Raw genomic sequence first — 72,089 nt, forward strand, 5'->3', positions numbered from 1 at the left:
CCCTGATCTGTCCCTGTGCCTTAATGAGGGAAACCAACACATGTGAAGTGTCTGTATTTAATTTATTTTATCACTGATTAAACATTGTATCATATTCCTTGTATAATAAGGTTTTCTTTAACAATTTACATTCATGTTTTAAAATATGTCAGTTTCTTTAATTATTCTTGTAGTAATAGACTTAAGAACAGAGACAGTCTCTAATGTATTCACAGGAAAATTACCACAATCATTAATTTAACCTGGTTGTACTAAAAATATCTCATCTAGGGTCCTTGACCCCACCTCAGCAATTACCCAATCATGTCCTATCAACCAAGCAAAATGTTAATAGTAATAATGATAGAAATGTAGAATGGCACAAAACAAAAATAGTGTCAAGTCTCCTATCAAACATGGCATTTGTTTTTCAGGTATATTTATTCTCTTTCATCTGAACATATCTGAATGACTTCCTTCATCTGGACATATTAGAAAGCTGCTGAACCATTCTTTTAAAGAATATTCCTCAAATTGTGTTTTTTTTTCAGAGCTACTTCCTGATGAAATTGAGTTTATGATTTTTACACTTCATTGGCAGAAAGTTATTCTGCCCTCAAGGTGATTTTTTCTGACTCTAAAAATTACCTCTAGCAATAGAGCCAAATAAATCCCTGCTCAATTCCTCAGTTTTAAACAAAAGTCATGTTTATAATATTCAATTTTAGAGGTTAAAATATTTATTTAAAGTTCTTTTTAAAATTTGCCTAAGTTGAAAATATGAAGTTAATACATCTTCCTGAGGAAAGTAAAGAATAAATCTATAAATTATTTCAAGAGAGCAAGTTAATTTAGGAAATTGACTAATTTTATTTCATTTGTGGCAATAATTAGAGTGGATTTGAAGCACATGATTTTCTTTCAAATTCTTTTCTCAGCATATATTGAGAATTCTATGTTTTAAAACAAGGGTAGGCATTTATAATCCCTTAATTACAACATGTAAACATGAAGCCTACCTGGTTTCAAAAGGAACTTTACTCTTTACTCTTGTGTTTCCTGATGTGTTTATATTTGTTCCAGGTCCTTTGGAGAATGGAATCCCCAATGATTTTGTGAACACTGGGGTTGCTCCATCATTTTAGATCATTAAAATAACTAATGATGAGCCTGGGGGAAGTAAGGCCCCAACACTATCCAAATTGTGGCAATTCTCATAATTGCCTTTTCTCAATTTTGAAGAAAAATTGTAAAAGTTGTTCTTGTCTCATCTACATGAGGCTCCATAAGGAACACCTGATGTATTAAAAAGTATAATAGTTCATAATAATATATTTTAATTTAAACCATCCTATGTTCCATTTGTTTGTGATCATATGCTTCTATAAATGTATTATTATTGGTAATAATACTTGGGAAACATATATATGTTTCAATGTTAGAAATCCCCAAAGTAAAGGCAATAACTAAATAGAAATCACATGCATGCATGTGTTTTCATATATTAGAGTCTGTTTTAGTATGAGGGGTAATTTTGTCAATTAAGGCATTAAGATAAATATCAGGATCAACATTTATTCATTGCATTAACTGAACACAGAAAGCAATATTTATAAATGTTTAGAAGGCAGATAGTTGGAGGATGGAATGAAAATATAAAAAAGAGACAAAAATGGGTGAAATGTGGGTTAATGTTTTAAATTAACTAAATAATAAGTAAAATAGCACATTAATAAATAACAAATATAAGGCTCAAGAAAGTCGAATACAGCCAAACCAGCAAACACAACTACACAGGAACTAAATGAAAATTTGCAGTGATTTTAAATTAGGCAATAGTGAGAATGGACTAATTGCAGGGAATATTGTACATTGTTTAATAAACATAAGTATTTCTTTCTGGAAAATGAGAGTAACAATTTCTATTTATTAAATTCCTACTTCCTTACAGAGTTTTTAAAACTGTTATTTCTAATCCATATATAACTTTATTTAGTTAAATATTCTGATCCACACTATATATATATATATAATAGATGGCCCTGAATAAAGAAATTACCCAAGTTCTCACTACAGGAAGTGATAGAACAAGAATTTCAAAACATTTTCTGATGTAAAAATCTGTGCCCTTAGTAAAAATAAATTTATTCCATAGGACTTCTCAGAATTTACAAACTATGTAGTGAACATAATGATGATGGAATGCAGCCATATGCAAGAAATATAATTGAAAAGACTGGAAATATTCAGTCGGAAAAAAATTGGACTTAGTATGTTATTATAGGAAAAACTGAACATTTAAGTATTGTAAGAATGCACAGTGAGAAGATATGAATTGTAAGACTTCATAAAACATATGTAAGACAAATCTATAAAATCTATAAGGAGACTAGCATTTATTGCTTAAATTGAGAAAAATGTGATTAATTGATAAAAATCAGACAATACCAATTTTGGAGGGGAGGGTACACAATTATTATTAGGGCATTTTTAGAGTTCATTATTCTATATCAGGCTAGAATTTAGATGGATGTTTATATAATCCTTAGATGCCCATGAAACTGGGAGTCAGAATTTGTCCACATGCTACATTTGAACAAGAACAACTGAAAATTGCTCTCAAGACTGGGATCAATGCAGTCACTATGCAGTCATGCAGAGAACCAAACCTGAGTTCTTAGAATATAAATTTATTTTATTGGCCTCTGGGTCTCTTTAAGTGACAAATGGTCTGCCCAGAAAGTACCAGAAATTTATTTTCCTGGCCATTGGACCAATTTCCAAATCATAAACTCCAAGGTTACACAAGTGAAATTTTAAAATATGTGCAAGGTAAGCAAGATAAATATCTGCTATGTCCTGATTTCTCCAAGTGTTGATGTTGAAAACTAACAGATTTTATGTATGGAGTTAGGGGGCTGGAACTGCAATTGTCTGTTCTAAGATTATTTTTCCTGATATTTTACATGGTAATCAATAGAGTAGCATCAGATATTTCATTGACAAAATCCTCATTTATTTCCTACTGACTAAGGATATCCATCATCTAAGAGCACTTAGAATCTGTTTAACTCAAATTTCATTTATTTCACAGTAAAATCTCTAAGGTATTTCTATCAATCTATATTTTATCTATCTATAACAAATGGAATATATAATTAATTTTCCAATATTTCATCCTACAAATGTGCCTTCCCATTTGCCTCAGGATTATAGGAGAAAAATCATTTTTCCCCATTGAAACACCAAGTTTTTTTAATAGTATAATACTGTAACTATCTGTTAAGGTAAATTGAAGGTAGGTACAAGAGAAAAAAACACATTTCTTTCATAAATTATCACCCTCTAGACACACACACACACTCACACACACACAGTGAAATGTGCCATTTTATCTCCTTTCTGGAAGCATATAGTCCCTTTTTTATAAGGTGTATATTGTAACGGAATTTCTAAACAGTTCAATTTATATTTCTGAGCCTCAGCTATCTTCCCATATAATATTACTTGTCTTTCATATTCTGGAATATAAGATATTGAATGTGCTTGAAAAACTGTGAAGGATTATATAAAATTAATTTTGTGTATTATCATTGTTATACTATTTAATTCTGAATTAAAATGGTCACACAAATTTACTTATGAATTAAAATGTCCACCCAAATGCATTTACATGAATTTCTCATATGGAACCAAGTTTCAAATAATATATTGTATGTTTTATAAAATTTGTGAAGTGTTGTATAAATGTTTTGTGTTATTGTTATTATTATGTCATTCTGAAAATTAAAATTTCATAGAAATTTCTTTGAATTAATGAGTAAAATAAATCAAATTTCAGTTTGCTACCTTCACTTTCATTTATAAGACATTGGCACCATTCAGTTATATAAATTTGAAATGAAAAAATAAAAATTCAATCTACATTAATGTTATGTAAATATAGCAATTAGTATTTGTGCCACTTTGAATGTATAGTGTCCACCAAAATGCCATTATCTTTGATACAGTCTTGGGTGGGCAGATGTATTAGTGTTGATTAGATTGTAATTCTGTGAGTGTTTCCATGGAGATGCAACCCACCCAACTGTAGGTTTAACTCTTATTAGATAATTTCCATGGAGGAGTGGCCTTGACCATTCATCATGGGCCTTGATTAGTTTCCTAGAGCACTGTATAAACTCAGACAGAAAGAGTGAGCTTGCTACAGCCAAGAGGGACACTGAAGAATGCACAGGAGCTGAGAGAGCAGCTGCAGCTAAGAGGACAAAATACCCAAGAACAACACTTTGGAGCACACCATTTTGAAATACAACCTGGGAGTAAGCATATGCCAGCCACATGCCTTCCCAGCTAACAGAGGTTTTCCAGATGCCAATGACCTTTATCCAGTAAAGGTACCCTTTTTTTGATGCCTTACCTTGGACTCTTATGGCCTTAAGACTGTAACTTTGTAACCAGATAAACTCCCTTTATAAAAGCCAATCTATTTCTGGTGTTTTGCATAAGTGCAGCATTAGCAAACAAGAACAGTATTCATAGGGTATTCAGCTGTTTTAAACTTGTGCTACATAGATCAGTGGCCAATTTTTATATAATTTTGTTTGTGGATAAAGATACTCTCTGCAATACTTCTTTTTCAGATAGGGCAAATTTTAGCAATTTAAAAAGAAGAGATGTCTTTGGAACAATTAGGATTTCTGAACCTGATTTTATTATTTTGTGTATGTGTTTGTATAAATATATATATTATATATATATATATATATATATAAAATTTGAATTAAAGGGTACTTATTGGTTTTCTTAACTGGAATACCTCTTTGGGGAAGTTTTTGTTTAATATGTAACTAGTATACTGGAAGATCCATAAATGAAAAGAATAATCTAGTCTGGTTATTAAGGCCTTCTTAATTAGTTTTGAGTCATTCTGGATAAGTATCAAAGGTTTCTAAATATGAAGTAAAATTCTTCAGAATAATTTACTTTGAGTGTTAGTGACACTTTTATATGAAGTGAAAATTAAAGTGTTGAATTCTGCCCTGTGCAATTTCAGTTATACTAGTGGAAACTGAGGCCAGGAATGGAGGAATGGGTTTAGATGTACCACAGTGAATGGAAGGGAAATGTAGAACCAATGTTTGTTTCTGAGTTATTTTAAATGTTTACATTTATTTTGATGACTCTCAAACTTAAATTTAATATAATCTCAGAGCCATGTATCTGTCAATTTTCTGGATAACTCATTTTTTGCCTTGGAAGTGTTTTATTTATCTTCATGTTTAATGGGAAGAGAGTTAAGATATACTTTTAAATTTCTAAATTATATCTTTACCTATTTGTGTATTTTTCTGTATGTATGCATGTATATTTATTTCTCACCATAAAGAAAAATTAAAACATTTTGGATTGTCCAAAGATAGCTAACCTCTGTCTTAGGTCTGGTTTCAGTTTAGTTTCTACAATAACCAGGTATAAGTCCTATTTCTAGGCTTCTTTCTTCCTATGTAAATCAGAAGGATACAATTCAATAAAATTTAAGTTTCCAAAAGGTTCAAAGATTACTAAATCCATGTAGCTATCATTAGGCAGGCACTGACTTGTATACTCTTTGGAAAATGTATGATATGAATATCAATGAGAAAATGTTTCATACCTGTGACCTTTTTCACAGCATCTTTTATTTCTTTGTTCCTTAGGCTGGAAGTCAATGCAGTTAACATGGGAATTGCCAATGTTTAAAATACAGATTCTACCTTTTCTTTTTGCAAGGAATATTAGGAGCTTGCCTGAATGTAGCTGAAGTTTATAGAGACATAGAATCAAGTCACCACTGCCAGATGTGAGGCACAGGTGGAGAAAGTTTTGCATCTACCTGTTGCTGAGCAGATTCTCAGGATACAGGCAATAATAGAAATGTAGGAGATGATCACAGTCAAGAAAGTGACTTTGGCATTTGACCAGAGAAGGTTAAAAGCAACAATTCATAGATGTGTCAGAAAATGACAGCTTCAGCAGGGGTGGGAAAGGTCACAGAATAAGTGAATGATGGCATCTGCCTCACAGAATTTCAATAAACCAACTATATGTGTCAATGAGTTGAATAAATTTCCAATGCATGATACAATGACCTGCACAACACGCACTATTTTAGTCATGACTCTTGTATGGAGAGTTTACAATGTCACCATAGTGGTCATAAGCCATTCCTCCAGCAAGAAGTCCTCTGTAGTAAGGAGTAACACACACACACACACAATATTGCACAATGCATGCAAAGAATGGGATTGTCTCCTTTCAACAAAGAAGTGCAGCAGCATTTTCTGTGCAAAGACTGATGAGTAGCAGGCATCTACAAATGGTAAAGAAAATGGAACATAGGTTTGTGGAGTTTGGGAGTTGTATGGATTAGAAAGAGCATTTCCATATTCACCACAAATGAAATGGCATAGATCATCAGGAACAAGACAAAGAGGACCAACTTTAGCTCAGCATGATCAGTCACAACAGGATAAACTCAGTGACCCAGTGAAATTTCTATCTGCCATTCATTTGTTTGTTATCCTTCATATCTGATAAGGAAAGGAAAATTTAATTAAGAGGGAAAGCAGTGTTGCAATATAAAGACTATTTGGAATCTCTAACTAGCTTTGTGACTTGAGTTAGTAATTTCCCCTTTCTGGTTTTCTTATCTATAAAATTTAAAATATTTATCATGTAAGTTCATTTGCATACCTCATAGGCAATAAAACTATACATTAGAAAAATCATTATAGTCTTAATAAATTCAGGATGCATTTAATGCTTGTCTTAATGTGAACAAAAAGTTAAAGTGAATTCCATTCTAAAGAAATGTAAAGAAAATAAAAAGTCAAGTTCAAAAATGCATAAAAGCTGAAAGAAGAAATTTTATCTGTGGACCCCATCAAAGCTCCCTTTTAGTCACTCATTTTAGATTTAATAAAGCTAATATCAATATATAAGGCATAAGAATAAATGGGGTGATGCAATAACCATGTCAATATAAACAGTGACTGCAAACTTCTCTTCAGAGATTCAATGAAAAAAAGAACAATTCTGAATTGTTTCAAACTCTGGAGGAGGATAGAGACAGGAGAAGGAAATTGCAAATGCTGAATTGAAGAAAGAGAAGAAATTTCAGGTAGGAATCTTCCATTCCAGACCAACTGGTCCTTTCCCTTCCCCCTCAGTCTGTCTCAGTGTAGGAAAGGTGAAAAATCAGCAGACAGGACCCCTTCCACCATGGGCACAGAATAGAAAATATCTCACAGCAGTGAGACATATCCTCACATTTGATGGTGGGCAGGGAAGGGCATTTCAAGGCCCAGGTGAGTGAAGGACAAAGAGATTGAGAAAACATGGTCAGAGACTGTGTTTTGAACCCTGGGTCTGAAATCCCTTCCCGCACCCTTAAGGGAAGCATCAGCTAGCAGCTATTTCCTTGCCTGTAGGACAGCTGGAGTACTGGGTCAGCTGAGAGAGTATATTTAGTCAGATTTTGGCCAGTAAAATGAGGGCATAAGAATCTTGCAGTTTCAGCTCACTTGTGTAGGTGCAGCCTGTGCTCAAAGGCAAAGCAGCTTCTGAGGACGATTAAGTTACCAAAGAGTGCCATCTGCTGGACAGTCTGGAAGGTGCAAGGGAATTGAAAAACTTTAAAAAGATGTTCCAGACCCTTTGTTAGGACCACAGGAGCTGGTCTACATACCCTTTGTAGAAAACTGGCCCTGATTTGGCTGAGAAATATGGAAGACCCAACTGTTAAAGCAGAGCTCCAAAACAAACCAAGTTATTGCTAGTCAGTGGAAAATGGAGCACCACTGGAAACCAGCAGGTGTGTACTACCAAACACAGTGAACATCCTGGGGTGCCAAGTGCCTACCTCTCATACCTGTGGCAGACTATCATGGGCACATGATTTTGGGGGGCAAACGGAGAAAGAGCCAATCTGACAACTGGCCAATGATACAAAGAAAAGATAGAGATAGAAGACAGGCAACAAGAAAATCCTCAGCAAAAGAGAGAAAACCACCTCCAAAATAAACTAATCAAGAAAATCAGATGCCTAGACAGCAAAAAATCATGAGCTCTACCAGAAAACACATAGATATGGCCCAGCCAAAGGACAAAACTAATACCTCAACTGAGATTCAGCAATTACAAAAACTAATTAAACATGTTTAAACAAATCTAAATCAAATCAAGTTGAAAAAAAAATGTGACAAAAGAGATGAAGGATATAAAGAAGATACTGGGTGACCATAAAGAAGAATTTATAAACTTGAAAAAACACATGGCAGAACTTATGGAAATGAGTAACATAATGGAGAGATGAAAAACATAATGGAGACAAACAACAGAAGACTTGGATAAATGGAAGAAAGGATCAGTGAACTAAAGGAAAGGACTTCTTCCAAATAAAGATATCCCCTTATGTTTCCTTCTAAGAATTTTATAGTTTTCATTCTTATATTTAGGTCTTTGATCCATTTTGAGTAAATTTGTGTATATGGTGTTAGAAAAAGATCCACACTCTTTCATTTGCATATGGATATCCAGTTTTTGCACTATTGATTTTTTGAAGATACTACTCTGTCCCCATTGAGTGGACTTAGCACCCTTGTCAGGAATCAGTTGGTCATAAATATTTTTCAGAACTCTCAATTAAATTTCATTGGTCTATGTATATCTTCTTATGCCAGTATGATATAGTTTGGATTACTGTAGCTTTATAATAAACTTTAAAATTGGGAAATGTGAGTACTCCAACTTTGTTCCTTTTGTACAAGAAGGTTTTGGCTTAGTCAGGGACCCTGACTTTTCCATATAAATTTGATGATTCATTTTTCCATTTCTTCAGAGAAGGCAGTTGGAATTTTGTTTGGTGTTGCATTGAATCTGCAATCACCCTGGGTAGAATTAACTCCTTAAATATATTTAGTCTTTCAATCTATGGACATGGATGGTCCTTCCATTTACTGAGTCTTCTATAATTCCTTAAAACAATATATTATAGTTTTATGTGTACATATCCTTTACATCCTTGGATAAATTTATCCATAGAAAGTTCTTTTTGTTACTACTATAAATGGAATTTTCCTTTATTTCTGATTGTTTGTTACTAGTATATTCAAAACACCACTGATTTTTTGCATATTGATCCTGTACCCTGACTCTGTCAAATTAATTTATTAGCATTTATAACTTTCTTGTGGACTTTGCAGGATTTTCTACATATAGGCTTATGTGACCTGCAAATAGAGAAAGTTTTACATCTTCCCTTCCAATTTGGATGTCTTTTACTTCTCTCTCTTGAATAATTGGAGTAGCTAGAACTTCCACTCCAATGTTGGATAACTTGGTGACAGTGGACATCTTTGTCTTGTTCCAGATCTAGAGGGAAGATTGTCCGTCTTTCACTATTGAGCATGATGTGAAATGTGGGTTTTTCATAGATTTCATTATCATGGTGAGAAAGTTTCCTTCAAGCCCCCATTTTCTAAGTGTTTTTATCAAGAAGTGATGCTGGATTTTGTCAAATCTTTGGTGTCAATTGTCATGATCATGCATGTATGCTTTTTTTAATTTGTTCTATTAATATGGTATGTTTTATTAATTGATTTCCTTATATTGAGCCATCCTTGTATTCCTGGAATAAATCCCACATGGTAATGGTGTATAATTCTTTTAATGTGCTTTTGGATCTAGTTTGCCATTATTTTGGTGAGGATATTTCCATCTATACGCATACAGGATACTGATCTGTAATATTGTTTTCTCATGATATCTTCATCTGACTTTTATTTTAGAATGATGTTAGCCTCATAGAATAAGTTGAGACATGTTTCCTCTTATATTATGGAAGATTTTGAGCAGGATTTGTGTTAATTCTTCTTAGAATGCTTGGTAAAATTCACCAGTGAAGCTATCTACTCCTGATGTATCTTTTTTGGCAGGTTTTTGAATACTGATTCAATCAATTGACTTGATCTTAGTCTGTTGAGATATTTATTTCATCTTGAGTCAGTTTAGGTAGTTTGTGTGTTACTAGAACTTTGTCCATATTATTGAGGTTATCTGATTTGTTAATACAGTGTCCTCATATGCCTTTCTATCTCTGTGGAATCAGTGGTAAGGTCTACCATTTCATTTCTGATTTTAGTTATATTCAATTTTTTTCTGTCAGTCTACCCAAATATTTGTCAATTTTATCAATCTTTTCAATAAAAAACAGTTAACTTTTTATTTTTCTTTATTGATTTTTTTAATTCTCTGTCTCCACTCTAATCTGTTATTTCCTTCCTTTTGCTCATTTTGGATTTAGTTTGCTCTTCAATTACTTCAGGTCTAAGATTAAGTGTCTGATTTGAGATCTTTCCTCTTTTTTAATGTAAGCATTTAGAGCTCTAAGTTTCTCTCTCAATACTTCCTTCACTACATTCATCTCATAACATTTGATATGTTGTGTTTTCATTTTCATTTTCCCAAAGATATTTCATAATTTCTCTTGGAATTTCTGCTTTGACCAACTGTGGTTTTTTTTTTTGTTTGTTTTTTAATGTGTTGTTTAATTTCCACATATTTGTGAGTTTCCAGTTCTCCCTCTGTTACTGATTCTCAGCTTCATTCTACTTTGATCAGAAAAGATATAATGTGATATTTATATATTTTCACATTTTTTTGAGTAATTTTGTGACCAAATATATGGTTTCCCTTGAAAATGAACAATGTGCATTAGAGGAGAATGTGTATTCTGCTCTTGATTGATTGTGTTTTACACTTTTTCTGTGTCTGTAAGCTGCTTCTGGCTTAAGGACAATTTCTGGAATGCTGAGACAGAGACAAGGGTCATAGTTCAGTATTTCAAGTTGCCACCTGTATTAGTTAGGGTTCTCTAGGGAAACAGAATCAGTGAGAGGTGTCTATGACTATAAAATTTATAAAAGTGACTCATGCAACTGTGGGTATGAATGAGCCCAAATTCTGTAGAGCAGTCAGCAAACTTTCAACTCTAAGGAAGATGTCTGATGAACTCCTCAGGAAATGAACTGGCAACTTCAATGAACTCCTCAGGGAATGAACTGGGATCTTCAATGAATATGTTCAATGAACTTCTCAGGAAACAAACTGGCAACTTCAACAAACTCCTCAGGAAATGCTTTGCTGGGCAGCCAAAGAAGTGAAGGTCCTCTTTCTGTCTCACTTATAAGTCTTCAACTGATTAATTGGATTAAATCCAGCCAATTGCATTCTCTCATTGTGGAAGACACTCTCTTTGATAAGTCATCAGTTGCAGCTGCAGTCAATTGACTGATGATTTAATAAACCAGCCTGTTGGTTTATTAACCAGCCACAAGCATCCTCACAGTAATTGTTAGGCCAGTGTTTGCTTGACCAGAGAGCTGGGTACTATCACCTGGCCAAGTTGACACATGAACATAACCATCACACCACCTGATGGACTGTTTTCATGAAAAGAAGTTATAGCTGGGGGAAATAGGGATAAAATGCTCTATACATTTCCTGTAAGTATTAATGACTAATATGTATTGAATGTTATCAGTTGTACTTATTAATAACCCATGATACTAAATATAATTTTATCAGTATTAGACTTAAGGAAATCAAGGCAGTAATTGCACAAGTCTTTTACTAGATTCCCTTAGTTTCTTGCTGTGTCTTTCTCTAGTAGTCCTTAACAGAATGCCAGGCATATTGAGCTATATAATAACTATTTATTGAAAAAGTGAATATATTTTTTATGTCATTCTGCTCAATACTTGCACAGTTATAGGTAGAAATAAGTAATGGTTGTAAACAATTACAAAATATAAAGGTAAAGATTATGCTATTTGTGCATGTGTGAATAATTAATGCTTATTAATATATGAAAATAGTTGATTTGAATTACAGAAAAAAATCAAGGAAAAATCTGCAGCTCAAGCATAATAGTCAATGTATACTGTACATGGATGTCATTTCTCCACACCAAATGGTCAAAGGATGCCAGTTCCCCATACCAGATGGCTAAAGTATGCCAAATGATCCACATAATTTCTGTGAATATATATTCACTAATGATATATGAAGTAATATTTGTTAATAGGGAAAGCCAAGAGAGATAGGCTTTTCCTGAGAAATGATGGAGAACTAAGGATTAAGTTATCAAAGATTGATTCCTTATAGTCTGCCTTCTTGCAAAAATGTATGTAAACCAGCTGCAGCTCAATGCGAAAACAATAGGCCCTGGTTAAAGGTTGAAGTGATGAGTCAGATCACATGTTCTGATATCATAAAATTCCAACCTTATCAATGAGATTCCTGAACAAGCCCCTGCCCAAAGTCATATATTTGCAACTCTAAGGCTTAGACCAGAGGTTCTTCCTCTTGATCAGGATGAGTCTGGTATTTTCCAACTGATAAATGCTAAGGTGAAAAAATAACTCAAAATAATTGATTCTGTCCCTATTGTATCTAATCCCTTTGTGCACCAGGTAGGGACTTATGCTTCTCAACTCACACAAAATAAAAGCCTCATAGTACTTGAACTAAGGTCATTATCCCAAATAATGATTCCTAGCTATGCCAATTTGCTATGTAATGGTCAAAGTGGGAAATGTGTTCTTCATACTGCTTCTACCTCTGTGAAATTCCCCTACAGACTAACAAAAAAAAACTAGTTTTAATTTGATTAAAGCATCTATCACTGTTGATAATGTCATTTCATAAGCAGGTTGTATGACTGGACATCTACAAATCTCTTCTAGAGGCAAATAAGTAACTAGAGACACCCTAGGTCATGGAAAAGGCAGTTAAGCCACATTTTCAAAACTGAAATGGTGGATTATCAAATGATCATGGGGTCTATCCATAAAAAGTCTGATGATCTTGAGTGCTAGATTCCCAGTGGAAATTATACCTGGGAGGTATGACCACCTGAGATTGTATCATGGCTCTTAATAATGACTTTCGGTGAGTTGCCAAATAGAAGAACCTTGAAGGTAAGACCAAACTAGCACCTGATAAAATTATGACTGGTGATCAGCTGCTATGTGATCCAAATCCTTTTCAGAAACAGTCAGGTCCAAGTTGAGTGGCAATAATACCCTTAAATTATATCACATCCTTTCTACAGTTAGTGTACAAAATATATCACATGAAATGTACCAAGTGGATTTTAATTGGAAACATATCAATTAACACACTGGTTCAAAATACTGTTTACTTTAATAAATGAAAATTTTATGGAATACTAAATCCTGTTAATGGACTAAGTCATATGGAAATCAGGTGGCTTTCAGAAGAACATATGCAGTAAGTGTCCTTACATGCAGTAACACTGAAATAGTGGAGGTTTTGCAGAATTTAGCCAACTCTCTGCAGAAGGGAAAAAATGTGAGCCCTGATGCATGCCCCTATGAAGAATTCACTCTATCATTTTATCTGAGTAGCACCCAGATAAGCAGGCTACTTCATTTTCCCTCCTCATGCCACTGTGGAACCCTTCTAAGATGGCAAGTCATTGATAGAGAGCTGCAAGCTCTGCTAAAATGAATGTAAATGACTAAGGCTTCAAGTATTACTGTACCTTTCTTTGTTATGTTTATTATCCTAAATATACACAATTCTCTTCTACAACAATGACAGAAATTATACTTGTCATTGTATTTAATGGAAAAAGTATCAATAACTGACATAGTGGAGGATAAAGTATGAGAATCACCAGTTTGGATGAGAATGGTGCAATTAGAATTAAAAGTTAATGGGTATAAAACTAATTTCCTAATGGCTGCCTCCCTGTAAACTTCTATGAAAACTAGTATCAGAAGGCAAATCTTCTCATTGCTCAGGAAAAAAACAAAAAAAAAACAAACAAAAAAAAAGGCAAATCAGAGTCAAGCTTGCAGATTGCATCATTTTATTCAAGACCCCAAATTTTGCTGGAGCAAGGAAGTTAGAGCACCTGCAAAAACAGAAGCAGCTTCAATATTTTAGGAATGACAAATGATTTCTAAAGTCATAAAAAGGAAGTTAACTTAACTTTTATTGATTGGACAGGGTATTTCCATCTCATAGGGGCATGAGTTTAGGACATGTTCTGGTTTGCTAATGCTGTCATTATGCAAAATACCAGAAATGGATTGGCTTTATAAAGGGGATTTATTTGGCTACAAATTTACAGTTCTACAGTCATAAAACTGTCCAAGCTAACACATCAACAAGAGGATACTTTAACTGAAGAATGGCTGCTGACATCCAGAACACCTTGATTAGGTGGTAAGGCATGTGGCTGACATCTGCTGATCCTAGATTGTGTTTCAGCTCCTTTCTCAGCTCCTGTGCATCCTTGGTTCTTTTTCCAAGGACAATTCTCTCTAAGGGCCTGGGAGTCCTGTTCTGAGCATACCCTGGTTCAATCTTTGGGTTTCATATCTTAGCTAAATGTTCTTCTGTTGATATCCACAAGCATCTGTAACCATCATCATCAGAAAGCTTCTGGGTCTGTGCTCTTTTAAAGAATTCCAGTAAACTAATCTAGACCCATGCTGAATGGACAGGGCCACACCTCCATGGAAATAATTCAGAGTTATCACCTACAGTTGGAGGAATCACATCTCCAAGGAAACAAACTAATCCAAATATCCCACAAAGTTGGATTAAAGCATGATGTTCCAGTTAGCTAATGGTGCCATGTTGCAAAACACAAGATTGGCTTTTATAAAGGAGGTTTATTTGCTTACACAGTTATAGTCTTAAGTCCATAAAGTATCCTAGGTAAGGCATCAACAATTAGGTACCTTCACTGGAGAATAGCCAATGTTGTCCAGAAAATCTATGTTAGCTGGGAAGGAATGTGGCTGGTGTCCATTTGCTCCCAATTTGTGTTTCAAAATGGCATTCTCCAAAATGTTGCTCTTGGAGCATTTTGTCCTTTCTTAGCTACAGCTCCTCTTCAAAATGTCACTCACGGTTGCTCTCCAAAATGTCACTCTTAGCTGCACTGAGTTCCTTCTGTTTGTCAGCTCATTTATATGGCCCCCTTGATTTAATTCAGACCCACCCTGAAGGGGTTGGTTAACACCTCCATAGAACTTATCCAATCAAAGTCATCACCCACAGTTGGATGGGTAATATTTCCATGGAAACATCCAATGTAAAGGTCACACCCTAATCAAAAAAAATTGATCAATCTGTCCCCACAAGATAGCATCAGATATAATGACATTTTAGGGGCCTTAATATATCCAAGCCAGCACATTCCACCCCCTGAACCCAAAAATGATGTGATCTTTCCATATACAAAATACATTCATCCCATCACAATGTCACAAAAACTTAAATCATTTCAGTAGCAATAGGTAAGTACAAGATCCCATCAAAATCAGTTACAGGCATTGTCTGTCCTAAAGCAAAATTCCCCAATCCTGTGAAACATAGAACAAGTTATCTGCTTCCAATAAAGAAGGGCTATTCATAGGATAAGGATCCCCACTGCCATAAGGAGAAATAGAAAAGAAAATGGATTAAGGGGCCAAAACAGTTCATAAAACCTGCAGGGAAAACTCCATTAGATTTCAAAGTCTGAGAGTCATTTATTTAACGATGTTGTATCCTTAAGGCTTGAGAGAGGTGCAGTCTCACACTTTCCAAGGGCTTACATTGCAGTCCTTTTCTCTCCAAATGCTGGAGTGAGTGCTCCAACTTATCCACACTTTGGGGAGTCCTCCTTTTTCTGGGACCCACCCTCCTCAAACTTCAGGGCACTACCAGGACTCTGCCTCTCCAGGGCAAAGGCATTCCTCTCTCAGAACAGATGAATGGTGTCCAGGCTCTCCCCAATCCTGAGGGAATGTGTCCCACCCTCTCTGGGGCCTGGGGTGGCATCATTCTTCCTGTGCATGGAGGCAGAAAGCCCTCCCTCTGCCTCCATGGCAAACTCACCCTTTCCACATGTGTGGAGTGCTCTGTTCTCACTGCCTGAGACCTCTTGACTCCAGACCTCAGTCTCCATTGCTCTGTCTTTGAAGAAATTTTTCCTTGATTTTTTTTCCTGTTCCATCTCCTTCAGTCCAGACTGGCAGTGGCTCCATTTATACAGATACTGCAAAAATCTTGTTGGCTTGGCATGAAGTTTACAGGGGTCAAAAACTTCAGATAATAGGACTTTTCACAAATCCTTCCTAGTTATGTCCATCTCCAATCCTTGCTTATATTGAAATGGCAGTTGGATTCCATGTTTAGTTAAACCCTCATGTGGGGCTGTAGCTTCTGGGGTCTCACTTCTTGGAAACCCAGAATTTTCCAAACTATCAGCTTCTGTTTTCTTTGAACACAAGAGGTCGTTTCTCAGCTTATTCCTTTCCACTTACATTTTACTATAAGCTGCAAGAAGAAGCCAGGCCACACTTTCAATATTTAGTGTTGAAATCTCCTCAGCTAAGTATCCCAGCTCATCACTTTCAAATTCTGCCTTCCATTCAACACCAGGACTCAATTTTGCCAAATCCTCCACCACTTTAAAACAAAGATCACTATAGTTCCAGTTTGCAATGAGACATTCAACATTTTGGTTTAAGGCCCCATCAGAAGTGTCTTTAGAGTCCATATTTCTACCAACAGTCTCTTCAAAGCAGTCTAGGCCTTTTCCATCAAGCCCCTCACAATTTTTCCAGAATCTTCCCCTTTTCCATTTAAACAGTGGTTCCAACACGTTTGGTATTTGCAAGCTCAGCAGCACCAGCACCCTGCTTTTCTGGTATCAAAATCTGTTCCAGTTAAGTAATGCTGCCATGTTGCAAAACACCAGAGATTGATTGGCTTTTATAAAGGGGGTTTATTTGCTTACACAGTTACAATCTTAAGGCTGTAAAGTGTCCTAGTACGGCATCAACAATTGGGTACCTTCACTGGACAATGTCCAATGGTGTCCAGAAAACCTCTGTTAGCTGGGAAGGCACTTGGCTGGCATCTGCTTGCTCCCAATTTGTGATTCAAAATTGCATTCTTCAAAATGTTGCTCTTGGAGCTTTTTGCCCTCTCTTAGCTCCTCTTCAAAATGCACTTTCAGTTGCTCTCCAAAATGTCAGTCTTAGCTGCAATGAGTTCCTTCTGTTTGTCAGCTCATTTATATGGCTCCAGTGGTTTAATTCACACCCACCCTGAATGGATGGGGTAATACCTCCATGATAATTATCCACTCAAAGTCATCACCCACAGTTGGGTGTGTCATGTCTCCATGGAAACATCCAATCAAAAAGTCACACTCTAATCAAAAAGATTAATCAGTCTGCCCCCACAAGATTGCATCAAAGATAATGGTGTTTTGGGGGTCATAATACATCCAAACTGACACACATGGCTTTTGCAGGGACATAAAATATCCAGACCTACCCATTCTGCTCCCTGGACCCCAAAAAGACTTTTATTTCCAAATAAAAAAATACATTAATTCCATCACAATATCACAAAAGCCTAAATCATTTCAGTAACAATAGGTATGTACAAGATCATAGAAAAATCAGTTACAGGTATGGTCTGTCCTAAGACTAAATTCCCGTTTATCTGTGGACCTGTGAAACTTGGAACAAGTTATCTGCTGCCAATATGCAAAGGTGGAAGAGTCATAGGATAAACATCCCCATTGCCATAGAGAAACTGAAAGGAAAAATAGGGTTAAAAAAATAAAAGTTCCTAAATCTTGCTGGGCAAACGTCATTAGATTTCAAAGTTGAGATTCATTTTTAGAATGATGTTTTATGGTTGGGGCTTGAGAGAGTGACAGTCCCACACTTTCCAAAGGCTTATGCAGCAGTGCTTTTCTCTCCAAACCCTGGGGTGAGTGTTCCAACATATCCAAACATTGGTGTGACCACTTTATTCTTGGCCCCACCTTCCTCAAGCATGGGGTGCCACTCAGGCTCTGCCTCTCTGGGACAAAAGTTCTCCCCTTCTCCAAACTGTGGTGTGGTGGGTAGGCTCTCCCCAATCCCTGGGGAATGTGCTCCACCTTCTATGAAGCCTGAGGCAGCAGCACTCTTCCTGAGCAGTGAGACAGAAGGTCCACCCTCTACTTCCAGGGCAAACTCACCCTTTCCACATGCATGGGTTACTCTGCATTCCTTTCTCAGGATTTCTTGACTCCAGAACTCAATTTCCATGGTTCTGTCTTTCAATGAATTTCTTTGTCAATCTGTCCCTTTTAATCCAGACTGGCAGTGGTTCCATTTATACATATCTCACTAAAAATTTGTTGGCTTGACATGCAGCTTACTGGGGTCAAAACCATCAGACAATATGACTTTCCATAAATCCTTTCTGGATAACTCCTTTACCAATCCTGGCTTGTATTGAAATGACATTCAGTTCCCTTGTTTGGTTAAATCCTCACATGTGGTACTATATTCTATGGTCTCACTTTCTGGAAGCTTAGAATTTTCAAAACTGTCAGTTCTGGTTTCTTTGTACCCAAGATTTCAATTCTCAGCTTATCTCTTCCTCTCACATTTTACTATAAGCTGTAAGGAAAAGGCAGACTGTATATTCCATATTTAGCTTGGAAATCTTTTCAGCTAAATATCCTAGCTCATCACTTTCAAATTCTACCTTCCATCTGGTACCAGGATTCAATTTTTCCAGCTTCACTGCCACTTTAAAACAAGAATTCCCTTCCTTCCAGTTAGCAACAACACATTCATCATTTCTGGTCAAGGCCTCTTCAGTAGTATCTTTAGAGCCCTTATTTCTACCAACAGACTCTTCAAAGCAATCCAGGCATTTTCTTTCAAGCTCATCACAATTTTCCCAGAATATTCCCCTTATCTGTTTAAAAAGCCATTACAATATGTTTGTTATTTGCAAACTTAGCATTACCCCACTTGTCTGGTACCAAAATCTGTTCCGTCCTCAAACGTCAGTGTTGACAAGAATCTGGGTCTGTGCTCTTTTAAATGACTCCAGTAAACTAATCAAGACCCATGTTGAATGGGTGGGGCACACTTCCTTGGAAATAATTTAATCAGAGTTGTCAGCTACAGCTGGGTGAATCACATCTCATGGAAATAATCTAATACAAATATCTCACAAGACTGGATTAAAACATGGCTTTTCAGTGGACACAATATATCCAAACCAGAGCAGGGCAGGTGGGCTTTATTTTTTTATTGGGTCAAATCTAATGAACTTCAAGCTTGACTGTCTATCTGGGTAAGGTGCTTTGTTGGAAATTTCAAGTTTAAAAAGATACCAAAAGAAACTCAACAGGGAGTGCAAAGAAGTACAGTACAGGTTTTTTGACTCTGAGGAATTCCCATGACTTTCCCTATATAATCTTATTAATTTCCCCAATTTTTCTCATTTCCTCAGTTACAAGGGCCTGACCAAAGATTTTGTTTGTCTCTCATTCACCACTAAAATTCATTCATGTTTCATCACTGATCTCAATTAGCTGAAGCTTGAGATTTTCATTGTTTCATTCATGATTGTTTGGTGTCTATAGTTGTACAATTTGTGGAGTCATGTTACTGCATAGTGTCATTTAAGAGTTATGAGATCAGACAAAAAATAAGTGATATTATGAATATAATAATTAAGAGCATCACGTATGTCTCTATTAGGACACTCTAAGCCAAGGTTCCCAGGACCCTAGAAGCCAACCAAGAAGAGAATCAGAAAAATCAGGTTTGGCAGGGTTGTAAGCTTATTTGGCTGCTTCTCTAGCATGGACTTCTTCTACCACTACCTCATGGTAAACTTCCCTTTGACTGCCGTTTACAAATACACAGCACTGGGTAATCACTAGTGCACACACATGTCCTTGGGAAGCCAGAATATTGTCTAATGCCAATGGATTTTGTAGTCATTTTGTGAATTTCCAATACTTCACCAGCTATTGAGCTGATGGTCTGTCCTAGAAGAGAGAGATTTTTTCTAACTCTTAATCTATCTTTTCTAATACAATCTATATTCCTATAGTGCATCTTCCATCAATGTAGAGAGCTGCCCCAATGCCAAGAGAGCAATACCAAGAACAGAACACCCAGTAAGTTCAGCCTAGGTCAATGAGTTTTCCATGATTCATTTACAGCTGTCTCTAGTTTGACAATAGACTCTTCAGGAGTTTCTATAGAATGGGAAGAGGTAATAAGAGCCCCCATTTTTCAATTTTCCATTTTGGAAGCTTACCATACATAGACACTTGGGGAAAATCATAGGTTATATAATAGGCTAATACCAATTAATGGGTATTATTTTGTGTGTATTGCAACCACAGGCAAAATAATGTCATTGAAGTGGGTAATAAGTGTGTTGATTAATTTAAGGAATTGGGAGTAAATTCCAAAAAGAAGATCATAACCATCATTATGTTTATTTTTATTTGATATCTTGGTCCCATTTAAACAACAATTTCCTTTGCCTGCTCAGCCCACCATAAATTCATGTCTTGAATGGAATAAGTTCTTATGTTATTAAACCCATTGTGTGCTTTGACAAAATGGTATCTCTAAAGGGGATTTGGCACCTATTTTATGTTCCTGCCTCATGAAAAGAAAAGGAGTCTTGACATATAGGGACTGAATATTTACTATGTCTCACAAGTTGACTATTGTTATCTGTCTAGTTTCTAATAAAGCATGATATTCCTTGGGCTAAAGAGGTCACATCATAATCCCAATCTTGGGAATTCTTAAAGTGCAGCCAAGAGTCATTTAAAGAAGGAGATATATCAGATTGGGTATATCTGATGTTTCCTGTCAGAGCCAAATCTACAAGTGTAAGGGTGTTGGTTATTAGAGGAATACCTGTTTTAGTAGGGGTGGATACAGTTAATCTGATTAGTTACATTTGGTATATGTAGTGCTAGAAGAATGAAGGAATTGTGTCCAAGGTAAGAATATATATGGCAGAATAAGGAAAAGAGAAAATGCAAGAAAAGCATGGTGAAGGTAAGGTATTCTTGGGAATGGAGTTTGGGCATTGTAAGGGGTATAGAATGAATAACAATGTCTAGAGAAATGATGAAAAGGAAGAGACAAGGAATAAGATAATGACATCAAGGTAGGGATCTAGGGTGTCATCTACTTTTCTGATATCTTGGGTAGAAACTGTCTACATCAGATGCTCTCTACTTATGGAGGCCTTGTGTCAATTTTAGCTGGAAGTTCAAAACAAGAGTGATTTCACCAGAGCTTGGAATATGGTTTTGGTCGTGACATGTGGGACCAGCAGTCAATTCCTTGGAGTTTTAGTGCTGTAGGTGCGGTCAATAATACTTGACAAGGTCCTTTCCATCTAGGTTCTCAACAGTCTTTCATTGCTATCTCTTCCAGTATACAAGGTCTTTGGTTAAATATAATGTAAATTCCACTTTACAGGAATCTTGGGAAAAGCATCCTGGATCTGTGAATGGTGGAACTGGGTATATATGATTAGTACTTTACAATACTCAGCAGTTTCAGATTATAATAGGTTTGGACTCAGTTTAACAGAAAAAAAAATAATGAACTTCATGAGTCTTAACACTATGATTTCAAAGAGGGACAAATTAAGTTTTCCTGAAGGAATAGATTTCACAGAAATCAAAGCTAAGGGAAGAATCTTAGGCCACAGTAGAGAGAAAGATTCAGATAATTTAAGTTGTAAGTTACCATTTATTATTTATACCTTTCCTGATTGACAGTGGTATGGACAGTGAAGCTTTTGGTTGATGAGTAAGACCTTGCAAAATTTGTCGATGATCATTTCAATGAAATGGGTGCCTTTCCTGCTTAAGAGAATAGCAGCGATTCTCCAGGTGGGGAAAACAAAATCTAATAGCTTTTTAGCTACTATGAGGGCAGTAATTTTATGATAAGGACAGGCTTCTATCAGTTCAGACAATATACATACAATAACAAGGACATATTAATACCCCATATAAGGAAAGTAGGTGTATAAAGACCATTTGAAGTTGTTCAAAGGGAACTGTCAATCACAGTATTTGACTTTGTCTCATCTTTACAATTTTACCAAAGTTATGTAATTGACAGGTGTAACATAATACATAAACTTGCCTTGCTTCTCATTTAATGTCCCTCCAGCAATGATTTTTTAGAGTTGAAATGAGGGATTCTGGGCCATAGTGTGTTCAGGTAAAATTCTCAGTATGGGTCAATTTAGGGATTCGGGTGCTACCAGGCAGCTGTCCTGGGACTACCAGAGACCATCAGAGTGGAAGAAACATCCAGATTAGAGCCAATTTTGCTTTTCAATGTCAAGAACTGATTATGGAATTTTATTCAGGGTCCCTGGAAAATTCTCCTTAATCTTGTCTACAGGATTTAAAATCATAAGCTATTGACCTGACATTGTTTGTGCTGCCCTTTTACCATAAAGATCAGCCAAAGCATTTCTTTTATGTTTTTCAGTTTATTTCCTTGAGTCATCTTCTATTTTCATTGTTACAAACTCTGATCAAAGCTATTTATTCAGCCATTAAGGCTGTCATAACCTCAGGTAAGGGTTTATATTTAAGAGATTTCTGGGAAGTAGCTGTTGTCTACCCCCCCACCACCAATTATTATCATTTTCAGTCTTCAGGTAGGATCCATCTATTAAAAGAATCAGATACAGATTTGAAGGAGGTTGTCCCTGAGATTCATCCCAGGGATAGAAAGTTCATAAACAAAAGTTTGATAGATAGTTATATAGAGAGGATTAGTAAAGGGATTTCATATGAGGTCGGTCTACTAAAGGAAAAATGTTGGGTATTTGCATTAAGAAGAGTTTGCAATGCATCAGGGGCCATTAGATGTAGGGGAGAGCCTAGAACCATGTTGACTGAAGTCTCAACCACTTTAAGGCCTGGAGTAGCATTCTGAGACAAGGTGGCTAGGGTCAAGGCTTAGACAGTGATAAGTGACATGTTTCTCCTTGTCCTTATGCTTCTGAGGTAGGACTCCCATTGCATTTCCTTCTCTTTCAAATACAAATAGGAAGAAATTCATATAATTTAGAAGTCTTATAAAAAGTGGCTGTGATAAACCTGTCTTTATCCGGATAAATACCTTTTTTGCATTATCAGTTCAAAAGAGGGGTTCTGGAATACTAATTTTAGCAAGTTCATAAAGTGGGGCTGCTAACTCTAAAAATCCCCTGAACTGCTTCTTCATGATTGGGCTAAGGAAGCTTAGAATGTTGGGAGCTGATATTTTCTCCTTCTGAGGTAGATCGTAACTGAATGATGCACAGTCCTTTGATAAACTATATTTTATCCTTTGATCTTTATGTCCTATTATGGTCAATGTCTCTAGTAATTAAAGGTAGTATTCCTCATAAGCCTTCTAATTTTTAGGACAAATTAGTAGGTTATGAACATATTCAATGAAAGTAGATGCTGTGAGAAGTTTAAACCTTTTTTAGATCTTGATTGAGAACCAGAGATAAATAAGAGGGAGGCTCAGAAAATCCTTGAAGCATGACTGTCTATGTACATAAATATTTTTAAAATTTTCCCAGGTAAAGGCAAATGCATACTGTTTTCAGGATCAAAAGGGCCACTGAAGAATGCTGAGCATAAATCTATTACAGTAAAACAGGTGAAATAGAAAAAAAGATGGTATTTGTATAAGGTACTGTATAGGAAATTTTGAGATTACTATTTTCTTTATAGCCCTTATATCTTGGATAAACTGATAAGCATGACCTTCTGTTTTTTTTAACTGGAAATATGGGAGTATTACATGGGCTAGTGCATGGCACAAGGTGTTCTCTTGATGAAACTCTCTACTATTGGAATAAATCATTCTTTAGTTTCTGATTTTAGGGGATATTGAGATAGCTTTGGTAAAGCTTTAGTCAGATGTATCCGGACTTTCATAAGCTCTGCTCCAATAGTTTACCCATAACAGTTGAATCTTTTGTCCATAAGGCCTCTGGGTCTAACCATAGCATTTTGGGGAGAACTTGTGTTGGAAAATGCCCAACCTAACTGCAATAATCAAAGTCAGCTATTAACTCAGCATGTATCAGGGTCCTCTGGAATTTCAAGGAAAAATCCCTGGGCATGCATTCTAATTTGCAGCATAATTTGCTCAATAAATGTCTACCTAAGAGACTAACTGGAGTGCTTTTACAGAAAATAAATGAATAGGTTTCTTGTAAGTGTCCTATGGTTACATTCAATGGTTGAGATAAAAGGCTAATCTGTGGGTTGTTTGTAATTCTTATCAAATTGACAGTTTGGTCACCCTGAGCAGAAAGTGCTAGAAATATAGTAGGATTAATAGTTGAGAATGTGGACTCTATGCCAATTAAGAAAATTTGTTTCAGCCCATTGATTGTAATTTGAGTTTCCCCTTTTTTCATCTTGTTCAATTGAGGGAAAGAGGCCACAATCTCCAGTGGACCTCTTTCAGGATTGGCATGTATGTGGTGTCTGATTGACAGTGTTTCCTTTTCTTCTGAAGGACAGGACATTCTTTTTCCTATAGCCTCTTTGTCTGCAATAGCTACATATGTCTTTATTACAATTATTTGCTGGATGGGGCAGAGAGACATGTACTCTTTGGTTTGCAGAGCTGTGAGTTTAGTAGAGTTTCATTTTTGTTCTAGTGCTCTATCAAAATCTTCTGCTAAATGTTCAGAAAGGGACAATATTGCCTATTCAATCTATTGCTTCCTTTACTTTCCTAATAAATACACATTAAAAGATATATAGACTGATTCTGAATAATTAAAGTAGTTCCAGACAAATTATTTGTGTAACCTCAAAATGGGATGAGCTACCAGAACAGCACACCTGATAGTGCTTTGATCTCTGTGAATTTTCCTCTAAGAAATACTGTTTCATAAGGCTATTTGTGTGTGTGTGTGTGTGTGTGTGTCTATGTGTTTGTGTGCTTGTGTTTGTGTGTGTGATGGAGTAGTGTCATGTTATTTACCTTTTGTTTGCTCAAGAAGGAAATATGAAACAAAAATGGTGATTTATGAAATATGAAATCATATATCTTCTCATATAATGAAAAAAAGACATGTTATTTATGGTAAAATCCTGGTACACAAAGATGACTATATCTGTATAACAAGGCAATGATACACAATCATACTTAAATGGAACAAATAACAATGTGTTAATAATAAATTATGGCATGTCTCCTTCAGTACACCTAACAATGCCTGTGGCTGAGTAAGATAAACTATGGATTATAAATCATTACTCAATCCCAACCTCTTTCTTTTAGCTCTCAGAATGGCAAATGTCTAGTTAAGAGTAGTATTTCAAGAAAATATTTTTTATTTACTTCTGAGAAAAACATAGTTATGAATGTATTCTTTTGATGACATAGCTTTATTTCATGTATGACAGTTTTTTCTGTGGTATCACTAGAAAAAAAGGTCTTTTATACCTCATGACATAAAAATCATTTCATCTTCACCTCCAATACTCAGTGTAAGGATGTAAGGACAATAACAATGTAGGATTTCCACATAAACATCATTTCTTACCTTAATTTGAATTGTTCATTAAAATACAGTCATTATTTTGAAAAAAAAACATCATTTTTCCTTTTTTAATTTGTATATTACAATACTTTCTTGTGATTGAAATGAAATATAACTTCCCAGGAAGGATCCCCTCTCACAATAGACAGAAATGAAAAAATCTCATTCAATGTATCCTACTCTTCTAATTTCTTCTCAACTGTATCCCATTTCATAAAACATTATTTGGCTTTAATTTTATGTGTTTTTTAATTAAAATAATGTGTTATTTGTATGTGTTTATGCATATTATCAAATTAGATAATAAATTGAATAAAAACATGAATATAGAACAAAATGAATAAGATCACATCTGAGGTTTTCTTAAAAATTATTATTCTGACTTATTTTCAGGTACCAGCCTCACTTTTCTGGGTTTAATTTGCCTTATGGACAAAGAAAATGGCTTGTGCTAGTTCAGTGGTTCTCAACCAGGGGTGACCTTGTTCTGCCAGAAAGCATTTGGCAATATTTAAATACAACTTTGGCCATTACAGAAGAGGTGGATAGAGACAAGGGATGCTGCTAAACATCCTGGGATAAAATAAAAGATTTTAATGCAATGTTGAATTTCACAACTTTATTGAGCAATTTATGAATCAGGCAGGATCCCATTCAGAAAGTAGAAGGAAGTTCCATTAAAGGGGTGGAAAGGAAAAGCTCCTATAGGCAAATGCAGGAAGCAAGTGAGGAAATGTCTTTATCGGCTAACAGTAAGATTCTCTTTTACTTAAGGAGTATTACAAAATGGGGAGCCATTTGTTGCTTAGGAATGTGGAAGTTAGCTGGCAAGTTGATCATTTATAAAAAATAGAAACTGTGTTATGTTTTTGTTTTTGTTTTTTCTGACATGGGGTTTAGCATGGGCAACTCCATTTTGGGTCTACTAGATTTTATTTATCACCTACAATGAACAAAAGAGCCATAAGCAGAGAATAACTTGGCCCTAAATGTCAATAGTGCTACTTTTGAGAAACCTGCTGTTTTGGGTTTGCTAAAGCTAATGAAATGCAACATACTAGAAATGTACTGGATTTTAACAATGAGGATTTGTTAGCTTAAAAAGTTTACAGTTCTAAAGCTGTGAAAATGTCCAAATTAAGGCATCAACAGGAAGACACATTCTCTGAATAATGCTGCTGGCATCAGGGACACTTCTATCACATGTGAAAGCACATGGCCATGTCTGCTGGTCTTTTTCTCCTGGGTTTTACGAAATCCACCTTCTGGCTTCTGTGGCTTCTTCTCTAAACATCTCTGAGGCTTTCCCCATGGGCCTCTCTTAATTTCATCTCTTAGCTTTGTAGGTGTTTTCTCCTAATATAAAGGACTCCAGTAAAAGGATGAAGACTCCTTTGAGAGAGGTGGGCTGCATCTCAATTGAAATAACCTAATCAAAATGTCCCATCAACAATAGGTCTGCACCCACAGGAATGAGTTAAAAATATATAGTCTTTTCTGGGGTACATAATGACATAAAACTACCATACCTGGGTTAGAAGAACTGTTAACATTTTTAATAGTATATAAATCCATTAGACATTAATTACCTTAGGCTAACTTATATCAGAAAATGAAAAATAAGCCTTATATTTGATAGTTCCCTGCTAGAGAAGCTGGTGTGCTACTTCTTACAATAGAATGAAACTTAACATAATGTATGAATAACCAAAAAGACAGTATATTAAAATTGCAGAATAATTCAACATACCTTATACATTTCATTTTTAGGTAATAATAAATGGCATTTTTCAACTTACCTATACTTTGATGAAGTTTTCATAGGAGGGCACATAATTTAACATTATAAAGAGTCACTAAGATGAATTTTCAGATTTGGCAACATCCCAGAATATTTGGATTGCTTTAAGGATATTTAAAAATGTACATTTTCTTTTAGAGGATTAAACCTTAAATGTTATCTTAAAGATGATAATGTAATGGTGGTAAAATAGCCAACAATTTTATGCTATTACTATGTGTTCTATGAACTTTGCATATTTTACAGCTGATGTAAACATTTTAATATGTTTAATCCTCAAATTATTCTTTTACTAGTACAATTTCATAATTCAGTTCTATTAGTCCTCAAAACAACCTTATTCACCAGGCAGTATCAAATTGTCCCCATTTACAGAGGACACAAGTCTCTCAAATATATAATATTCATTTTCATACCAAATTTATTTGGCTAAATTTTCATATTAAATTAACAATAGGGGGATATTCAGTTTAACTAATCCAATCATTTATATTTTCAGAATTACTGCAAAATGCACATTATACATTCAGATGTAAACAATTTATTGCTCCAACTCTTTCAAGAAAGAATAAAAAATAAAGTGACTGTAGGATCACTAACTAATGAGCAAAGAAATGTTCTTTTTGTAATTCAGGAATGTTTATACAGAATAAGAATTTGGGACAGAATGTTCCTGGAAGAGGGGTATTCTAGTTTGCTAATGCTGCTGGAATGCAAAACACCAGAGATTGATTAGTTTTTATGAAAGGGGGTTTATTTGGTTACAAAGTTAGTCTCAAGGCCATAAAGCATCCAAGGTAACACATTAGCAATTGGGTACCTTCACTGCAGAATGGCCAATGGTGTCTGGAGAACCTCTGTTAGCTTGGAAGGCATATGGCTGGTGTCTGCTCCAAAGTTCTGGTTTCAAAATGGCTGTCTCCCGGGATGTTCCTCTCTAGGCTGCAGTTCCTCAAAAATGTCACTCTTAGTTGCACTTGGTATATTTGTCCTCTCTCAGCTTCTCCAGAGCCAGAGTCTGCTTTCAATGGCTGTCTTCAAACTCTCTCATCTGCAGCTCCTGTGCTTTCTTCAAACTGTCCCTCTTGGCTGTAGCTCCTCTGCAAAATGTCCCTCACAGCTGCACTGAGTTCCCTCTGCCTCTTGGCTCATTTATATAGCTCCACTGATCAAGGCCCACCCTGAATGGGTGGGGCCATGCCTCCATGGAAGTATCTAATCAGAGTTATCACCTACAGTTGGGTGGGGCACATCTCCAAAGAAACACTCAAAGAAATCTAATCAAAAGTGATAACATCTGCCCACACAAAATTACATCAAAGATAATGACATTTGGGGGGCACAATATATTCAAACTTGCACAAAGGAACAGAATATTTTATGTTGCTGAAGAAAAGTTATCCTTACTTCTAGCAAGTTGTGATGAACTTAAAATACTTGGAGCATGAGGTATGTATGGGATAGTCATACATGATGAGATAGGAAGTGAAGGTTAGGCCTTGTATATTTGAAATGATTTAAGTTATCATTTATTTGAAAATCCAATTTCTTTCTAAAAGTTTTTTGAGAGCATTTTAGCATCCTTGCTTGAAGCTGAAGATTATGGAGTTCAACATGGGAAATATAGCTGTATAAAACACTGCAACCATTTTATCAGTGTTGAGAAAATAAGTGGTCATGGGACATAAATTCATAAATAGTAGGGCCCCATAGAATAGGGTGACTGCTATAAGATGAAAAGCATGGGATAGGCAATGTTTTGCTTCTGCCTCCTGGGAACTTGCACCCAAAGCAATGATGAGGATAAAGAAGCATGATATAAATATGACCAAGAAAGTGTTAGCCTGGCTGAAGCCATACAAGAAAAAGAGCAGAAGCTCATTGGTATTGGTATCTGCACATTATAAAACCAAGAAAGGTGGCATATCACAGAAAAAGAAATGGTTGACAAGTGTATTAGTTAGGGTTCTCCAGGGAAACAGAATCAACAAGAGATATGTAAATATAAGATATTATGAAAGTATCTCACACAACTGTGGGGATGCAGGAGTACAAATTCCATAGAGTAGGCAGCAAACTGGCAACTCTGATGAATGTGTTCAATGAACTCTGCAGGCAGCAAACTGGAAAGTTCAATGAACTCCTCAGGAAACTCTTCACTGTCTAGCTGAAGGAGAAGTGAAGGTCCTTTATCTGTCTTACTTAAAAGTCTTCAACAGATTGGATTATATCCAGCTGATTGCATTCTCTCATTGTGCAAGAGAAACCCTTCATTGATGTAATCAGTCACAGCTGCAGCCAATTGATGACTTAATAAACCAGCTTCTGGTTTATTGACCAGCCACAAATGTTCTTGTAGTAACAGTAAGGCCAGTGCTTGCTTGAACAGAAATCTGGGTACCATCACCTGGCCAAGTTGATACATGAATGTAACCATCATGACTGGAGCCACAAAACGGCAGACTGAATGTGAGGCAGACATTTACCAGTGAAGTCATACTTCTACTGAAGTATTCCAACACAATGAGGCAGATACAGACTCTTCTAAACATAAGTGTAAAATAGAATATTGGGTTACACATGGTTGCATAATGGTCATATTCTATTGTGGCCAGGATAAGGATACAGTATCAGCAAAACAAGCAAAGAAAAACATTTTTAGTGCATAGCTGCAGGAATAAATACTATTCTTGGATCCTAAGAAATTCACCAGCATTTTAAGAGTGATTACTGTAGAACAGCTGTTGTCTAAGAAAGACAAGTCACTAAGAAAGTGATACATGGGAGTTTGAAGACTTGATATTAACTATGATCATTAAGCTCATTTTTCCACCACAGTAAATGTGCATAGTATGAGAAATACCAGGAATAGTGTGACTCTGATAGGTAAATACTCTGTGAATCATGAATCCAACAAATATAAAATCAGTTGGTATGGTATAATTGCTCTCCAAAATTTTCTTAGTTTTGTTGTTTTCTCATCAAATATAGATGATTTGGCTTGGGTGTTCAATGAACCAAGAGTGTCTTTATTCTTCCATCTTAGAGAGTGTTCTGGTTTGCTAATGCTATTATTATACAAAATACCATAAATGGATTGGCTTTTATAAAGGGGGTTAATTTGGTTACAAAGCTACAGACTTAAGGCCACAAAGTGCCCAAGTTAAGGTATCAGCATGAGTATACTTTCATAGAAGGATTGTCAATGGCATCTGGAAAACCTCTCAGTTAAATGGGAAGGCACATGACTGTTGTATGCTCACTCCCAGGTTGCATTCTTCAAAATGTTGTTCTTGAGGCATTTTGTCTTCTCTTAGCTCCACTGGAGCAAATACTGGGCTAGCATCCCCAAAGTGTCAGCAAAGGTCTGCTTTCAGTGGCCATCTCCAAAATGTCCCTCTGAGCTGCTCTGAGGTCCTTCTGTTTGTGAGCTCTTTTATAGGACTCCAGTGATTAAATCAAGGCCCACCCTGAAAGGGTGGGATCCATATCTCCATGGAAAAAATCCAATCAAATATTTCTCTTACAGTTGGTTGAGGCACATCTCCATAAGAACACTCAAAGGATTCCAACCTAATCAACACTAATACATCTGCCCCAAAAAGATTTCATTAAAGAGCATGGCATTTTGGGAGACATAATACATACAAACAGGCACATTCCAACCCCTGGACTCCAAAATGACATAATCTTTCTATATACAAGATACATTCATCCAGTCACAATATCACAAATACTTAAGTCATTACAGTAACAAAAGTACAAGATCTTATCAATATGAGTTACAAGCATGGTCTGTCCTAAGGCAAAGTTCTCCTCTGGCTCTGTACTTGTGAAACTTAGAAAAAGTTATCTTCTCCCAATATACAAAGGAGGGGAAGTAATAGGGTAAATGTTCCTATTGCCGTAAGGATAAACTGAAAGAAAAACAGGGCTTGAAAGACCAAAGCAGTTCCTAAAATCTGCAGAGCAAACTTCATTAGTTTTCAAAGTCTGAGAGTCATTTAGAAAAGAGTGTTTTATTCTTGGGGCTTGAGAGAGTGGGAGTCCAACACTTTACAAAGGCTTATGCAGCAGCCTTTTTCTCTCCAAATGATTGGCTAAGTACTCCAACATATCCATGCATTGGGGAAACCACCTTCTCAGCCCCAACCTCCTCAAACATTGGGGTGGCACCTGTACTCTTTTCCATCTCTGGGACACTCTCTCAACCCCTTCAGAAGAGGGAGGTGGTGGCCAGGCTCTCCCCAGTCACCAGGGAATGTGTTTCACCCTCTCTGATATCTGGGTTTGCAGCACTCTTCCTGAGTATCAAGGTGGAATACCCACCCTCTGCCTTGGGGGCAAATTCACCTTTTCAACATGCTTCGGTTGCTCTGCTCTACTTTCCTGAGATTTCTTGACTCCAGGTTTCAATCTCCATGGTTCCATCTTTGAAGAAAGTTTTCCTTCAATTTTTCTCTTCTTTGTCCCTTCCAGTCTAGACTGGAAATGGTTCTATCTATATAGAACTTGCAGAAAATCTGTTGGCTTGGCATGAAGCATACAGGGGTCAAAACCATCACACAATAGGACTGTCCACAAATCTTTTCTTGGTAACTCCATCTCCAACTCTGGCTTGTACTGAAATTGTGGTTGGGTTCCATGTTTGTTTAAATCCTCATGTGGTGCTGTAGCTTCTTTTTGGAATCCCAGAATTTTCCAAACTATCACTTTCTGGTTTCTTTGTACCCAAAAGTACATGTCTTAGCTTATCTCTGTCCTCTCACATTTTAGTGTAAGCTGCAAGGAGAAGCCAGGTGTTCTAGTTCGCTAATGCTGCCAGAATGCAAAACACAAGAGATGGATTGATTTTATAAAAGGAGGTTTTCTTGGTTACACAGTTACAGTCTTAAGTCCATAGTGTCCAAGGTAACACATCAGTAATTAGGTACCTTCACTGGAGGATGGCCAATGGTGTCCAGTAAACCTCTGTTAGCTGAGAAGACACATGGCTGGCATCTGCTCCAAAGTTCTGGTTTCAAAATTGCTTTCTCCAAGGATGTTCATCTCTAGGCTGCAGTTCTTTAAGAATGTCACTCTTAGTTGCACTTGGGGTATTTGCCTTTTCTTAGCTTCTCCAGAGCCAGAGTCTGCTTTCAACAGCTGTCTTCAAACTATCTCTCATCTGCAGCTCCTGTGCTTTCTTCAAAGTGTCCCTCTTGGCTGTAGCTCCTCTTCAAAACATCACTCATAGCTGCACTGAGTTCCTTGTTTTTCAGCTCATTTATATGGCTCCACTGATCAAGGCCCAACCTGAATGGGTGGAGCCATGCTTCCATGGAAATTATCTAATCAGAGTTATCACCTACAGTTGGGCGGGGTGCATCTCCACAGAAACAGTCAAAGAATTACAATCTAATCAACACACTGATACTTCCATCCACAGAAGATTACATCAAAGATAATGGCATTTGGGGGGACATAATACTTTCAGACTGGCACACCAGGGTACATCCTCCACACACAGTCTACAGATTGCCTTGGCTCAGTATTCTGGCTCATCACTTTCCAATTCTACCTTCCATCGGACACCAGGATGCAGTGTTGCCAAATTAATAGTCTGCACTTTAAAACAGGAATAACCTTTCTTCCAGTTTGCAATGACACATTCAAAATTTTTGCTCAAGGCCTCATCAGAGTTATCTTTGGAGTTGATATTTCTCCCAACAGTCTCTTCAATGCATTCTAGGCCTTTTCCATTAAGCTTCTTACATTTATTCCAGAATTTTCCCCTTATCCATTTAAAAAGCCATTCCAACATGTTTGGTATTGGCAAACTCAGCAACACCCCAATTCTCTGGTACCAAAATCTTTTCCAGTTTGCTAATGCTGCTGTTATGCAGATACCAGTAAATACATTGGCTTTTATAAAGGGGTTTTATTTTAAAATGTACTGTCTGAAGACCATGAAAATGTCCAATAATGCATCAACATGGGTATACCTTCAACAGAGGAAGATAAATAACATCCAGAAGAACTCTATTAGCTGGGAATGCTCATGGGTGGCATCTGCTTACCCCTGGTTGTGTTCCAGCTCCTCTCTCTGCTCCTTTGCATTCTTCAAAATATTTTCTTTAGGGCATTTTGTCTTCTCTTAGCTCCCCCAGAGCAAGTTCTGGACTAGCATCCCCAAAGTGTCAGCAAATTTTGATATCAGTAGCCATCTCCAAAATGTCTGTCTGAGCTGCTCTGAGGTCCCTCTGCTTGTAAGCTCTTTTATAGGACTCCAGTGATTATATCAAGGCTTACCCTGAATGGCTGGGTTCCATATCTCTATGGGAATAATCCAGTCAAATGTTTCACTTACAATTGATTGAGTCACATCTCCATGGAAACACTCAATCAATGGATTCCAACCTAATCAACACTAATACATCTGCCCACACAAGATTTCATTAAGGAAAATGGTGTTTTGCAGGGCATAATACATCCAAACTGGCACAGAGAGAAAATTGAAGGTTAATAAAATCAGATATGATATTTTCTTTGTTGAATTTTTTTTGTTTTTTTTTGTACTTTTCTTTAAAGAAGGTAATTAGAAATCATCATTTACATTATTCAGAAAGTAGTATTTGATGATTCAGTAACTCTTTAAAGCTGTGTGCATTAGGAAATCACAGTAACTTTCAATATGAAAGAGAATGAATGAAGCTCATTTGATGAGACCTGGTAGAATTACAAGAATTGGCAAATCTTTAGAGGAAAAGCTCAATTTCAAACTTAAAGCCACATCCTTCTATGTAAAGTAGAGTTGAAAAAATTCTGGGAAATAATGCCCTCAGATAAACAAAGTAATCCTACAATACAAAATCTGTGATCTTGGGAAGGAGCTTAACATAATATCTCATACTAAATACCTACATTAAAAAAACAATAAAAGTGTTAAAATCAAATCCCTAACTGTACATCTGGAGGAACTAGAAAAAGAGCTGCAAACTAATTTTGAGCATTGTGTTAAGATCTCCTTTCTTTTCCATAATCCAATATGCAGGAAAATAAATGAGAAAGGGATTTATTTCATGCTGTGTAGAACACTGAATAAAATTCAGAAGAATAAGTAAAATGTAGCTTTTAAAGGTAAAAATAACTAATACAGATATAGTCTTTTATAAATGCCACAACTTAAGCCATTTTGCTTCTATTAAATGACATAAATCACATAACAACTGTAAGTGTTGACAATTCCTGGCCCTTTTCATAGATAATCAAACTGTGTCACAGGGAGGGTAAGTGCATGAGTGTAATTTTCATGGTATCACACAGCTAGCAGATGGCAGGGTGATAATTCAATTCCAGTCCATCTGGGGAGGGCAGTGCTCTTTAACCATGACATGACAGTTTACTAACACTCTTTTTGGTGGACAAGATAGAACCCCAAAAGGATGGGACTGGTGAAGAGGCAAGAGACATCTGGGGTGAAAAATTTAAGGAAGCTGTCACTTTCAAGATTGTGCAATGCAGGAATGGTGCTGAGAATGAGTACCTCCTTAAATTCTGCAATCTTGGAGGCTCACCCATGTCCTGATCCTAATAAAGGGAAAAGCAGAAAAAAGTAATTAACAGCTCAATAACTCATAATTAAATATCTATTATAGTAGGCAATGTGTTTCAACTCTGGCAGCTATAAAAGTAAAGAACATGATATCATAACCTTAATTATAACTGTAGGAATATAAATAATAAATGATCAATTTAATTTGATAGGTGATAATTTTACAAATGTTTTTCAATTATTTCTCACAAAAAAGGGAGCAAGCTTTAGAAAGTTAAAGTAATTGCATAGTATAATCCAGATAATCAATCATGGGTGATGAAAGTACATTAAAGCAATAGGTGCTGACTTGCCATGACAAAACCTGTGTGAAATTTGTCAAACTATCCAACTTAATGAGTCTCAATATCCTTATCATTAAGGAAAAGTCAGTTTAGAAATGTTCCTCTGAAGTTTTGTGGTTTTTGAGGAGCAACAAAGATAGTGAAGGGTGCACAGAGCACCCTGGGAAAAATATAACAGCCAGTATCTTATCTCCTCTTGCTCCACATACATACAGACAGGTAACATATACACTCCATGCTATACCTGTTTTCCTGTGGTTACCCTGTATATTTGTTTCAATCTGGATCAGTCTTCCCAGGCTAATATTCCTGAGTGAAACTCTCTTATATCTTCCAATTAATATTCTACCAAAATATATTTCCATTATTTTTCTATACACATAAAATATTCTCTCAATTTTCAATATGTGTACTGTATAATGGGATCTCTATGCTCTAAATCAAGTGAGGGGAGGAAAATGATGGTTGAAAATAATGTGTGAAGAAAATTTATGATATAGTGCTACTGAAGTGTGATTGTGAAAATCCACTGGGAAGTACAATAGGATTGTCCAGAATTGTAATTCCATAAAAGTAAAATCAGAAGGCAAAATTATGGGTTTATCTTCAGCAGTTTCAAATGACTTCAGTGTCTGTGCAGAGAAAAGTACAGTTTGGTTCACCTTGTGCCATGAGGAGATGTATAGTGAAGTGATATTAAAGGAAATTTCATTGCAGCGTTTACAGTGATAATTCATAAGACCTAAACAGGAGAAAGTGGAAAATATGCAAATAGTAATATTCTATTCTTAAATTGGAAAGAATTGTAGGGAACATGAAAATCAATCTGGACACCAGATACAATTTGGAGTACAAGCAATGAGATCCAGCAAGGTAAAGTGAAGTGCTTGTGCTAAATTTATCCTTTCTACAGATAAAACACCAAGAAAAATCATCAGAAGAAAATCTTACTTAATTGAGGGAATTTGTTCTTTTGGGCTTTGCTGATATTCCCATCTACAGTGGTTTCTATTTGGATCATTCTTGGTCATCTGTATCATTATACTGATGGGTAATGGCACCATATTTCTGATAACAAATGTGTATCCTACTCTCCAGACCCCCATGTGTTTTTTCCATGACAATGTTTCCTTCTTGGAAATCTGCTATGAAGCAGTCACTATACCAAGAATGCTCAAAATCTTGGCACCCAGAGAAGAATTTCTTTAGTTCCCTATTCTGCACAAATGTGTTTCATCCTTCTGTTGGGAGCCACAGAGTGCTTTCTCCTGGTGGTGATGGCCTATGACAGCTATGTGGCCATTTTTTAACCAACTGCCCTATTCTCTAGTCATGAGCCAAAAGATGTGGATAAAACTGGTGTCTGCCTCCTGGATCAGTGAAATTTCAGTCCAAATAGGGCTGACATGCCATAATTTCTCTGTCCTTTTAGGGGTCTAATCATATCAACCACTTCTTCTGTGACATCCTCCCAATACTCAAGCTGGCCTGTGAATCTTTGCAAATGAGATGTTGGTATACATAGTTCCTGTGTTGTTTGTCACTGTTCCAATTCTCTTAATTCGTTTCTCCTACACCAAAATTATCTGCACAATTCTTAAATCACCTTCAGCCACAAACCAGACCAAAGCCTTCTCCACCTGCCCATCTCATCTTAGTTGTGGTGTTATTCTATGGATCAAGAATGATTACATATTTAAGACCCAAGACCAGTCATTCATAAGAACTGATAAAGTGCTCTCTGTTTTCTACACCACGGGGACTCCCCTGTTTAATCCCATGATATGCAGCCTAAGGAACAAGGATGCCATAATGACACATAGAAAACTTCTATGTAAATAATTTAGTTTATTAAAGAATGAGTCATATTTACAAGAGATGCTTTCTCACAATTTGTAATGAAATTTCAATAGATATTTACTTTTAACTATACTTGTTGCCTGACAATTTGATGACAATTATTTCCAGTGTATGAAATTTAATATGAAAGACCTTTCTATATTGTTATCCAAATCATATATATCAGCAAATTGAAAATTATCCCATTAATAATTTTATAATTTTATTGTGCACTATCCTTTCTCAATAAAAAAATGATAATGGCTGATGTAATGTAGTCAATAGTAATGTAGATTATATTATATCACTTATTGTAAATGATGCCATTGATTTTCACACAGTTGTAACAGCCATTTTAAAAACCAAGTTGCCAATATACATTTATTAAAAACATATATGCTTTTTTGCTTAGCAATGATATGCCAGAGAAACCACTCCTTGGAGAAAAAATGAACCTTTCTAAGGAGATGCAGATTTATAAAGATAATAGCACATCAATACAAGTGTATATTAGGTATGGTTTGTATGTATATTATGTTAAAATTTCAACAAAATATAACATCATGATTTGATTAACCAATACTGTTTTAAAATATATGCATATAATTAGAAAAGTCATTGAAATATTTACACTTTTTTAATATGTATATTCCTTGAGTTGGTAAAAGAGATAGGAAAATTAAGAGAGAAGAAAGAAATTTAAAATATCATTAAGATATCTGCTATAAAGAGATGTCACAGGTATATCATAAACATGGCTATCCATGCATACACACTAAAAAGGATGAATATAAATATAATTATCAAATTTAATTGTGAATATTTAAGCATATATTTTTTTCAATGATTTTCATTTTGCTTTACTGAATATTTGGTGTTTACTACAGTGAACCCATAATCTGCATGTAATGAAAAAAGTAATACATTTATATTCATTATGGATAAGGAAAAGGATAGCAGTTAGTTGTGTGTGCTGTTTCCCAATTTAAAGTGATAAAATTAATCTCATCCATTTGCAGTATTCCATGCTTACTAATGAATCCTTCATATAAGAAGGCAACAGATCCCTAGAGGCCATGACCTGTTGTGAGGAACTATAGAACATAATATGGTGAAGCATGTAGCTACTTCCCAGAAATGAAGCAAGGCTGAGTTGCTAACATTTACATTACATTTACATGGACATATCTAACTCCAAGTGCATAGGGAATTGTATTACTACTTTCTACTCAGAACAGTACAACCAGAATTTGTATTCACCATCCTGAATGGCAAACTCAAGAAGAAATTATCTGCCCTGCCCAAGTGTGAAGCAAACAAGGAATAAATCATTAAGAATCTCAGACAATGTAGCCATTCAAAACAAAACAAAACAAAACAAAAACATAGTGGAAATGATTACAGACAGGGAATTGTTTTCAATTACAAGTATAGTAACAAAAAGTAATCCCAGGAAAATTTCTAGGCAGAAATTGGGTCACTCTTGAAGCTACTAAATGTTGAATGGTGTTAGAGAGAAACTGAAAGGTCCTATAATTCTCAATGACCCAGCTGTCTCATATAGAAAAATGTTGGTTGTTAGGAAAGAGATACTAACAGGGGGCAATATAACATTTTTATAACAGTTATCACTCTAATTTATGTGAACTATTTTATTTTTCTTTTTTGCAGAGAAGGGCAAATGAGAGCTGTGTTCTTAAAGCATATGATCATTTTGATAGATAATAAGGTTCCCCATCCTTCAAAAAAATTAATGGACAGATATCCAAAAGCTATTTTATCACTAAATTAGGTGACATAAGCAAAAAATCTAAATCGCTTTCAATGATGAATATGCAACAAAAACTTCATTTGCGTCATGACTTGTAAAATACAATGAACGTATGCAGCTAATATAATCACTTTGAAAATTATGTGTCTTTATTATCAAGATAATCTTTTGTTCCTAATTGTTTTGAATTGAAATATTCTCAGATCAATTCACTTATAGTGCTAAAAAGCTAATTTCTTCAGAAATACAAATACAGATGTTTATTTGCTTTACTGGGACTGAAGACAATTAATAAGGGGCATGGGGAGAGTTCTACAGTCTTTGTGTAGTCTTTGCAAGATTACAATTTTGATTTGTAGAAATTACTGAATATATCTTCAGTTTAAATTTTAATTTGTACTTATGGCTTCTCATTTGAAAAGGATATGTGGTGCATAACAATAGACAATATTTCTTTATTTCTTCCTTTTGTAGAAGTATGTATCTATTATTATATCATCCATATCTGATATATACACATAAATTTACTTGGGATAGTAATGTGCTATATGACCCCCATGTTGAAAAAATGATGCTTAATTGGTCGCATAAAAGCATTGAAAATAAAGCTTATTTTATTAAGAAGTTCAATAAATAGTAGGGGGCACATTTAGGGAGTTAAAGGAAGAAATTGGAAAAATAGTAATTATATAAATAAAAAATAAAGTTTGTGTAAAGGTGATACTGAAAGCTCAAAGGAGACAGCTGTTGAACTCTGTCATAATAAGCCACACACACAAAAGTTATACATATTTATGTATATATGTTTACTTTTTGTATGAAAGAGGATAATAGCTAGATAGAGAATAGGTATGTGTGCCAGTACACTTGTAGATTTTATGTCTAACTGGTTTCATTTAACTAATTATATTTACATAGATTAAGGTTTCCATACACATATAGTGACATATATGATGTACCTTTGGAGTCAGTATTCTGTGACAGCCAAAGTATTCTGCAAATATAGCCTGTGAATTAAACTGTAGGCCACCCATATATTTAGTTTCATATTGGAGGTATATGTAAACTTCAGAAAACTGTTTTATATCCTATATCAAAATAAAAGGAAAAGAGATGTGAGGGAATTTTTGCCATTTTTTCTTATAAGAGCAGTGGGGTCACATTTAGAATTATGGGTAAAATAAGATGATTAATTTAGAAACCATCTGATTTCCCATATTTGTAGTAAGGAATTACAACAGTTGAATATGAGAAATGTATTTAAAAAATAAATGACTGGAAAATATTTCATAGGATGGATACTTTGAAAATTAATTGATGGGAAGTAAGGAGGGATGAGAAATAGAAGTTAATGAAATGGTCAATGGAGAATCTGGAGAAAGGCAAATTGCCCCCCATGTCTATAAATAACAATGGGCCCTGGAAGTCCAGAAAAGTAGCAAATACTTATTCATGACTATCTTGAGAAGCCAAAACACCTTGAATGCTGAACATCAGTTCAAGAATGCAGGGAAATATGGAAGTCATTATAGAAGAATTGCCATAATATTGACTAACTTAAAATAATTTCAAGGTTTAATGGTGCCCTGGTTTGCTAATGTTACTATAATGCAAATACCAGAAATGATTGGCTTTTATAAAGGGGATTTATTAGATTACAAATAACTTAAATTCTAAGGCCATTGAAGTGTCCAAACTAACTCATCAACAAGAAGATACCTCCACTGAAGGAAAGCCAATGGCATCCAGAATACCTCTGTCAGCTGGGAAGGCACATGGCTGGCATCAGCCTGTCCTTTGCTCCTGGGGTGTATTTCAAAATGGATTTCTCCTCTTTTCTCCTTTCTCCCAGGGTCTTTCTCTCTAAGAATCTGGGGCTTCACTCTCAGCTTCTCTGGAGCAAACTCTGGGCTTTGTCTTTAGCTTAGCATCTCCAAATTCCCTCTGTCCACATTTCCAAGCATCTCCAAGCATCAGCAGCAGTCTGGGTCTCAGTCAGCTATTTTTAAGGACTCCAGTAAACTAATCAAGACCCACCCTGAATGTGTGTGGTCAGCCCTCCATGGAAATAATCTAATCAAATGTATCATCTACAGTTGGGTGAGTCACATCTCCATGGAAACAATCTCATCCAAATATCCCACAAGATTGGATTAACACATGACTTTTGAGGGAATATAATTTATCAAAACTGGCATAAATGGATAACCTTAATTCTGTGGGAATCTTTATTCTCTCAAATGCCTCCTTCCCCAATGTTCCTTAATTTCCTAAGACTCTCTTGATTCACAATCATCATTATAATATATCATATATATATATATATATATATGTATATATATTGCTGTGAAGTTGTCAATAGTATTAGGCATCATTATTATTATTTGTAGACTGTGAAATTCAGACCAATAACAGTTAATTGAATGAGTCAGGAATGTGTAGTTCAGAGTAAAGTGGAGCTAAAAAATTGATTCTCTGGATTTCTGGACTAATTGTCTTGATTACACTGTACCATTTGCTTGTCTAAGACTTAGAGGAAAGAATAGTACTCCCACATTATTGTAATATACTTCAACATCACTTTTATGGTCACCATGATACACACATATTTAATCCTTGATAAATGCAATAAAATACATGAGGTAGATCAGTATATTTGCATTCATATATGCATACAAAAGAAAATGATATAAATATCCCATTATCCAATGTGCACTTAAATGGTAAGTCCTTCTAAATGAAAAATCAAACATAAGCCAAATATTATAGATAAAATTGATTGCACTGTCTTGTACAGAGAAACTAAAGTAAAGGAGCAAATGTATACATGAATAATCAAACCTATAAAGTGGCATAATTGTTATATAAATGATATGTTCTGAAAATATGAGCAAAAAATACTTAGAATAGAGACTTTAAATATTCCCATTTCACATATTCAAACTAGAAATATGAGTACTAAGTGCAGTACTGATAATTCCCTGAAGTTTTTTTTTTTTTTTTTTTGGCCTGCTAGGATATATATGTGTATGATTAACTGCTTCATGATTTTCTCTCTACTCTCTGGTAAATTTCAAACAAATAAAACAAGAATAAGTAGGCAAAATTGGATACAGTTATGCTCATTTAAATATTTTTAGGTGGTATAAGGCATTTTCCAATTGTATAGACTTTTACTTGTCATATAAGTTAATTGTGTATCAATCTCCATTTTAACTATTCATTCACCTTTCTAAGCTTCAAATTTGCTCTTAAATTAGGTGTGAGAAAAGTCAATGCATTTTGCACTGTGACTCTGATGAATCAAGAATCCTGAGGAGTTGGAAAGGTTTCACTGAAACTGATATGAAAGAGAATGATGAAATATATTTAAAGCAGGATGATGGAGTCAGATATTTGAAAGTCAAATGCCATACATTCAGTAAAGTAGTTGGAAGGAAAACCAGATTTTCAACTCCCTTTAGATAAAAGTAAGACATTTTCTTAATTCAAACTGAGGAAGGTGTGATCAATTAAAAACCTTTATTCTGTTTTATTGTGTTTTATAACATAAATTAGAATTTGTAATTTAGTCCTTTGTTCACCTCCTCAAATAAATTAGTGTACACATACCATGAAAATTTACAGTTTTATAGATACAAATATGAATGCAAGCAGAATGTGTAAATATGTGGCCATTGATAAAGTTAAGGACTATTTCATTGACAAATTGTCAATTAAAATTCTAAGAGTTTAAATTATATGAAAACTTTTGAAAAATGGAAAAATTTATAATTTGAAGTAAAAAAAAATTGTGCTATGGAACAAAACTTGTGAAAATTGATTTATTTGCTTGTTAGAGATGCAGTCACAATTTCCTTCAGATCAGGAACATAAAATACATGATAATTTTGAATGTGTATTTTATCAGAAAATGGAAATGTACCTCTGAGGTAACTATGAGGCAAAATTATTAAAAATTGACTACAAGGATCTTCTGTCTGTTTTCTTGGGTAATAATCTTTTCAGGGCTGCAATCACATCTCTGTTCCTAAGGCTGTATATGATGGGATTGAACAGTGGAGTCACAAAGATGTAAAAAAGAGAGAACATCTTGTCAGTTCCTGCAGAATGATTTGATTTGGGCCTTAAATAGGTGATAGTACCAGGACCAAAGAATAAAACCACAACCATGAGGTGGGAAGAACAAGTGGAGAAAGCTTTGAACTGACTTGTGGTTGAGGACAACTTTAAGATGGTGGAGATGATTTTGAAATAAGAGCTTCATATCAATACAAAAGGAATCCTGGAAAATAATATAAAAACTAAATAGACACAAATCTCATTAAGTGAAGTGTGACCACAGGCCAGCTTGATCAATGGGGGAATGTCACAGAAGAAGTGGTTGATTTGGTTAGAACCACAGAAAGGCAGTGAGAACACCTGAAATGTCTGCCCTATCTGAACTGGAATTCCACTGATCCAGGAGCCAACTGACAGCTGGGTACACACTTTTTGGTTCATGACCATAGGATAGAGCAGAGGGTTACAAATGGCCACATAGCAGTCATAGGCCATCACAGCCAGGAGGAAACTTTCAGTGGCTCCCAGCATAAGGAGAAAGCACATTTGGGTGGCACAGCTCAGCAAAGAACTTCTTCAATTCTGAGTCCAAAGGTTCATCAGAATCCTGGGGACAGTGACTGACACATAACAGACTTCCAGAGAGGAAAAATTTGCAAGAAAAAAATACATGGGGGTCTGAAGAGCAGAGTGTAACATTGTAATTATCATGATAATACCATTTCCTATAATGATAAATATGTAGATGAGAGAGAAAATTCCAAATAGGAGCCCCTGGAGGTTTGAAAGGTTAGAAAATCCCAGGAGAACAAATCCCACCACTGAAGAGAAATTGCCTTCTGCTCTGTGCTCTGTCGGTAACATCCATGAAAACAACGAAATCAAGATGTAAAAGTCACTTTATCTGCTTGGGTTGTGGTTTTCTTAACTATAAAATAAGTACACAATGCTTTCAAAAATCATGAAGTCACTAAGAACTGGTTCTACAAAAAAATTTGAATTTGATTTTAAACTGTGGATAAAAATGTTCTTTTACTCAAAGTTATCCATAAAGATATATTCCTATCTAAAATTAGGTCTGCTGACAGATGACTGTATATTATTATTATTATTATTGAGCTATGTAATGCTGTGTATTGTTATTCAGTTTTAATAATAGGAGTATCAGAATTGGATTATAATTATGTTAATAAAAATAAAGTTAAAAATAATAAATAATAAAATAGAAAATATTGCAAATAAAGTCACAATTTTCATTGGAAGTTCTTTCCTTTCATTTCTCCTTTTTCATGTAACTTCTTTGAAAACAATTTTATTCATTCTCATTTTGATTTGTTTCCTTAAAGATTTTTAGGAGATACCATATAAACAGGTTCAATGAATAAACTAGAAAAGCTTATCATACTGGGTGATCTCCCTGAATTCTTGCATTCTAGTATTTCTTATAGTGATTTTATTTGAAATGAAAGAAGTCATAAGGAATTGACCAACAGAGGAACACAAAGATACTTATAAACTTTTTAATATTGGTTTGTATTTGGATGCTAATTCCTGAAATCGGTAGTCATGTTTTTAATCATGATTTAAGTCAAAGGAAGAGAGAGAATTAAAAGGTTTGTGGTCCAAGTAGAATCTGGAGCCAGATACAGTCCGTCCTTCCAAATCTGCTTATACATTCATTTTGCTTGGCATGTTCTCCCTCTTTGACAGCAGTGCTCTATGAGTTGCACATAAGTCTGAATTTCTTTTTCAGGATCTTCCAGACTATCCAAATCTTTCCTGAGCTCTCCTGTCTTCCAAAACACTTTTTATGTTATTTACTATGTGCCATTAAATTAGGAACAATTTATTTCACAAATTTTACTCCTTATCTATCTTGCTTTCTTGCTCTCTTTCTCTCCCTCTCTCTCAATAATCAGCTCCTGAAGTGTATCCTACAACTCTTTCTGTGAATCTGGGATGCCAAAAACCCATAGGGCATCTCCATAAGGGTTTGATTCAAGAAGTGCTTGTGTATTTCAAATTTGTTCAAACTGGTCTCCATGGTACAATTCCTATGATAGTGAAAGAGGACATTCACATATTCCAGTGACTGAGTATCATATTTAAGTACTAAAATTACAGGAAGTGATGATTTGAAATCAAGGCAAGAACTTGCAAACATGGTGACTATGGTAAAACTTGGAAATTAATGATCACCTGAAATAATTTTAACACTCTTTTAGAAGTAGTCACAGAAACTGTCTTATCCAATCCTCACAGTGTGTTGTGAAGCAATTCTTTCACTGCAATGAACCTTGGTCTCAAACATGTATATAAATCAACCAAGACCACACAGCAAAGAAATGGCCTATTGAGATTTGAATTCAGGCATATCTGAATCAAAATCTAAATTACTTTCTTACAACATGTAATACCAAAGGGCCATAGAATAAAAAGTATTGTTTCTTATTTAAGTATCTAATGAATACAGTTACTCAATAAATGGTTCATTTATGAAGGGATAACAAATCCTATTATTTGCTATTGTAACAACTTTTGGTGTGAGGATATGATATCCCTATTATACTGCTTTGTGTTTGCTTCTATGTCTCAGTCATGCAGCAGTCCCTCCTTTTTCTTATTCTACAATGTTCTAACAGGTGAGTATTTGGGGGAAAAATAAAGTTTTAAAAATCATTGGACAACAAATTAGAAACTAATAATCTGCAACTGACAGGCAATAATTTCCTCTGGGATTTGCAGCAAGTTCTGAATAAGAAGTAATAATCACTTAAAACTTTCCAATTTACATTGTGAATATCAATGAGATAGTATATGATAAAGCCTTTAGAAAAGTAGAAAGTAGAATCACTAAATAATCCCTATAGAATTTCTAATTTCCCTCTTAAATATTTTTGTAATATAAAACCTTTCCCAAACACTGTAATTAAGAGTATTTACTCTATTACTTTTGAAATTTTTCAGTTTCTTCTAATTATGCTACCCAAGAGCAACTTTATGATAATATTAAAATATATTATTTATGAATCAGACATTGTGCTGGGTTCATAAATTATTCCTAAACTTTTAGTTATTTAGAAAATTTGAAAGAAACTCTGCTACAGACAAACAGTGTACAGATTCAACAGAACAAGTTGCAAATCTTATTATAATTAGGCTATATATTTCAGACTGATTGCCAGTTTGTATTGAATCATTTCATATTTAATTTCTAAGGCATTTCCATGGAAATCACAATGCTCTGCTGCACACAGAAGATGGTATTATATACTGTATCTGCTATAAACCTTTTTATATTTTTTTAAATTCAAACAACAATTAGGCAATTAAATTTAAAGCAAAGAAAAAATCCAAAGAATGAAATTCAAGCAACAATAGAAAGAAAGAAGGAAGGAAGGATGGAAGGAAAGAAGGGAAGGAGGGAGGGAGGAAGGAAGAAAAAAGAAGGGAGGAGAAAGGGAGAAAGGGATGAGCCACAACCCAAGAATCCTTATACATATTTTCCTAAAAACAAAATACTCACCACAATGGAAAGGAAAGAATGAATGGTTTCCAATGTTATAAATCCACTAAATCTGTACCTAACATTGGAATGAGATTTTTACTGTGGCTATAATTTGATTGCATATATTTGCCCCTTATTAATACATAGAGATTGTCTCCATTATTCTAAAATGAACACTACCCACAGTCCTCTTTCTCAGGAATCCTTCAAAGAGAAAGGTAAATGGAGTCCTGATGCTTTTGTCTCTTTAATTGAAGCTCTTTTATTTCCTCAGGAATACAGCAAAATTACTCTGTTTTATTCAGCTAATCAACTTATAGCTCTAAATCCCTCTGGTGGAGGACATTGCTAGTCAGTTAGGATTGAATATTTGCAGTAACTTTTAATCAATACAGTATAATGTCAAAAAATAAATATTTTAAAATAAATTTCCCATAGGTTTCAGATTACTTTTCAAAAAAGTGTTCCTTTATAAATGGTGATTTCCTTCATCAATGGTAGGGTGGCAAGGAAAACATGCATCTAATACCTTTTTCAATAATTTTTATCTTAGAGAATAATTGCATAACTGTCCCAATAATCTCAATACATTTTATTATAACTAATAATGCATTTCAAAATATACATTTCTAAATGTTATTAAGTCATTTATCTCACTAAATTTCTAACAGGAAAACAGGAAGGTATAACTGCTGTCTGAAATGTAATTTAAACTTACAAATTAATTAGTGTCTTTCCTTAATATTCTGTAAATATTTGGGTTTTCTGATCTTTTCTACTTAAGATATAATAAACTCAGAATACCCACCTAAAATGAAATTAAGATGTTAGTTGAAAAATAATAATTCTCACCTTTATGGCTAGGGATGAAATTATTTCTTTCTGCAATACAAAGAGTTTTAAGTGATGCTTTACTGAAATTAAGTTTTAAATCATTTGATATTCAGAAGATGCAAAATGGCTAATCCCCTTCTAAAACATATTTTTCTTTCTAAGTGAATAGTGATCTTTAAGCAGAAAATTATGTATGTCTTTCCTGTGGGAATTTATCATCTCCCATGTTAATTTTTTAATTCATCTAATTCATTATACTTGCCATGGAAATATTTTGGAAAGCAACCAAAAATATCAAGGGCCCAAACTTTCTTTTTCAATGGTATATTACTCTACCATTCTTTCAGGTGCTTCATATCATTTGTGACTTTCTTCCTTTTTTCTTTAACTGTCTGCAATAAAGAATTGTGTCTCACTAGTTAGTTATTCTTTACTGCTTTAAAAGTGTATTTATTAAACCATAAATTTTCAGTCAGCACAAGATAGATGAGAAATTTCATATATACTCAAGGGTTACAGGCAATCACTTGATCATTATTAAGCTGACTAATTTTTTACTTAATTATAAAGGGCCTATGTAGAGAAATTAAAGGTGGTTCAACACTGATAGAATTTATAAAATTTAAGAAGTGTATTAAAGGAAATATCAGTACCAGCACATCAGAGAATTGTGAACTACAAATAAAGAGTCATAAAATGGCTAAGTAGAGAAATAAAGAATTGATTTGTTTTACCAATGTCATCATCACTCCCTCCACTGAATCAATTTGAATTAATTTTCGTATAAGGTTTGGGGTTTTATTGAGGTTCCATCATATTTGTCCATGTATGTTCATTTTTTCCCAATGCCATTTGTTGAAAGAATATATATTCTCTGTTCAAGTTGTCTGTGACCTTGTCAGAAATCAGTTGGCCATATTGTTCAGGACTAATGTTGGACTCAATCTCAAGGTCCATTGTTATGGTGTCTATCGCTTCACCAACATACATTGACCTCATTACTGTAGCTGGAATTTTGATGTTAATTGTGCTGAACCTGTGGATCAATTTGGGAGAATATGCATCTTTACAATGTCAAATCTAGGAATTCTTGATTAAGGCATACCTCTTTTTCATTTCTTCAGAGCTTATTTAATTTCTTTTGTCAATGTTTTGTATCATTCAGCACACAGTGCTTATACAGGTTTGTATGTATTTGATATTCTTTGGTGGGATTGTAAATGGTATTGTGCTTTCAATTTCTGTTCCAAATGTCCATGCAAGTATAAAGAAATGTTGCTGATTTTTGCATGTTAACCATACAGTCTGCCACCTTGCTATTCTCACTTATTAATATAGGATTATGCTTTTGACAGATTTCCTGGGATTTTCTCCAAAAAGTATTATGTCATCTGTAAACAGAGAAAGTTCTAATTCTATATATGCAATTTGTGTGCTTTTCTTTTCCTTTCATCACCCATGGTCTAGGATTTCCAGTATTATGTTGAATAAGAATGAAGAGAGAAAGCATTCTTGATTTTTTCCCATTTTATGGGGAAATTATTCAATCTTTAATCATTAATTATGATGATAACAGTAGATACCTTGTAGATGCTCTTTATCAGGTTGAGAAATTTAACTTCTGTGGTAGTTAGAATAATGTGCTACCAAAGATGTTGTCTTAGTTTGCCTGTCCACTGTGATAAATACCATGCAATGAATTGGTTTTAACAACAGGAATTTGTGGGCCCACAGTTAGGCAAACTAGAAGTCCAAAGTCAAGGAGACGTCAAGGCCATGCTTTTTCCCTAAATTCTATAATGTTCTAGTGCTGGCTTGCCACAATTCTTGTGTTTCCTTAGCTTGCATTTCCACCTCCTGTCACATGGCAAGCTCTCTCTCTTTCTGTCTGCTCTTCTGGTTTCATTTAACTCTGCTCCTCACTGTGGTCCTCTTTGACTCCTGGCTTCCACTTTTATAAGGCCTCCATTAATATGGACTAGAAATAATTCTGATTCATTTGTCCACACCCTTACTAAAAATAACATCTTCAAATGACTCTATTTACAAATAACTTCACACCTATTTGAAGGGCTGCATAATTCAATCTGCCACAGATGCCCAAGTCCTAATTCCCAGAACATATGAATATATTACCTTGTTTGAAAAAAACTGATTTTGCAGATGTGATTAAATTAAGTATCTTGAGATGGAAAGAGTAGCCTGGATTTTCCAGGTGGACCTAATGTAATCACAAAAATCTTTATAAAAGGGAAGCAGGATCAAAAATAACTGGGAGACTGGTGAGATGTATGTTTTAGTTACTCCTCCAGGAAAGTAGGTAAAAAGCCAGGAACTGCGTGGACTGGACACCACAGAGCAATCTGTCTTTGGGCATACTTCATACAACACTCATGAAAACGTGGAACTGCTGAGATCAGCGAAATCTGTAAGTTTTTGCGGCCAGGGGACCCGCGCCCCTCCCTGCCAGGCTCAGTCCCGGGGGAGGAGGGGCTGTCAGCTCCAGGAAGGAGAAGGGAGAATTGCAGTGGCTGCTCTTATCGGAAACTCATTCTACTGATTCAAACTCCAACCATAGATAGACTGAGGCCAGACACCAGAGACTCTGAGAGCAGCCAGCCCAGCAGAGAGGAGACGGGCATAGAAGGAAAACAACACGAGAAGCTCCAAAGTAAAAGCAGAGGATTTTTGGAGTTCTGGTGAACACAGAAAGGGGAAGGGCGGAGATCAGGCCTTGAGGCGCATATGCAAATCCCGAAGCAAGGCTGATCTCTCTGCCCTGTGCACCTTTCCTTAATGGCTCTGGTTGCTTTGTCTATTAGCAATTCAATAACCCATTAGATCTCTGAGGAGGGCCGTTTTTTTTTTTTTTTTTTTTTTTAAATCCTTTTTGCTTTTTCTAAAACAATTACTCTAAGAAGCTCAATACAGAAAGCTTCAAAGAATTGCAATTTGGGCACGTCAAGTCAAGAGCAGAACTAAGAGAGCTCTGAGACAAAAGGCAATAATCCAGTGGCTGAGAAAATTCACTAAACAACACAACTTCCCAAGAAAAGGGGGGTGTCCGCTCACAGCCACCATCCTGGTGGACAGGAAACACTCCTGCCCATCGCCAGCCCCATAGCCCAGAGCTGCCCCAGACAACCCAGTGTGACGGAAGTGCTTCAAATAACAGGCACACACCACAAAACTGGGCATGGACATTAGCCTTCCCTGCAACCTCAGCTGAATGTCCCAGAGCTGGGAAGGGGGAGCAGTGTGAATTAACAGAGCCCCATTCAGCCATCATTTGAGCAGACTGGGAGCCTCCCAACACAGCCCAGCAGCCCAGAACTGCCCTAGGAGGACGGCACTCACCTGTGACATAGCACAGTCATCCCTCAACAGAGGACCCGGGGTGCACAGCCTGGAAGAGGGGCCCACTTGCAAGTCTCAGGAGCCATACGCCAATACCAAAGACTTGTGGGTCAGTGGCAGAGACAAACTGTGGCAGGACTGAACTGAAGGATTAGAATATTGCAGTAGCTTTAAAACTCTAGGATCATCAGGGAGATTTGATTGTTAGGGCCACCCCCCCTCCCCGACTGCCCAGAAACACGCCCCACATACAGGGCAGGCAACACCAACTACACACGCAAGCTTGGGACACCAATTGGGCCCCACAAGACTCACTCCCCCACTCACCAAAAAGGCTAAGCAGGGGAGATCTGGCTTGTGGAGAACAGGTGGCTCGTGGACGCCACCTGCTGGTTAGTTAGAGAAAGTGTACTCCACGAAGCTGTAGATCTGATAAATTAGAGATAAGGACTACAACTGGTCTACAAACCCTAAAAGAACCCTATCAAGGTCAGCAAATGCCACGAGGCCAAAAACAACAGAAAATTATAAAGCATATGAAAAAACCAGACGATATGGATAACCCAAGCCCAAGCACCCAAATCAAAAGACCAGAAGAGACACACCTAGAGCAGCTACTCAAAGAACTAAAGATGAACAATGAGACCCTAGTACGGGATATGAAGGAAATCAAGAAGACCCTAGAAGAGCATAAAGAAGACATTGCAAGACTAAATAAAAAAATGGATGATCTTATGGAAATTAAAGAAACTGTTGACCAAATTAAAAAGATTCTGGACACTCATAGTACAAGACTAGAGGAAGTTGAACAACGAATCACTGACCTGGAAGATGACAGAATGGAAAATGAAAGCATAAAAGAAAGAATGGGGAAAAAAATTGAAAAACTCGAAATGGACCTCAGGGATATGATAGATAATATGAAACGTCCGAATATAAGACTCATTGGTGTCCCAGAAGGGGAAGAAAAGGGTAAAGGTCTAGGAAGAGTATTCAAAGAAATTGTTGGGGAAAACTTCCCAAATCTTCTAAACAACATAAATACACAAATCATAAATGCTCAGCGAACTCCAAATAGAATAAATCCAAAAAAACCCACTCCGAGACATATACTGATCACACTGTCAAACATAGAAGAGAAGGAGCAAGTTCTGAAAGCAGCAAGAGAAAAGCAATTCACCACATACAAAGGAAACAGCATAAGACTAAGTAGTGACTACTCAGCAGCCACCATGGAGGCGAGAAGGCAGTGGCACGATATATTTAAAATTCTGAGAGAGAGGAATTTCCAGCCAAGAATACTTTATCCAGCAAAGCTCTCCTTCAAATTTGAGGGAGAGCTTAAATTTTTCACAGACAAAGAAATGCTGAGAGAATTTGCTAACAAGAGACCTGCCCTACTGGAGATAATAAAGGGAGCCCTACAGACAGAGAAACAAAGACAGGACAGAGAGACTTGGAGAAAGGTTCAGTACTAAAGAGATTCGATATGGGTACAATAAAGGATATTAATAGAGAGAGGGAAAAATATGGCAAACATAATCCAAAGGATAAGATGGCCGATTCAAGAAATGCCTTCACGGTTTTAACGTTGAATGTAAATGGATTAAACTCCCCAATTAAAAGATATAGATTCGCAGAATGGATCAAAAAAAATGAACCATCAATATGTTGCATACAAGAGACTCATCTTAGACACAGGGACACAAAGAAATTGAAAGTGAAAGGATGGAAAAAAATATTTCATGCAAGCTACAGCCAAAAGAAAGCAGGTGTAGCAATATTAATCTCAGATAAAATAGACTTCAAATGCAGGGATGTTTTGAGAGACAAAGAAGGCCACTACATACTAATAAAAGGGGCAATTCAGCAAGAAGAAATAACAATCGTAAATGTCTATGCACCCAATCAAGGTGCCACAAAATACATGAGAGAAACATTGGCAAAACTAAAGGAAGCAATTGATGTTTCCACAATAATTGTGGGAGACTTCAACACATCACTCTCTCCTATAGATAGATCAACCAGACAGAAGACCAATAAGGAAATTGAAAACCTAAACAATCTGATAAATGAATTAGATTTAACAGACATCTACAGGACATTACATCCCAAATCACCAGGATACACATACTTTTCTAGTGCTCACGGAACTTTCTCCAGAATAGATCATATGCTGGGACATAAAACAAGCCTCAATAAATTTAAAAAGATTGAAATTATTCAAAGCACATTCTCTGACCACAATGGAATACAATTAGAAGTCAATAACCATCAGAGACTTAGAAAATTCACAAATACCTGGAGGTTAAACAACACACTCCTAAACAATCAGTGGGTTAAAGAAGAAATAGCAAGAGAAATTGCTAAATATATAGAGACGAATGAAAATGAGAACACAACATACCAAAACCTATGGGATGCAGCAAAAGCAGTGCTAAGGGGGAAATTTATAGCACTAAACGCATATACTAAAAAGGAAGAAAGCCAAAATCAAAGAACTAATGGATCAACTGAAGAAGCTAGAAAATGAACAGCAAACCAATCCTAAACCAAGTACAAGAAAAGAAATAACAAGGATTAAAGCAGAAATAAATGACATAGAGAACAAAAAAACAATAGAAAGGATAAATATCACCAAAAGTTGGTTCTTTGAGAAGATCAACAAGATTGACAAGCCCCTAGCTAGACTGACAAAATCAAAAAGAGAGAAGACCCATATAAACTAAATAATGAATGAAAAAGGTGACATAACTGCAGATCCTGAAGAAATTAAAAAAATTATAAGAGGATATTATGAACAACTGTATGGCAACAAACTGGATAATGTAGAAGAAATGGACAATTTCCTGGAAACATATGAACAACCTAGACTGACCAGAGAAGAAATAGAAGACCTCAACCAACCCATCACAAGCAAAGAGATCCAATCAGTCATCAAAAATCTTCCCACAAATAAATGCCCAGGGCCAGATGGCTTCACAGGGGAATTCTACCAAACTTTCCAGAAAGAACTGACACCAATCTTACTCAAACTCTTTCAAAACATTGAAAAAAATGGAACACTGCCTAACTCATTTTATGAAGCTAACATCAATCTAATACCAAAACCAGGCAAAGATGCTACAAAAAAGGAAAACTACCGGCCAATCTCCCTAATGAATATAGATGCAAAAATCCTCAACAAAATACTTGCAAATCGAATCCAAAGACACATTAAAAAAATCATACACCATGACCAAGTGGGGTTCATTCCAGGCATGCAAGGATGGTTCAACATCAGAAAAACAATCAATGTATTACAACACATTAAAAACTCGAAAGGGAAAAATCAATTGATCATCTCAGTAGATGCTGAAAAAGCATTTGACAAAATCCAACATCCCTTTTTGATAAAAACACTTCAAAAGGTAGGAATTGAAGGAAACTTCCTCAACATGATAAAGAGCATATATGAAAACCCACAGCCAGCATAGTACTCAATGGTGAGAGACTAAAAGCCTTCCCTCTAAGATCAGGAACAAGACAAGGATGCCCGCTGTCACCACTGTTATTCAACATTGTGCTGGAAGTGCTAGCCAGGGCAATCCGGCAAGACAAAGAAATAAAAGGCATCCAAATTGGAAAAGAAGAAGTAAAACTGTCATTGTTTGCAGATGATATGATCTTATATCTGGAAAACCCTGAGAAATCGACGATACAGCTACTAGAGCTAATAAACAAATTTAGCAAAGTAGCGGGATACAAGATTAATACACATAAGTCAGTAATGTTCCTATATGCTAGAAATGAACAAACTGAAGAGACACTCAAGAAAAAGATACCATTTTCAATAGCAACTAAAAAAATCAAGTACCTAGGAATCAACTTAACCAAAGATGTAAAAGACCTATACAAAGAAAACTACATAACTCTACTAAAAGAAATAGAAGGGGACCTTAAAAGATGGAAAAATATTCCATGTTCATGGATAGGAAGGCTAAATGTCATTAAGATGTCAATTCTACCCAAACTCATCTACAGATTCAATGCAATCCCAATCAAAATTCCAACAACCTACTTTGCAGACTTGGAAAAGCTAGTTATCAAATTTATTTGGAAAGGGAAGATGCCTCGAATTGCTAAAGACACTTTAAAAAAGAAAAACGAAGTGGGAGGACTTACACTCCCTGACTTTGAAGCTTATTATAAAGCCACAGTTGCCAAAACAGCATGGTACTGGCACAAAGATAGACATATAGATCAATGGAATCGAATTGAGAATTCAGAGATAGACCCTCAGATCTATGGCCGACTGATCTTTGATAAGGCCCCCAAAGTCACCGAACTGAGCCATAATGGTCTTTTCAACAAATGGGGCTGGGAGAGTTGGATATCCATATCCAAAAGAATGAAAGAGGACCCCTACCTCACCCCCTACACAAAAATTAACTCAAAATGGACCAAAGATCTCAATATAAAAGAAAGTACCATAAAACTCCTAGAAGATAATGTAGGAAAACATCTTCAAGACCTTGTATTAGGAGGCCACTTCCCAGACTTTACACCCAAAGCACAAGCAACAAAAGAGAAAATAGATAAATGGGAACTCCTCAAGCTTAGAAGTTTCTGCACCTCAAAGGAATTTCTCAAAAAGGTAAAGAGGCAGCCAACTCAATGGGAAAAAATTTTTGGAAACCATGTATCTGACAAAAGACTGATATCTTGCATATACAAAGAAATCCTACAACTCAATGACAATAGTACAGACAGCCCAATTATAAAATGGGCAAAAGATATGAAAAGACAGTTCTCTGAAGAGGAAATACAAATGGCCAAGAAACACATGAAAAAATGTTCAGCTTCACTAGCTATTAGAGAGATGCAAATTAAGACCACAATGAGATACCATCTAACACCGGTTAGAATGGCTGCCATTAAACAAACAGGAAACTACAAATGCTGGAGGGGATGTGGAGAAATTGGAACTCTTATTCATTGTTGGTGGGACTGTATAATGGTTCAGCCACTCTGGAAGTCAGTCTGGCAGTTCCTTAGAAAACTAGATATAGAGCTACCATTCGATCCAGTGATTGCACTCCTCGGTATATACCCGGAAGATCGGAAAGCAGTGACACGAACAGATATCTGCACGCCAATGTTCATAGCAGCATTATTCACAATTGCCAAGAGATGGAAACAACCCAAATGTCCTTCAACAGATGAGTGGATAAATAAAATGTGGTATATACACACGATGGAATACTACGCGGCAGTAAGAAGGAACGATCTGGTGAAACATATGACAACATGGATGAACCTTGAAGACATAATGCTGAGCGAAATAAGCCAGGCACAAAAAGAGAAATATTATATGCTACCACTAATGTGAACTTTGAAAAATGTAAAACAAATGGTTTATAATGTAGAATGTAGGGGAACTAGCAGTAGAGAGCAATTAAGGAAGGGGGAACAATAATCCAAGAAGAACAGATAAGCTATTTAACGTTCTGGGGATGCCCAGAAATGACTATGGTCTGTTAATTTCTGATGGTTGTAGTAGGAACAAGTTCACTGAAATGTTGCTATATTATGTAACTTTCTTGGGGTAAAGTAGGAACATGTTAGAAGTTAAGCAGTTATCTTAGGTTAGTTGTCTTTTTCTTACTCCCTTGCTATGGTCTCTTTGAAATGTTCTTTTATTGTATGTTTGCTTTCTTTTTAACTTTTTTTTTCATACAGGTGATTTGAAAAAAGAAGGGAAAGTTAAAAAAAAAAAAAAAAGAAAAGAAAAAAGACAAACAAGGAAAAAAAAAAAAAAAAGATGTAGTGCCCCCTTGAGGAGCCTGTGGAGAATGCAGGGGTATTCGCCTACCCCACCTCCATGGTTGCTAACATGACCACAGACATAGGGGACTGGTGGTTTGATGGGTTGAGCCCTCTACCATAAGTTTTACCCTTGGGAAGACGGTTGCTGCAAAGGAGAGGCTAGGCCTCCCTGTATTTGTGCCTAAGAGTCTCCTCCTGAATGCCTCTTTGTTGCTCAGATGTGGCCCTCTCTCTCTGGCTAAGCCAACTTGAAAGGTGAAATCACTGCCCTCCCCCCTACGTGGGATCAGACACCCAGGGAAGTGAATCTCCCTGGCAACGTGGAATATGACTCCCAGGGAGGAATGTAGACCTGGCACCGTGGGACGGAGAACATCTTCTTGACCAAAAGGGGGATGTGAAAGGAAATGAAATAAGCTTCAGTGGCAGAGAGATTCCAAAAGGAGCCGAGAGGTCACTCTGGTGGGTACTCTTATGCACACTTTAGACAACCCTTTTTAGGTTCTAAAGAATTGGGGTAGCTGGTGGTGGATACCTGAAACTATCAAACTACAACCCAGAACCCATGAATCTCGAAGACAGTTGTATAAAAATGTAGCTTATGAGGGGTGACAATGGGATTGGGAAAGCCATAAGGACCAAACACCACTTTGTCTAGTTTATGGATGGATGTGTAGAAAAGTAGGGGAAGGAAACAAACAGACAAAGGTACCCAGTGTTCTTTTTTACTTCAATTGCTCTTTTTTACTCTAATTATTATTCTTGTTATTTTTGTGTGTGTGCTAATGAAGGTGTCAGGGATTGATTTAGGTGATGAATGTACAACTATGTAATGGTACTGTAAACAATCGAAAGTACAATTTGTTTTGTATGAAAAAAAAAAAAAAAAAAAAAGGGAAGCAGGATTGTCAGTGTCAGGGAAGAAGTGATGACAGAAACAGGGAGAAGCAGGGGTGAGACAGAGATACAGATAGAGAAGAGATAGAGACAGAGATAGAGAGGGGGTGGTGGTGGGAGGAGGATGGAGAGACAAAGAAACATTTGATGAAGTTTGTCTTGAAGATGAAGGAAATTGTTCCCTTATTTTCTAATTTCTGGGCTTATTTCTCTGTGAGAGAATTTACCAACAACAAAACCATTTGGGACTGCAGATTTGTTTCTCATAAAGCTGTTGAATATACATTAAATTTCTTTAACAATTGTAGGTCTATTCAAATTATCTATTTAATTTTGAGTCCTCTGCTTCTATATCTGTGGCTTCTAATGTGGTAATAATTTACATTCCTAATATTGATTATTTGTTACCTCTTTTTCATATGTCCATAATCCTAAAAGTTTGTATGTTTTATCTTTACAAAGAACTAGTTTTGTATGATTTTCTTTTCCTTCCCTCTTTCCTTCCTTCCATCCTTCCTTCCTTCCTTCCTTCCTTCCTTCCTTCATTTCTTTCTTTCTTTCTTTCTTTCTTTCTTTCTTTCTTTCTTTCTTTCTTTCTTTCTTTCTTTCTTTCTTTCTTTCTTTCTTTCTTTCTTTCTTTCTTTCTTTCTTTCTCTTTTCAGTTTCAGTTATTTCCGGTGTTCATGTCTTTCTCCCTTCTGCTTTCAACTCTGTGTTCCTTTCACTCTTCTTGTTTTAGTTTAATGAGGTAGAAACTTAAATTATTGATTTGACCACTTGGCTAATGTTTTAGTATAAACATTTAGAGACATGAATTTTCCACTATGTATTGTTTTAGCTGCATCCTATAGATTTTGATATGTTACATATATATTGAATGGGAAAACAAAAAAAAAATAAAATAAAGTTCCTCAAACACTTGAAAAGAAATAAAACATGACTTAAAAAGCCATGGGTAAAGGAGGAAATCTCAAGGGAATTTATACTGAATGAAATTGAAAGACAGCATATGAAAATTTGTCATTTTTTTTTACAGGAAATTTACTGTATTAATGCTATTATGAAAAAAGAAGAAAAGCCTTTGTATTAGTCAGCGTTCTCCAGGAAACAGAATCTAGGAATTGGCTCATGTGATCATAGGGTTTAGGAAACACAAATTCTGAAGAGCAAAGCACAAGCTGGCAACTCCAATGAAGGTGATGAAGAATTTCACAGGAGATGCTTGCTGACTGAAGAAGAAATAGAAAATCTTCTTTCTGACTGCTGAAATCATCAGATTTCCCTTCAAGGCATACAATTAATTGAATGGGGGAACTCCTATCATTGCTGAAGGCAATTTCTTTTGTTGATTGTAGATGTATGTAATCAACCATACTTGCAATCAACTCACTGATGACTTAGACCCATTTATGAAATACCCTCACAGTGACAATTGAGTTAGCGCTTGCTTGACCAAACTGGACACTATATCCTAGCCAAGTTGAGACATGAAATTAACCATCAGAGTCTCCAATCAATATAAGCTTGCACATTAAAAAGGCAGAAAATTCAGAGTAAAATACACACAATGGAAGAAGAAAATGAAAATTAATGAAGAGCAGAAATCAATGGAATTGAAAAGAAAAACAGTAGAGAAATCAATTATAACAAAAGTGTGCATTTGTTGAAGGGATAGGCACAAGTATCAATGGATTAGAACAGACAGTACCACCAATAGACTACACAAATATGATAAATTGAAATTATTTGCAGCTTTACTGAGATATAATTTACAAAACATACGGTTCACTTGTTTTAAATATACATTCAATATATTTTTTAAAACTTAATTAGTTGGGCAATCACCTTCATAATTCAGTTTTAGACCATATCCATTAGCCCAAAAATAAACCTTGAAAACTTGTGCTAGTGTGCAGTCAATTCCCTTCCTCACTCCACAGCACAAGGAAACAAGTTGGTACTCTTCCTCTACATAGATAGACCTATTGATAGATAGACGTGGATAGATATAGATGGATGTGCATATACAATACATGTTATATATGCATATGTAATACATGTAATATACATTGTGTGTATATATAAGTGCATATATATTGCTTTTTCCGGACATTTCACATAAATCATATTATATAGCTCAGTCTCCAGCATCTGACTTCTTTCATTTAGCATGGCATAAAAATTTTGAGGTTGTTTCACATTGTAGCTTATTTCTGTAGATTATTATTTCTATTGGTGAATGCTGTTCTATTTTATGGATATACTGCAATATGCTTATTCATTTACCACTTCATGGACATTTGGTTGTTTCCAAATATGGGCTATTATGAACAATACTGCTATGAACATTCGCTTACCATATTTTTAGTGGGCATATATCCTTGATTGTTATTGTTGTGTGTGTGTGTGTGTGTGTGTGTGTGTGTGTGTGTGTGTGTGTATTGTAACTTCTTGGTTTGTTGCTTGCCTCAAAAATTTTAGTTAAAAATTAATATTTTCAATAATATATTGTGGCAACTCTGGATTTAATTTCCCTCTATAGTTTGTTATTGTTGCTATTTGTGTGCTTGTTTAGTGACTTGTACAGGCTAATTCTGTGTAGTTTGATTCTTTTACTGTGTGGAGACATTTATGTCTCTACCCAGTTTTATTTATTTATTTTTGTTTTTATTTTTAAGTCTTACTAAACATTATCCTTGGATCAGCAGAGTTCACTGATCAGCCACTGACTGGCCAGATATGCTTAAAAACTTTGAAGCCAGTAAGACTTCTCCTGTTTGTTATGGATCTGTGTGTGTGACTTGGGGAAGGCAATCAATACACACTTTCTGAATTTTATTTCCTGCATTCACAAGGTCACATTCAGTCAAGGGCAAGTGACTTGCTGGCACTCTCCCTGATACCTCCTGATTGTATATGCAGTCTTGTGCATGTGCAGAGTGTCTTGGATGCCAGGGGTGAAAGGGATCTTATTAATGCACTATTTAACTTTCTCATTCCCCAGAACTTCACATTAAATTACTGTCTGTTCTCTTCCAAACCTCACAGAGACTTTAGTCTTGTTGTGATACAGTTATATCCTGATTATTGGCCACTGAGATAGCTGTTTTTTTTTTTCCATGTCCTTAGCCATGGAATTTCTCATGCTCTGCTAAAAATAAAGTAAAACTCTTCCAATAGTTATTACAGGGATGATAGTCCCTATGGCCTGTATTGTGATGGGTCTTTTTCCCCATATAGCTGAGTGGGGAATGGGAGTATACTCAGGTGAAAATGCAACAGATGTCTATAGTTCTTATTTATGTAAGCTTTATTTTTATAAGTAAACATTTCATAATTTTAATATGTCCTTGGTCAATTTCATGATTTTTGGCTATCATTGTTGACAATTTTGTCCAGTTTTATCATTTGCTGAACCACTTGTCCAGCCATTCCAGAAGTCTGAGCAACTGAATTTTGAAAAGGTCCAAAAGCTTTTCAGTGAACAAATTGTGGTAGGTAGAATTATCTACCTCAGGAAAAAAAAAATATGTTCTTAATCTTAATCCTATTCCCATGGATGTGAACCCATTTTTAAATAGTACCTTCTAAAGATGTGTTTTTTAGTTAAAATGTGGCCAATTGAATCAGGGTAGGTTTTTCTTACTACTGTAGGCCTTATGAGGGAAATGCCTGGGGATGAGCTGGAGACCAGAAGTCAATGGAACCCAGAAGAGAAAAGAGAAGATATCTCCATATGATGCAAAACAGAGACACAAGCCAAGGAAGCTCAAGGCTTGTGAGAATCCAGAGCCAGAACTCTACAGATCTTGGGGAGAAAGCATGCCGTGCTGATGCCTTCATTTTGGACTTCTCTTAGCCTCAAAATCATGACCTAGGTCCCATTGTTTAAGCCAATAATCTTTGTGGTATTTGTCATAGAAGCCAGGAAACTAAGACTAAAAGGATTGTATTTTTAACAAATAGTGTTGAACAATTGAAAATCCATATGCATAATTTAACTTAAACCCAAAACTCATGCTTTATACAAAATTTAACTCAAATTGATCATATACCTAAATATATTTTGGGAAACTATATACATTTAGAAGAAAACATGGGAGAAATCTTTGTGAGATGGAGTTAGACAATGAGTGCTTATATATGCTACTAAAGCACAAATCCACAAAAGAAAATATTGATAATTTGCATTTATTAAAATTAAAATATTTTGCTTTGACAAAGATATTGTTAAGATAATACAAAAGCAAGATACAGTGTGAGGGAAATATTTTTTACATCACACATCCTACAGAGTAAATGTATGTAGAATTTATAAAGAATAGCCAAAACTTAGCACTAGGGGAAGAAAAAAATCTAATTAACAAATGGACAAAAGATTTGAATGCACACTTCACTAAAGCTGCTGTACATAAGGATAATAATGATCACATGAGAAAATGCTCACCATTATTAGCTATTATTAAAATGAATATTAAAAATGAGATTGTGCTGCATAAGTGTTTTAATGGCTAAAAATTTCAAAAATCATAAAATAATAGAAATCAGAATTAATGATGAATAGGACCACTGCTAGGTGATAACTTTGAATGTGTGCTCATTGCGTAGATCAACATTTCTGATGTATTTGTCCATATATCTATGTATTAATCTTTATACATGGGTGACTTTATTTCTAATTCCTATAGACTCAAAGTCTTCTCTATTTTATTTGTGATTTCATGTCCATGTTTATGGTGGAGGTAGCATGATATGGAAAAAATATTTATTGTTTTATAATCTGTAGAACAAGAGGAAACGCAATTAACTTAATATAGATAATTGCCTCTGAGCTAGATGCAGTGATGACTTGAACTTTAAGGTTTTAAGCATTCAGACACGTTCTGTGCAAGGAAAGAACTGGACAATTGCAAAATTTTATCTCCAGAAGACACTAATGGTGGAAAACCATTAGTTTTCAGTGGTATTCATTATTCTCTTATTTAATGATAGAGAAAGTCTTAGCTGGTCACATGACAGTGTAACTAGTTATTTTTTAGACTCTCTTCTAGCTCTGTGTTGTCTTTTGAGTAAATTTAGATGATGGAGCATGACTGGAACTTCTGCATGATGTTTCCAATTTGTACAACTAAATAAGAGTAAGGGAGTGCCTTTCTTCATCTATCTCATCTGACTTCCCCTACCCAACTTTCTGTTGTGAGAAAATATTGAGGCATATCTGGGCAATTTTGATCTAGAAATGAAAGATTCATTTTGAGGATGACATCACTTTACAACAATGTTAGATCTCTTTCTACTGAATTTTTCACAGCAAAGAAACTTTTAACTAAATTAAGAGACTTTTGCATCTTTTATAGAACATCTCAGTTTCAACTCTACATGATTATAAATTTCTGATGTTCTCAATGCTTATATTTCTCAATAATCACAAAAATTAAAATATTATAATAATAGCTGATCCTTATTTAGCATTTACTTGATATGGTCTCAATAACAAAATACTTCATAAAATTATCCCAATTAATATGTGTAATACATCTATGAGCATAGAAAGTTTAAGAAACTTAAATTTGTATGAAATGGAAATATAAAATCTTTTAAAAGAAAATAAGAGTTTCTATGGCTAAGAGATTTCAAGTGGAATTGGGAGGTCATTCTGGGAGGTCTACTCTTATGCAGGTCTCAGGTAGATGTCACCAATTGCCACAGTATGCAAAGCTCCAAGGATTGATATTCCTGGAAACCTTAAGGACATCTGGACACCACAAACAATCCACACAAAAAAACTCTGTCAACTATCTAACTGAAGGAAAACTGGAATTTCCCATATATCCACCAATAGCATACAACTTGTATAATCTTTTCCTTTAAATATCCTTGCCTGGAAACATCAAGGCAGGACACAATTCAGGTTGTTACCTGAATATGTTCTCACTGAATTGCAATTCTAAGACCCCAAATAAATGCCTTTATTGCCTTGCAGCTTAGTTTATTATTTCTCTGTTGAAAAAACTCCTTTTTTTTTTTCCTGCCTCATCCCTCTGCTTTCAAGAATAGAAATAGCTTTACATAAAAAGAAAATAATTATGGTCATCTCACTGAGACAAAGGTGAAGCTGAAGAACTAGAAAAAGGAATGACAATAAGAAGTTTTTTGTATCTGAATAGAATACCTAGTGGACTAAGTGAATTCCAACAACTTTCTTTGTTTTTATTAACACACTTTTTAAGATTCAAATTCTTAGGGAGGAATTTCCAACTGATTCAGCCTTGAGCAATTATGCACACATTGACTCAGGGAGGAAGTATATCCTTCATATAAAACCCTAACACAGGTCTCCAAATTTAGATTTTATAATCAGTAGATGTTTCTAAGATCTCAATGGGGGAAATATATGGATAAACATAGTGTGGAAAGTCAGCAGAACTTCCATAATATGTCAATATTCTTTGTGCTTCTATAAGATACTCTCATGGTAGCCTGTGAGTCCCCACATTGTTTGAAAGTGTAACTCTTTAGCCTTATAATAACTGTGCTAAATGAATCAGTTGATGAAATTAACATATCTTAATATTTTATTTGCAAATTTAAAATTCCCTTTAATTTTCTTATTTATCCTTGAATTGACTACAAGTTTTGTGAGTCTGCCACCCTCAAATTACACAAATAGATCACTGTGACTTAAATGGGCAAATTTCCTTACTGAAATTCTTTTAAAATTAGGACCATCTGCAGTTGAGATACAATCATATCTTTATGCTTTAGCAGTTCTAGCATCTTTCTTTTTTTAATCAATGAAAATGAGAATGGAGAAGAGGTTAAACTATTAAGACAGGAAGATAATGTTAACTCTCCACTCCCACTTTCTTCTTTCAATACCAGGGATTTCATAGATCTGAATGAGGGCTGTTGAGAACAGCACATTGTTTGCTGACTTCATATCCTTAGGATTCTCTCACAGACAGGATGTGCAGCAGGTGCTGGTTTATGGCACATCCTTATTGCCAATCTAGGGATGATTCTACTGACTAAGCTGGACCCCAGACTTCACACACCCATGTACAATTTTCTGAACAGTCTTTCTTCCTGTGATGTCTGCTATTCCTCCAGTCTCTCTCCCAAGATGCTAGCTGATTTCTTATCTGAGCAAAAGAAGAGTCCATATAATTTATGTGCCATCCAGATATATAGGAGGGAGGGCATTTGCAGGTGTGGAATGTTTCAGCTAGCTCCACTGCTCCTGTTTATGAATGCTTTGTGTGGGGGTAAAAATAAACCTCCCCAGATTTTAACTTTTTAATGAAGGTATTTTTAAAAATAATTTTTTTCATGTCTTAAAAATATTGGACATCATAGCCTATGACTGTTTTGTAGCCATTTGTAATCCACTTCTTTATACAATTGCTTTGTACACTAGAGTCTGTACCCAGCTAGTGGCTGGTGCCTGTATTATAGGCTTGGTGGATTCAGCAATCCACACTTTCTGCACATTTCAATTGTCATTTTGTAATTCTAATTCATCACACTTTCTGTGACTTCTCACCTTTACTAACTCTCCACTGCTCAGATATATCCATCAATGAAACTGTAATGTTCATCTTCATTGGCTGCATTGTAGGATTCAGCATTGTCACTGTCCTCTTCTCCTACAGCTACGTGACAACTACCATCCTGAAAATGAACTCAGCTGAAGGAAGACACAAAGCATTCTCCACATGTGCCTCCTAATTATCTGCTGTGGCTATGTTCCATGGTACACTCTTATTCATGTATTTCCAGCCAAACTTGAGTTATTCAAGAAGCACTGGCAAATTGGCCTGTTTTCACACAGTTGTGATCCCTATGCTAAATCTACTCATCTCTAGCATTAGGAATAAGGATGTGAAAAGTGCCCTGAAAAAAAGCAATCAGCACAAAATCAGTTCTGTGTCAAACCATGTTTTTCCACCAAAAATTTTTATTTAAAGAATATGAGAGATAAAGTTCAAGGGTTTTTACCTAGGTTTCTACAACCTTACCAGTATATCATTCTAAGTATTTTCTTTTGGTTTCTGTGCCTAAATTGAGTATAGGGGGCAGTGATTACTAGTCCCAGATACCTCTAATGGTCAAATCCTACACAAAAACCAATTCATCACACCCTCAATAAAATTCTGATTTTTTTTTGAATATGTTGAATAAATACAGTTGTTCAGCTGGAAGGGAGTTTAATTGGAACCTTAGTTTCATTTGGACCCATGCTGTGTACTGTTATGGTCCCTATAAATGTCCATTCATAACACTTAGATGTAAATAGGTATGGGCCAGTGTGGAGAAATCTCCTACACTAGACTCAAAGTTGCATAAAGGCAAGACCTTTTCTGTCTTATTTACCATTATTTCTGCTTTGTTTTTCACAATGCTAGCTCCAAGATATCATTCAAAATCAATTATAAATAAATGAATGAGTGACCCCTGCAAATTTGATGCACAAAGGAGCCTTTGTAAATTTACCAAAAAAGAATGTCCTTCCTTTTGTTGTATTCTAGTGTGTTCACCTTAGATGAAATCCATCTGTGACACTTGTTTTTTGGCCCAGGCAGAAATAAACAAACAAGGGCAGAGATCATTTGATGTAAATACCCTTTGGGGCCTTCTTTCCTCCCTCAAGGTCCCCCAGTAATATTGGCTGACAGCCTATGATCAGCAGCTATAAATTTATATTGTGCCTCATTCTATGCATCAGCCACTGGATTTCCTTTCTTGTGGTCACTCTAGAGATCACAGGTGATGATGTGGTGCTGTTGACAACTGTAAACTACATCAGGAATGGAAGTTGGGAGTGAAGAATGTGGACTTTATCCAAAAGCCACTTCAAAAGGGGACCTCATCTCCCATGAAGAGTTTGTAGCATTATATTAGTTACAGTAAAAGCAACTCAAATGCCCGACTGATACAGTTTAAGTTTTAAAGGAAAAGTTAATGTGAAATTATGTTCAGTGGAAAATAAAGCAAAGAATAAATTATTATTTACATTAATATTCAATTTATAATGACTTAAATTGTGTCTGTGTGTCTATGAAATAAGCCAGAAACCTATTCTAAGCAAAATTTTAACAGTGGTCATCTCTCAGTGGTTGGATATTAAATAATCTTAATTTTATTTCTTCTGCACATTTGCATATCTGAAAAACTACAATAAATATGTATTGCATTAGAAATAAAAAAAACAGGCCTTTGTTTTATAACAGTAGCTTGGTCATTATTCTTTATGGATCTTAACTATTAGTGTGTATTCTGTGTATGTGTGTGTGTGTGTGTATATAGAGTACAGACATGTGTGTTCCTTTAGTGAACATATTAATGAATTCATTAAAATGACTTCATTTAAAATAATGTCATTCTTGTATTTTGTTAATAATTTACTTCTTGGACCAGATTTTTACTTGTTTATACAATTATAAAACATTTCAAGATAATCCTATAATGTATACAATGAATTAAGTTAATTCTCCATATTGTTCTTACTATAATCAATTACCAATTAATCTGTTATGAAAAACATAACATTTTCAGGTGCCCAAATGAGTTCATTTTATTTTAGGTTGTTATGAAGGGAATGTGGAGGCACTCTTCATTGGTTCAGGGTTAACAGAGAAAGGAGTTATGTGAGGTTTTCCACTCAGGTTCTCTTCTCTAATCTTTAGTGTATAAAATGAACTGAGTTTGATTTCCATTAAAATATCATAAGGATCAAATTATTCATTAAAAGCATGCAATAATGGGCAGTTTATTTGTTTTACATTACTAATTGAACAGTGTTTTAAACAAAAATATTTCAATTTCTCAAATATTTGGTTTCTTCTAGTCTAAAATATCTTAAGTTTTAATAGAATAATTTATATTATTTAAAGGACATCTCAATCAATGTTCAGATTCTTTCCCAACTCAATGCACTTTATTATAAGAAATTATTTAATATCTTCATGATTATAAATCTAAGGCTGCTCATTGTAAGAAAGGAATAAGTTTTGTTTTCACACAGAGACAGCATGGAATAAGGGAAATGGAGGCAAAACCAGTTTAAACAAGCCCCAGACAAAGAGAAGAGAGAATCTGCCTGCTCCTTATATGGAAAAGTAACCATAGTTACTGGAATGTAAAGAGATATGAGGTAATATCAGAGGCAGGAACTCACAGCAAAAAAATAAAAATTTGGGGGGGATAGGCTGATCAGTTCAAAATCTCAATAATGAGCTAGTTGACTCTCTGGGATTGGCTAATCAGTTCAAAATCTCAATAATGAGCTAGTTGGCTCTCTGGGATTGGCTGTACAAATTAAAATCTCAAAAGATGAATTAGTTAGTGTTCTCAGATAGGCTGTAACCTCTGTAGTACCCAGTCAATGGGGAAACAGGGGAGGGACTTGCGAATTAGGAGTAGGAGATTTAAAGATTGCCATTCTCTTCCTCTGGCGCTCCAGCCTACCATGTGTTTGGCTGGACGCCCTATCTTGCAAGATCGTAAATAAATTCTTTTCTCCTCCAGAACTGAGAGAGCGTTTATTCCCTTACAGGTACTGCTTTATTTCCGACACTCATGTTATCTGAAATTAACATCACTGCCTATCTTTCACATATATGTGTCAGAAAATGATATTATTTACATTTTTTCTTATCTTTTCTTTTTAAAATACTGAATTAATGGCCTTTACACATGAGCAGGAAGTCAGGAATTGTTTTATTTGTTTGTTTTTGTTGTTTTGCTTTAAGCAAATGATACAGATGGGAGGGAGTTTAAGATAAAAACATGTACTTTGAATTGGAACAGATCTGAATTAACATCTGTATGCTACCCATGAGCTGTTAATTGTGTGTCCTGAGGATAATTAACCTTGTCAGACCTCATTTTCCTCTTCTGTTTAAGAGACATTTAAAAAAATTATGTATTTCATTAGGGTATCTGACATTAATTAAAGGCTTAAAAGATGTTGGCTATTATTACAGGAACAAGTATTTCCAAAGAGAACTTCCAAGATTATACAGAGCCCTTAACAACAAACTCCCTATCCAGAGATTGTAATAACTCTACTGCTGGAAGAAACAGTGTATTTTCCATGGAACATTTCATGAAAGGGAGCATTCAGGTTTCATCCTCTATCCTTTTTAGAACAGCCTCACCGAGTCTGCAGACTCCTGTCATAGATCCTAGACTCTGGCCAGGTTTGTAGTCCTCTGCTCTCGGACTTGTACTCCTGGGCCTGCCTTCACTTCTGGTCAGAACTTAGTAGAGTTTTCTCTATGGCTACTGATGCTGGTCACCACATTGTCATGTCTGTGGCCATGGCCAGGTACCAGGATCCACACTCATCTAAATCTGAAATCTTTCATTCCCAAGAAGTGAGTTTAGATCATTAATCCCAGAGTACCTGATTCTGTTATCCCATGTGACCCTATCCCCAGATCTGTGAACAAAATGGCACACTTTTGTATCTCACCATTCATATGCTCCAGTTTCCAGGCCCCAAGAACCCCACAGAACATTTAGAAGTTTGTTTACTAAGGAAGAAATTTGAGACTGAATATACTCTTGAGGAAATATTCTTTGAACCAGTTTTTGATTTAGTCATCATTTTCAAACTGTTGTCTAAAAAAACCACCATATAATATTAGCTAAAAATGGGCCAGTATCTATTGTAACTGACCCATGCACTTCAGAGTGTATTTCCTGCTCAGTATTTAGGAAGAAAGATTTGTTTTTTATCAGTCTCAGACTGCAATACAGTCTAATTCACTGTTGACAGCAGAAACCTGCCAGAGTTCTGTCCCTTCATTGAGCTGCATAGAAAACCCCATGAATGGATCTGTGATATGGAATTAGAGCACAGCATGGATTTTCACAGTCAGAAGGCTTTCCTCTATCCTCCATCTTTGAGTTTGGCACTTTCTTTAGAGTTTCCAGCCACACCTTCTCTATGTTCTGTATAGCAGACTAGCAACAGACCCAACCAATAGACCAGATTATATCCCACCATTTGTAGGCTCTGGTTTCCAGGCCCCAAGGGCCCACTACACCACAGAGCATTTCAATGTTTTCTCACAAAGAAAGAGATTTCAGACTGAATATACTCTTGAGGAAATATTCTTTAACAAGTTTTTATTTAGTCATATTTTCAAAGTGGTTTAAAAAGCCACCATGCTAAGTAATGTCTTTTAAGTCCCTTATGATATAGTGCTGCACTTGAAACTGAAACAAAAACATTGCAAGAGAAAGAAAGTTTCTCCCTATTAGAAGCATATAATCTAAGTTAAAAACAAAAGTAAAATTACTCATGTTTATTTCATATAAATTCTCTCAGTATCTATACTGAGGAGGATCCTGTAATAAGAAGTGAAAGATCAAATAATGAATAAGGAGTTAATGATAAGTCTACTAGAGAGAAAGATAATAGTCTCAAAGAGCTACAGGAAGGTAGAAATGCTTGGGGTCTTAAAAGAAGCAGAACTAAGATTCTAGTGAAGTTCGGTATACAAGTTGTCTGAAAATTAAAGGATAATTCAGCAATTATCATAAAGTGGTTACTATTTGAGCAGTGCTTCTTAGCATCAGTAAAATGAAAAATTAAACTAAATGAGCACATATGTACACAGAAAAAGTTAATTGATAAAGTCTCAGTGAATTGTATTTATTTCTTTCACAAAAATGGGATTATATTTTGTCAATGGTTTATTGGATATTGCACTAATTGTGATGCAGGTTAAGGTGAGAAGAGACAATGAGTAAGAATATGAAAATAGGAGATCAAATGAAGTATGGATGTGCCCCTGAAATCAATATTTTAAATTTCAAATTAAAATAATAAAAAGACATTATGTAAGTGACATGAGAGGACCCTGATTTGGTACTAGGCCCTCAACTCATTCCTGGTTAAGGCCTCAGGATCTGCAATTTGGGAAACATTCACATCAAACTGACTTTTCCAGTAATTCTAACCCACATGAGGAACAGAGATTTTTGAAAGTTTGTCAGATCCAGTTTCATCTCTTCTTAAGAAAGTGATTTCAGACTGATCATTTTTCTAAAGGCATATTTACATCTTTGTTCCTTAGACTGTAAATAAAGGATTCACATAGGTATAATCAGTGTATAGAACAAACACAGAGGTCACTTTGTCAATATCCAGTGAGCGACCTGTGCTAGGTCACAAATACATGAAGATTAGGGCACCATGGTATATAGTAACTACCATCAGGTGGAAGCACAAGTGGAGAAGCCTTTCTTTCTTCCTCCAGCAGAGCCTGTCCTGAAGATAGCTGTGATGATGTAGATATAAGAGAGAAGAACTGTTAGAAGACAGATAGCTTCAACCTAGCAAAGACCATGAGGATATGTCATGATGTAAGTGTCAGTGCAGGACAGAGAGAATAACAGGGAGAATCACAAAAGAAATGGTTAATTTCTTTGGAGCAAAAAGACAGATGAAAGGTGTTAGTAATGTGAATAATTGAGCTCATGGTGACCCCCAAAAATGCTCCAATTGCAAGCTGGCAACAAATCCTCTTGGACATAATAACAGTATAAAACAGTGGGTTACATATTGCTATATACCAGTCATAAGCCACAGCAGCCAAAAGGAAAGATTCTGCATCATCCAGAGAACAGAAAAAATATAACTGCAGCACATCCATTGTAAGAAATGGTCTTCTTATCAGAAACCAAGTCTACAAGTAATTTGGGAGCAATGGCAGAAGAATAGCATGCATCAATGAAGGACAAAATGCAGAGGAAAAAGTACATAGGTGAGTGCAGGCAGGAATGGGTTATGATTAAAAAAAATCATCCCTAGGTTCCCCATCAAGATCACAAAGTAGATGGAAAAAAAAAAACAGCAAAGAGTAGACTCTGAAATTCTGGGTACTCACCAAATCCCAGGAGAAAGAATTTCAGTCTTCACAGTGCCGTTCTTCTCCTCCATGTCCCTGCAGTGCTTCTGGATTTTTGGAGTTATGACAGAGTAATGATGATAATATTAGTAATAACCTAGACATTAACCAAAGGAAACAGTAAAGGTAAAAAAAAAAAGAAGTAGTCTTAAATTCACCTAGGTAGCCTGATAGCATATTGGCATGTGATACAAGGCATAGGTTTTCAAAGATTTTAGTGGTGTAATTCTTCATTTATAAATTAACTGCTAAATTTAACATCCCTGATTCATCAAAGCTGTTGTTTTCAGGTTAAATGGCACCACCATCAAGTCATTGATGAATTCTAACCTAGGCTCCTTCCATAATTTTTTAATGCTGTTTTTTTCTTACCACATCCAATGTATCAATAATTCCCTAACTAAAATATCCCATCTCTGTCCAATCTGCCAAAGCTCCCACCACCACATTAGTCAATGCCTCCTTCATCTCAGCCCTAGACTGCTGTCTTAGCCTCTTTACCATATTGCCTATGTCCAATCTTGTCTGATCCAATTCATTTTGCCCTCATCTGCCATCCTCCAGTAACCCAAACTCCCTTTAATACCTTATGAGCTTTCCTCCATCAGCATTGGTGAGCCAAGGGAAAGTATCCACTTCAGGAATAAAGGAAACCCACCTGCCTAAGGCTTGGGTAGCAGACTGACAGTTTTATGCAAAGGAAAGGGTGTTCCATTCCTTTCAGATCTTTGAAAGAGAACAGTTTAGCTAGATCAGCACAACAGAATTTGCACTCCAATAACTCTCCCAGATTGGTGATTTTGCAGAGTGCTGCTGTGTGAGCCCCGTCCCTCAGAGCCTTTGAACATGCAATTTCTTCTTCGAGAAAACTTCTATTCTGCCCATTTTTATTATTCTTATGCCACAATTTAACACTAACCTTTTCAGTGAAGT

The 72,089-nt window shown here is 35.6% G+C and overlaps 3 pseudogenes; 1 reads left to right on the forward strand and 2 right to left on the reverse strand.

Annotated features, from left to right (window-relative positions):
• Positions 1–27,617: 27,617 nt before the first annotated feature.
• Positions 27,618–31,711, reverse strand: LOC119505184 (annotated as a pseudogene).
• Positions 31,712–33,442: 1,731 nt separating this feature from the next.
• Positions 33,443–43,694, reverse strand: LOC119505185 (annotated as a pseudogene).
• Positions 43,695–64,133: 20,439 nt separating this feature from the next.
• LOC119505187 lies at positions 64,134–65,199 on the forward strand (annotated as a pseudogene).
• Positions 65,200–72,089: the final 6,890 nt, after the last annotated feature.

The sequence above is a fragment of the Choloepus didactylus genome, chromosome 10 (assembly GCF_015220235.1).
Source record: "Choloepus didactylus isolate mChoDid1 chromosome 10, mChoDid1.pri, whole genome shotgun sequence".
Taxonomy (NCBI): domain Eukaryota; kingdom Metazoa; phylum Chordata; class Mammalia; order Pilosa; family Megalonychidae; genus Choloepus; species Choloepus didactylus.